The sequence below is a fragment of the Gambusia affinis genome, linkage group LG02 (genome assembly GCF_019740435.1).
Source record: "Gambusia affinis linkage group LG02, SWU_Gaff_1.0, whole genome shotgun sequence".
NCBI classification, from domain to species: Eukaryota; Metazoa; Chordata; class Actinopteri; order Cyprinodontiformes; family Poeciliidae; genus Gambusia; species Gambusia affinis.
The window spans coordinates 4,677,492-4,749,580 of NC_057869.1; the positions used below are offsets into that span (position 1 = coordinate 4,677,492).

The following is a 72,089-nucleotide window of genomic DNA, read 5'->3' on the forward strand; positions in this document are numbered from 1 at the left end:
TCGTCTTGCGGGGCGCAGGCGGTTGATACGGTAACAAGTGTGCTTAAACTACAAAGAGAGACAGACTAAAAAGGTACGAATGGTTTTGAGTTGATCACCTGTTCGGGTTATTTTACCTTTGTTTACCTTTGCTGTGGCTCATTACAGCCGCTGTAGTTTCTAAACGTTGGACTAATTACCTCGTTTGTTTGTGAGTATACGTCATTCATAACAAACATCAAATAGAACAAATAGATTTCATAAAATTTTAACAAACAAATGGCTTCTTTACCTTAACAGAGCTCTTTGGTTCCTCTTATCAGTCTGTAGCTTCTCATATTGAGGTCATCAAACCAAATTTCAGATCTACCATAACTGACCGACTGACACCTGCTGGCCTCAGGTTTGCAACCAGCTTGTGACTGAGAAACCAGTAACCTCCTCCCAGATGATGACATGAACTTGTTATTTCCTCTGTCCATTGTAGTAGCTGATATATTGTGAAAATCCGGTAGAAATTATGCACTAATGGAGTCATGTTTACATAGAAACAATGCGCTACGAGGCTTTGCTTGTGAGACTTGCGGTCACGTGGGTCGGTTGTGGGCGGAGCTTGGTAAGGTCCATTGGCATAAACAGCAGTAAAAGTCCATCCTAACAGCCACATATATTTTGGTAAGCAGAGCTTTAAGGCAACACTTAAAATATTATATCCTATGGATTATTGGATCCACATAGTCTTTTGCAATTGCAATATTACACACATTTGCAGGAAAAATTGTGATTCAATATTTCTTATTTTTATGGGGCTACAATATACTGAGAAAATCATAAAAAAGCACAATACAGACAAGCCAAACATAGTTTGAACTGTTATGCTTTTTGTGATTTATAAACCTCTTTTGATGACAAATTATTATTTTTTTTGATTTAGTTAAAAAAATAGATATTGTATGCCTCTACTCTCATGTCTTCCCAGTAAAAGCAATATTTTTAGCATTTATAGAACTTTCGAGGTTCAGGGTGACATTACAAATACATTTATTGTAAATGTATTTATGAATACTGTCTGAAAACTGAAAAACAACACACTTAAGTCAATATGTAAATCTTTTCTTGAGTTTAGTTATTAACTGGAGTCATAAATGCATTTTAAGAAGCAGCTAAGCTAAACAATTTGTATGGTGTAGCAGAAATTGAATCAATAGTTAGTAAATAAGTTAAATCAATAGCTGAAGGATATCATGATTCAATTTACAGAGGTTAGTTAAACAAACCTATGCATTAAATTATAAAGTATCATAACATAAAAACCTAAAGCAAAGTCATCACATATTTCATGAAATTTCATGACTCATGTAATCTTACTTTAATATCAGGGCCGTTGCAGTTGAGGCTCATTCCACGCTCGTCGGTGATCTCTGTAATCTCAGAGAGGTCATCATCCTCAAACTCGTCCAGACTGATGTCATGAGTCAGCCTAGTTGTAGGGGAAGATTAGCATGAGAAGGGGAAGGGAGAGAGATAAGGGGAGGTTAATCTCTCAGCAGTCAGAATTCTTACAATATTACACTATTTCTCATCATTGTGAATGACTTTTTGCTGCTCTTCTTTATATGATATTGTATTTTTACGACTTAGTTTTGATGAAATTTTAGAGCGTCCCCATACTTATTGGTATGCAGAAGAATTCATTGTCCACTCAAGGTCTTATTGCTGCAAAATAAGTTATAATTCCTCCTCTACCAAACTTGACAGCTGGTTTGATGTGTGTGTGTGTGCGTGGGCGTGTGTGTGTGTGTGTGTGTGTGTATATATACTGTGTCTAATGTTAATCAAACTTAGCATTGGTCTGATCTGTTCTAAGGACATATCTCCAGAAGTCTTGTGGTTTAATCAGGTTTAGGGTTCCAAACCCAGGTTGTGCAGACATATTTTTATAAACAGGTTTTCTCCTGCAATTCCCAAAGAAACATGTCTGAATGACAAATAAAAAGTCAACGTTAAAGACAATCCGTGTCAAATCATTGTGGGATGAAAATAAGAGGCAGTACCAACTTTAAAAAGTATCTCAAGCCATAATGCACTGATCAGAAAACCAAAGAATCACCTTACTGTAATGTTTGCAGTGCTTTTAAATGCATACATTTATGTATGCTAAATATATGACTTCATTTAGTTTCTGTATTAATAATTGTACTGGAATAACTTTAAAAATATCCTTTAGTTGGTCCTGGACAATAGGAAAAATTAACATTAATCTTTTGCATTCTCCTTTTGTTATGTTACATGTCCACTTTCACAGCAATTATAGACACAACTGTGACTGATTTATAGTAAAAAATACTAATGCAATAATAGCTTACTCACTAAAATACTTAAATTAACTTTAGGTCAAAAATAGTCACCAGACTTCAGAGAAGATATGAAGATGCTATAACACTATTTCTCATTTCGCCATGTATGTTGTTGAAAAACATTTTACTATACATTGTTGCTTCTGATATGCACCACTTTATATACAGTATGTGCATTGGGATGAAAGCATTAATACCTGTGTCAATTCTGCACCATTGATGCATTTGTAAATAAGTCGCACCTGCATTGCCACGCTTGTGCTAAAAATTTTTCCAACATGCCTAAAAAAGTGGTAAAGGTCTACCTTGGATGGTGATCAAACTATGTATGCCAAGAAATGAATAGGATGGAGTGCCTTTATAGGACAGTGTGACCCTGATGCCACAGTGAATTGTGGCTAAGGTAAGACAAAATACAGAGAAAAATTCATTACCATAAGCAGCATTTGATAATATTTATATGCCAGCTTTAGTCCTACGTTTAAAAAGAAAAAGATTCTAAAGAATATCTTTCTAGATAGAAATGCAAAGTAGATATACAATATTATGACAGAAGTATACATATGCTCTAGAAAACATAATATTGCAGGGGCCCACTCTTTCCTCGCCTTCACATCCTCAAATTAGGAGCATAAAACATGAAGAAAAGAACACATAAAACACAGACAACCTTTTTGCTTTTGGAGCAGCATGCCTAAATATCCCTGCATCCTTGACGGACTGTCCTTTTGTCTCCGACAAGATTCAATTAACTTCACCTAAACAATGCTTCAATTTTCCTGATCCTCAATCATGTCCGCCTGTTAACTCTCTACCCTGCAAGCAGTTCAGAGTCAGAGTAGTAAAACGTTTTTTGGAAGAATAAAAAAAACTAATAACAGAGAGTGAGCTAAAGTTAACCTGGATGACAATAATCACTCTGGTAAGCCACAGTGCTAATGTATCTGTCATTCCTGGTTACATTAACATTGTAAGGTGTTTCAGAATAGTTTTGTTCACTTAAGGCTTTAAGATGACATTATTTTTGAATATTTTATTGTTTGTAATTTACCCCCATTTTTCAAAACTGTCTTTCTCTTTCCATTATCAGTGTTAATTCCGCCACTCTTCAGAACATAAGAACTCACTACAATCTATATAAGGTAGGCATCAAGGGCATTGAGAGTTAACCCAACTATCCAAAAATAATAATGATTTGCAAAGCCTTAACTCTACCACATTAAACAAAAAATTAATTCTTTAAAGTTCTGATATTTGCGTATGGTGTTGGCTGTGTTATTGAACAGCAGTGCCCACAGTCCATACACAGATTTATGAGGGAGAAGTGAGAAGGAAGTGCAATGATTAAGTAAAAATCCCAATAAGCTTGACATGTTACTGTCACCATGTTTACTGATAACTGTCTTCACAAGGACAGAAGGAGAGATTACCAGAGAGGTCAACAGGAGGTTAAGGTAATGATTGGACCATGACATATAAAGAACAAATAAAGGCAGCGGACAGTGAAACAGAAAAGGGAGAAGAAAATTAGGCGATGGGAGATAAAGCGCTTTGACAGGACAGAGTGACCCTGATGCCACGGTGAATTGTTGGTAAGGTGGAAGCAGCCACCAGAGCAAAGCAAGACACTGAAAGACAGCAAATTACATTGTCACAATGAAACACAGAGACATCACATAGACTAGGAGGCAATGAGAATGGTAAATGGCAGTGTGCAAGCTTACATGGCAAATACTTTAAATTTAATCATCATGTGAAAACCAATGTAAACACAGTTGTCCTTTACACACTGTATCTCAGGGACTCAGTTTGGTAAGGGATTGCCAAATGTACATCATTCTCAATAATGGAAGAGGGTGTCAATACCGTAGATGGACTGATACACAACTTCCAACAAATCTTTATAAATGTTAGATATATTTCCAGCAATGATCTATGAGCCAAAAAATTCTACAAGCTAGAAAAGCAACAAACAAAATTACTAGAAAACAATATATGATGAGAGTGAGGAAAGATTAACTTAAGAGTAAATCTTTTGTCCAGAATATTAGAAAGTATGCCATATTTTGTGCACAATAAACTAATAAAACCAATGTTTTATTAGCCAGACTAAATTACTTGCCTTGGCAAAAAATGAGCAAAAATCTACAGGACAGTAAAATCCATAAATATGTTTTATTAGTTAGACAATGGACATTGGTTCTAACTAGTAAAATAAATGTTCTATTAGTCAATATTCTGTTGACTAACTAACTAATACAACTAGTTAGTTCAACTGAATATAATTAGTCAATAGAACTAGTTCTAGTTAACTAGTTCTAACCAAAAGTTAATTCTAACAGTACTAACTAACTATTGGTTGCATTCCGATAGTTGCAGTAAGCATTTAAATGGACCTCCTTTCTAATCAACAGTTAGAATTAACCGTTGGTAGTTCTAACAACGCAAACAGTTAGAATTACTTTCCTGAAATGTGCAAAAATCTACGGAATAGTAAAATCCACAAATTTCAATAAGTGTCTGGATCAATTTAGACACAGAAAGTCTCCATTAAACATGTTAGCATTCAAAGCATTTAAATGAACCTTCTTTCAGCGCAATAGTGTGATTGCCATCCAGAAGAGGGCGCCGCTAGTCATTCTTAAGTGGAGTCAGCCGATAGTTGTAAGAGAAATAATCATGGCGATGAGATCCGAAAACAAGAAAGAGAAACGGACTAGAGTTCAGTGTGGGATGCCAAATTCACTAAATGTGATTTGGTTTTGACATATAAACGCTCCAAGAGCTCTGTAAGTTATTGCCTTAATAACGCTCATTCAGTTGTGTGTCATGGCAGAGCAGCAATAACTTCTCAAAAATTATTGATGCGTTACTATGTGATGACAGAAAAGTGGAGGGTATCACGCAGGAAAAATTGTAACAGGATTGAAAAAGATATGATACCAATAAGCAAGTTTGATGATAAAGACAACCAATAAATTGTGTCATATTTGTTGGATTATTTTACATCATCGTGTCTAATATTGGAATGGTTAAAAGAAAATAGTAGTAGTTATTCTCTAAGGGAATCATATTTTTCTCCTTTTCATAGTTCAACTAAATTTTTTTTCGTTTTCCTTAATATGAAGTACTCATGGACTGAATTAAGAACGATATTAATATGTCAAATAAAAAATTGGTTTGCTGTGGATTTCACTGCTTGGACAGTTTCTGGCTGAAGACCCACTTTTAACAGGTCATTTTCACTTTCTTGGAGAAATCATGTAGTGCAGATGGACACAGCGCTGCAGGATTGATGTTTCAGTTTGTACCACTACGGATTTGGGCTAAACTGCTGCATTATTCTGGCAGTGGGAGGTGACAGGGCAGCCAACTGGCATTTGTGTGTCTTCATGGCATGCCTCCTGGCGTGCATTGATGAAGGACAGCATGACCTCACGCTCAGGAAATGATGGCCACAACCAGCTTATTAGTTATGCGAGTCTAGCCTGTTAGAATCAACAGAGCTATTTTTATCCATACCTTGAAATATATAGTTTTTTATTTACAAATACTAAGAAACTAAATAAGCATTTCAATTTTCCCATGTTTATGTGCCTGGACATTTATATCTCTGCATGCTACTATAAAGTTTCAATAAATCTATTGTGGGTAAATAACACATTGATCTCAAAAAAGTAGCTCAGAAAACATAAACAGAACTACAAAAAAACAATCAATAAAGTTTGCTTGACCTAAATTATAGCAAACATGTCTGAATATGTAACAAACCTTTTCCTTTTAGCCAATACTCTGTTATCAACATATCCTGGCCAAGAGTTCCATATCTTGGCAGATTCAAGAATACCTTTTAAGTCGTTATCTTTATATGTTCCTGTAAATTCACAGGTCACAGGATTTTTTCCCAACCAAAAGATCACAAGACTCAATGCAGTCAGTTATTCATCAGCTTCGCCCTCCTGCAAGGACGAGACAGGGGGAATGAGCTGAACCAGGACTGTCCTGACAGAGTCAATAAATCAGGTTACAAAAAGGAAACACTCCATCATCCTGTGTATGAAAACAAACTAAAAACAGACAAACTCTTCCACAGAGTGCTTCTTCTGCACCAGTGCATTGCCATAACGTACATGCACAACATAAGACTTCTCAGGTTCTATTTTTGGTCAAATTGCCCTCTCCCCCAGCACGTTCTGCATTCCTCCTTAAAATAAATGTGCAGTCTCGTGCATCCGGTCTCCTTCAAGGGCTTGCCTGCTTGAGTTTTCCGATTGCAAGGAGATGGCATAAAATAATAAAAATAAATACAGTTACACACACACACAAGGTCACACTCATCCATGCGGCTGCTCACAAAAACAATACCCTACCATTTTTCCCACTGGTCCTCCATCCAACCCTCTCCTCCTTCCCCTCCCGAGTCCATTCTGTACGTGAGGAGGGCATCCACAGGCAAGAGAAGAGAAGGATGAGAAGGAGCAAGAGGGTTAGAAAGTGAAGCAGGGAGGGAGAGAAGGAGGAGCAAACAGGAAAAGAGCCAGAGGAAAAAGGAGGAGGGGTACAGCTTGTCCGGGTCGGTGAGCTAGGAGTCCGATTCAAAGCTTCGCTTGCTACCACTCGCTCGGAGGCAAGAGATAGATGGGATAAATGTTTGAAGCTGTGGCGTTAAAGCTGCCAAAGAGGAGTAGTGTTATATAACCCGCACGGTGCTGCGTGCATCAGATTTACTACGCCACTGCAGAAAACTGCTGGTGCTGGCAGATCATTCAATAGCACGGGAAGCCCCAACAGGAGAAACATCAGCACAACAGGACACTCCCCTGTCTCTGTTTCTCTCATCTGAACAGTGTCAAGCTAAATTATTAATGAGGAACATCAGTCATCAATGTCTGCATTTTTTTATTTTTGTCTCGCTCTCCATTTGACTTCTTAACAAAATATGCTGTATTACATTTATTTGTTTGTTGTGAGATAATGTTTGGGTTTGGCAATATAAAACACATAAAACATAGCTGGCTTTTTATGCAGATTTTCTGACAGTGTGACTAAGGTATACTTTATTGCATAATTTTTCAGATAAACACCAAATTTTTTATCGTTTAAGTATGTTTCCTCCAACATATTTGTTATGGCAGCCTTAAGTGAGCAATTTATTTCCATTTGTTAGTATGTTACTTGAGAAGTATCAACTTTTTTAGTACATACTGCTGATGTAAATTTCTTTAAAGTCATGTGTAAAGAAAACCATATGACAAAAACAACAGTCCATCCACAACACCAGATAAAGCAATGACAACAGTTTTTGAAAAGCTACAAGGAAATTACTGCCTGAAACTCAAACCACCATCTGGTGGTGAAAACTGCAGGTAGTGAAAGCAACTCACCTGAACTACAGCATTTTAAAGAAGGATTTATACGCAGGGGCTGCATGAAAGTGTGAAGTTTTAGCACTTTTTAAATTACTTTAAATCACTTTACAAGTAAAACTGTACAACCTCAATGAGATATGCAGAAAGGGTTGATCATACAACCTGCCATATCCTGTGGCAGCTCATATTTCATGCTCTGCTGAATTCAGTCACCAGGGTTCATTGTGGCCTCTCTGTACAAAAGCTTGTGATTACATCAAGTGGGCCCCCTTCAACTAGAGTCTGTTAGAATCTCCTTAAAATATATACCTAGTGTATACTTAAAGCCATCTCAATCTAGAAAGTGGAGATGAGCTGATACAGAAGTTGTCAATTTTGTTCAAATTGCCCACATTTTATATCAATTTCCAAAGATATGTGGGGGATAGATTATTTTTGCAAAAGACAGAGACAAAGTAGACCTGCAGTTTAGTCACAGAAGGGTGGTGCCGTCTGTGAATACATGTCTGGTCAGCAGAATTAAAGAGACAAGCAGTAAATAATCAGCAGAGGGGAGCTGCAACCAATACAATTACTGTCCAGGATGTCAGTTCCTGCTGAGGGAGAAATTCAAATCAGTTTAATTTGCATCCTTGCTTATCTTTAAATACGAGAGACAGACAATTACAATTCAATCCAATTGAAGGATCCATTTTTTACATGAAGGTAACAAAAGTAAATGAAAAAGCATTCTGGAAAATGGAATTATTCAGCATTGTGGTCCTGTGTGTATTGCTGTGCTGCTCCTGTCATTCCTTACAAGCCACATTCTTACAGATAAGACTGAACGGATCACTTCAGAGTTTGCAAGTCACACAATGAAAGAATAACTGAATGGTAGAACTGGTTGCTGTTGCTTATAATAATTAATATGCACAGGATAAGAGTTTCTTGCACTGGGGATATCTCTCAACGCTTCAGAATAAGAAAACAGATAGACCTATTTGACTTTTTTTCATCTATGTCTTTCAAGTGTATTTTTGACATATGGAGCATTAGGAAAAGCTATTTTTGTATTTCCAAATATATATATGAGGAATCTCAAACAGTATTTTTAGAATATCTGTTTAGCATCAAATAATTCATTTCAAGTTTCAGGAGTATAATTTCAACAACAAATGATACATGCAGTCTATATTATTTGAAAAATATAAGCGTAGCCATTTCTTGAGTAAGGAAATGAGATATCAAATCTGATATAAACTGAATATTCAACCAACTGACAGGTACGTTTTCTCTCACAGGAATGCCTTATAGACAAAGACCTATATCGCTCATATCTAAAATTGCTACCAATGAGTATTGCAAAACACACAGGTCCTGAGATATTTGACTGCATGCAGTCAAACTATGGAACTTGAAAGTTATCTGTTTGTAAAGGTTACTGTCAAAAAGGCCACCAAAAGCAAGAACTTTAGTTTTTTTCCAACTGTATGTTAGAGCCCTGCCATCTTTCTACTATCCCTATGTGGTTGATGCAAGAAGGTTCAAAGGTTCATTTAGAAAAAAAATCTAAACATATATTCTCACATAGGCAAAATACCTTCTAGTCTCAGTTCAATTGGGGACTAAACTTGCAACATTTGTTAAGTGCGGTTCACTTTCACACAGCACTGTCAAATAATCCGAATCCAACTACTGAAGGAAACGACACAAAACCCCCGAAGAGGTTCAAACGATACCTATGAATTTTAGGTTCAGACTGAGACTTAGGGATTCTGCTGTTGGCATTCACCTCGATGTGTCGATGAGGGGTACAGACACGATGCTATAAATCGTTTGTGTTCTTTGATTATGGGCAGATGACACATCACGTCACGTTTGAATATGTAAGAGCGTATGCATGTGTGTGGTCTATGAAAGAACGAAATAAACAAAATCAGTAATGCATGAAGTGCATTGATAAAACTACTTGACATATCTACTTTGAACTTTTACATCCTAACAGTATGATTAACGTAATATCACCAAAGCTTAAACACACATAACTACCATGCTTAACAGAGTTTACAATGCAAATACTGCACCTGATGCGGTTAGCTTTAGCATGTAGCGCACACCAACAAACAGCCTCAAATATTATAGAACAAATAATTACTGGTAATAATATCAAACCCAAATTAAACATTGCGTATCTACAGCGGCAAAACACACGACAATTGTCTATGCAGCTATTATGAGGTTAAACTTACTTTTGTCAGCTACGCACACAAATTGAGCTGCTTCTGCTTCCGGTTCGTAACAGACTAGTAAAAGTGTTGCGCAGTTCTAAATTAAAGAATGCACTTACCAATATTCACCACTAGATGTCTCTTGACAACAACTTGTATTGTCAACAACTCTTGACAATACAAACTAAATGTTTCCCCAAGGTCTTCTTCCATTTTTATGGCTGCTGCCAAAACATTTAAGGTCCAGCACCACCTTCTAGATTGGAGTATATGATTTATTTACTTTCCAAAGTACCTTCAGTGCTTTTCCAACAAACTTCCTTCTTCACAAAGTGCAAACAATAATGGAGTACTGTAAGATTTTAGTGGTTGTAGCCAAACTTTTGTCTCTGGTAAAATACCACAAGCCATGTATCCCTGCAGTGTGAGAATTACACATTTATTTTGGCTTTGTTGACCCAGAATGCCTTGCACTACAGTTTGCTTCCTGCTTTTGGGGTGATTTCTGGTCCGCTTGCATATGTTTTTGAACTGTTCGTGCCAGAGTTCACTTCAACCAAACTGAGACCTAGGTTTTTAGGCGAACAACCTAAACAACAAACAACACAGTTTGCTTTATTGGTTTGGTTTTCAAGACTGTAGGTTCAACTCCCTTTCCCCCAAAACCGCAGCTTAAATATGCAAAATGCATTTTCAAAACTATTGAGTAGCTAGCTGTATAATGTTATTTGACTATACAGAAATGTATTTTGCTGCACCTTGACTTTGCTGACTAAAAATGTTATTGTATTCAAACCCCTAATGAAACTAATGTTTTATTAGCTTAAAGTGGAACTGCTCTCACATTTAAGACAATAAATAAAGCAAGTATAAGAGCTGCAAATACAACAGTGTGATTGCCCTGTTTTTAACATCCGCAAGGAGAGGAATTGATAATTCAAGCACAGCATGTGAGGGGAAGAATGTCACGGAAACAAACATGGCAGCATATGGCTGATCTGGGACCAGTCCAAACCTGACTTTGTTTTCTGGCCTCATTTCATGTCAGGAACACTACTGAGATATTCCTTTGATCACAAACGCAGAAGAAAACACAGAATCACGTTTTCAGCGTGATTCATATCTGTTGAATCATTTTGATTATCCCACAGATTTCTTTTTATGTTTTATGACAAATCCTTTTTGATTTTATTTCTATGCTGACATTATTGGTTTTCAAATGGTTAAACTCAATGGAAGCACATTTTTATTTAGTTCGATTTAAATAATTGTCTGCTAGTCAGACAATGAGTACAACCACTGTTGTAAAGAAAGTATCTACAGCAGAGAGACTGGCATGTTTATGTACAATACTGGGATGGGAAAAGACTGAGCCTGAGGGAGGGTGAGTTTCTGTTGTTATCTCGCTGGGGAACATTGATCAAAGGACCTTCAGCCACAAAGTAATGGTACTTAATGAGCGTAGCTTTGGCCACAGGCATAACTGCAACCTCTGAATTTATATGAGTGCATGAAGCAACAGCATGCAGCTGATTTCAGCTTGTCTATCTGTATATTTAATCAGCTTGAACCAATCACATGTATTATTTTTTCATTTCTATTTTTAAGCAGCTTATCAGTTTAATTTATGCAATAAAAGATCCATCCATGTTCAGTCACATACAAATAAATCAAAACCTGAAAAACAAACTAATACATAGTAAAATAAACAGTAAAATTTGTAGATTCAGGATTGTGTAAAGAAGGTGAACCATATACCAACACTACAGTATAGGCTACTGATATGTCAATAAGAGCTGTCCTTTGTAAAATTATGGAGGTGGACAGTTGATGTCATCTTAACTTAAAAGCTATCTTAAAATTGTCAGACAAAACAGTTTCTTAAAAAAAAAAAGAACCAAATGGGCTCAAATCAAAGCAGTTCCACTCGAAATGCTGTTGTTTTAAAGACTGCAGAGATTTAGAGGTTTGATCAGATTAAGAAAAAGTAGGTTATGCGACATATGCTCTGTGAAGGTGCAACAACACCGCTCCTGTGGGACCAGACACGCCCAAAATCAAAAGATGCTTCCCTAAAAGCCGAAGCTCCAAAGAAAGGGAGCAACGCTGCTTCCTCCTGCTGCAGCGGCGGATCCGAATAGCCAAAATAAGCACTCTGCAGAGTCTCACCCGATTTGCCCCTAGCGCACAGAAGCCAGCTCGGTGAATACACAAGCACCTCATTTATCCCTATTCACTCTTTCTGCCGGACTTCTTACCTGAAGCTGGCCGGAGAGTTCACCTGGATGCTGCGGCCGGACGGTGGTGTGGCTTTCCGCTTCTCTCTGTCCGCCATGCCGCCGCGCGTTCATGTCTCCACCGACTCCACTGACAGTGTAAAGCCGCCCGGCCCGACAGACACCTGAGAGGTGCGGCGGTGAAGCTGCTGGGGTAATGCCTTCGAAGACGCTGGAAAAAATGGCCACTTGCCATAGCTTTCTGGGGTGTATTTATTTATTTAATAACTCTTAAAAAATAGAACAAAATCTTAAGTTTTATTATTATTTTAATAGAGGCAGCCAAACCCATACAGCACATAAAGATTTTGTACATGTATTAGCTTGATAAATGAATTGCAACCTACAAAACATTTAAAACCAGCATTATTTGTTAAACAAGGCAGCCTGCAGATCATGTTAAGTATTAATTTGACCAAGAACTCTAAATCTCTTAATTCACTAGTAAAACTCTTAATTCACTTGGTGCTTCTCAAGAAAAGAATGTAACCTAAAAGTTAATTTATTGAGTCAAAAGTAAAACTGTAGAGCTTCATTACACACAAAGTGGTGTATTCTGTATAAAAAGTGTTTGTTTTGATTACTTTTTAAATGGTTTGAGACCTAATATTTAGTTTTCTCAATATTAGATAAAATCACTAAAATGACTAAACAGTTAACCTGCTGACAGGAATACCTATGAATTATCCAATTTAAAAACTTGGGAATGGGTTGGGAATCTTTTTGCACTAATTATGTCACATGTCATATGATCGGCCTGTGTAGGGCACCCTGTGTAATCCTGCCTACACAGGGCTGCACCAAAAATTGGTGCAATACCTTTAAATGTCTCTTATTCTTTTCATTTTTTTCTTTCTATCTATCACCATATAATCATCCTAAGTCAGGCTTTATTCTTGAACTTATCTGTTGATCTTGAACTCCACAACAACCAGTAAGGTAGGTGTGCCAAGGCAGAGAGGAGCGCACATATACTCATTCACAATGCATTCACAAACACAAAGTACTCACGCACACGTACGATAAGGACCTCAATGAGTAAACAGCTACACTGGAAAAAAACTGGCTGCTGTTAAGGAAGCCTAAGATACTTTAATAGTAGCTTTTACTGTTTTTTCACTGTCGTTTCTGATATGTTTCAATTTCTGGTGTTTAAATGTGCCTTAATAAATTAACACTGACGATACCACATAGATTTTCTTTTGGGTTTAGATGCTATCACTATGGTCACTAAATCAGATTCCCTTGGCTGTAGAAGGTTGCCAAGCTCTGCTGGAAAATAAAACCAGCAGCTCCATAAAGTTTGTGTTGTAGTAGTAAAATTGTGACAAAGAGAAGGCTAAAATGTAAAATTGTAATGAAATGCGTGGTGAGGTAAAACGCCAGGAGACCCAGGTACGGGAGAGATATGGTTGTTTTAATAATAATTCAAACTCCATACAGTTCACAAGATTCTGGCAGCACAGCGGAGAGGAAGCCAGGGCTCACACCGGTAGCAACAGAATTAATGCATGGCATACAAACAGGCAGACAATAATGACGTGACAAGGACCCGACAGAGACACAGAGGCACAGGTGACACTAAATACACAGAGGCTAATCAAGGAATGAGACACACCTGGGAATTAATCAAGGGGAGACAGGACAACACGGAGACTCAGACACACAGGAACTCAAAATAAACACACAGAGAAACTCAAATTACAACAAAAGTAATCTGCTCGCGCTTCTCAGAATAATTCTTATTTTTTAGACTGAATTTAAATTACACTGATTCCTACAAGAACTCCCTCACTTTAGTTTCTTGTCCAGAAATCAGTGTTTTACAATCTAGTTGGACAGTACATTTCTCACTAAACTTTAAAATGTTGCTCCTCTTCAGGAAATGGATACTCCAGCGTAACAAGTGATGGATAATATAAGCTATGGTTAGCTATAATATAAGCATTTGCAAAGATCCAGGTGAATGCCACACTAAGGAAAGAAGGTATGGAATGCATCCTTATATAATTACAGTTTTACACGTGTTTATACATCTTGTAGTGTTACACTCACTCATGATAAGTGTAATTAAAACAGTGAAAGCAAAAAAGATAAAACAACATAACAAGAAATGTGTCATTTTATAACATATCCACCAGAGGTCAGCATTTGAAAAAGAAATAGTATCTGGTATTTTTAAAACTGTGGCTTTGCTACTGTCTGGACTGAGAAAAGTAAAATAAGTGAATTTCAAGTGATCACAAAACTCCAGAGCTCTGCGAAATAATGGTTTAATAAAAAAAGTTGAAGTAGAGCTGGATTAAAATTTCAACCCATATCAGGTATCTCAAAAAAGTGTTGCTCTAGCTCAGCTGACTGCCAGAATTGTTGCAATGTATCTACAACTGAGTATTTGCTCACATGTAATCGAATATGTGAGGGAATTATCATATATATATATATATATATATATATATATATATATATATATATATATATATATATCATATATATATATATATATATATATATAATTTTTTTTTCACAATTTTCCAATACTGCATTTTGTGCTTCCATATTTATTAAATGATTTTGCATGTGGAAGATTTTTTGAAGGGTTGTTTGTCTTTTAGGGGTGTGTGACTTACGTTTTCTCTCTGCGCTTCATTCTCATGTACACAAGTATAGACACAGTCTGATGAAAGGATTAACATTGAAAATTGTTATTTTACTTTGCAATTTTATGACAGGCATTACAACCTGATGAAATATGCATGTGTCTAGCAGTTTATTCATTGTTTGAGTCTACAGTCAATTCTGCTGTGTTTGGGCCACACTGTGATTTTTTTTTTTTTAACAAACCTTTTTTTTATGAACCTTACACTTAATGAAACATTCTCTCATCCACTTCTAAATGAAGATCAGAGTAACAAGGACAAAAACAGTTTATATATTACAAAAAATACCACAAAAAGTCACACACAATAGGCTTATACAAAGTGATGAAATATTTAGGAATGAGCCTACAATTTGATCCCAAGTCTCAAGCATAAATCTTCATAGATGAATGACAGATAATTGAATGCATGCTCTTTTAGCATTCCCTGCATAATTTATTTTAATGAAAAAAAAGCCTTTTCTAACTATTTATCTATGCTGATTGTATCCCTGTTTTGAGTTAAAATGTACCAACTGTAGGGAAACCTTAAGTCCTCTCCCCATTTTTATGTCTAAATTATTCAAATTTGCCAGTCTTTTCATAACAAAAACCCTAAAGACACCCTACAATAACAAATAGCAAAATATGCCCACTTAATTTTGTCTGTTGTTCTTCTAATGGCGGGAGGGTCATAATCTGAGCAAGCCTATGGATTCATGCAAAGTTTGACCTCAACAAAGAAGCTTATTCTTAGCTAAAGACTTTAGCAAACTAATTTTAAAGCTGTAATCCACAAACCAGGTATCTTTTCTTCACCCCGTTGTCTCTTGTGCACTTTATGTGATTACTTAATGAAGTGGCACATTATACTGATTAAATACTTTTTGTTCTTTGTTTGGTTAGAATTATAGTTTTGTATTTGCCTATAGAACAACAGTCTGTGTCTGAGTAACAAAAAGCATAGACAACAACAAAACAGATACAATATTTACACAGAAAAATATGTTTAGTTTTATTTTATTCAGCAGCCTAAACAGATGTATTTACAATTAATAGCAATTAAAAAGGCATGGATAGCTATTCATGTATGCACTTGAAAGCAGGACACAAAAAAGTAAATATGGAACACAATATAAATAGGGAGACAAAACGGATATGGGTTTACTCACCAGCAGAACGGCATGAACTGATCTGTTTACACTTATGCTAAGAAGATTTTAAAGCCATAGCTTATTGGTGACTATGATGAAGGTTCCAGAAAGTATTTGGTTGATGTAGACAACTGTGTTACTGATAGCAAAACATATTTTTATTAAAATAATTAATAGTTAAATATTATCTACAGTGAAAAATATTATGCCAACATTATATATTTGCATATTTACAAATGTGAACACTTATTGTTAAATTAAACAATACTTAGAGATCTGAGTAATATAACTAAGTAGTTAAATTGCTGATACAGCATAAAATGGAATTTCAAAAATCTGCAAAAAGCCGCAAGAAAGTCATTTTTATTAAAGCATTGTATAGTCATTATTTACTCATTGACACTAAGTGACAAGAAGGCTGTTGGTTTGAGTAAAATGGCCCATTAAAAATAGCTAAACATAAATTCATAATTGAATATTTTAAGTCAGCAAAATGAAACATAACAGCAGTTACAAAATTGAAACTAAAGTCATGTGCAAAAACCGATAAGAAGCCATTTTTATATTCTTCTTAGTTACAATTACTGTAATGGGTTCTTTTATTGCCAAAAACCAAATTGTTGTTAATGTTAACTAAACTGATTGAAAACAATATGTTTTCAATTTGTGAATGTGAAACTGCATGTTCATAAATGGCACAGACGTGTGAATAAAAAAAAGTCTGCTAAATTTCTGCCGCCATGACTGTGTCTATTTCACATCACAGCAAAGGCAAAGCTGACGCATCAGAAATGTGCACTCTTTCTTCTGTTCTCCAGAACCCATCCAGCCGGATTCATGTCCAACCTCAACATGTTTAGTACCCATGGATCTTCCTGTGCACCTCTAATAAACTCTTCCAAAGTAATGTGACCTGTGAAAGCAGAAAGAGTCGTGTTTAATGTTGTCTTCTTGTACTTTTTCTACTACATTGCAACACTGTTTTCTCACCATCTCGGTCAAAGTCGACAGCATCTAGTATTCGTTCCACAACCTCGTCAACTGAAAGTTGTGTCTCGCTCATGTCTTTCTTTGAGCACTTTTTGATCCGATAGATACTCTGGAATAATAATAAAGAAAACATGAAACTGCAGAAAATATATTTAGATAATTTTCTGCAATGTTAGCAACTGGAACGCAAAAATAATAAATGGTTTCAGGACATTCACCTCTTAATTAATGTGGTAAACGTTCAATGCATTCTATATGCACTTTGACTTCTAGTCAAAGTGAGCAGTTTTGTTGATGGAATTCCAATCTAGCAACAAAGATGCAATAAAATGTGATTTTCTGATGAGCTCAGGTTATCATCGTAAACACACCCTGGGAGACACACTTGAGCAGCAGGTTTTACTCATCAGCAGCTGTGCTTGTAATTATGGACGGCAAAAGCTACAGCAATGGATCCCAATCCTGGTCCTCAGCCCGCCCAGCTGACCTGCATGTCTCAGATCTGACTTTGTTCCTGTACATCCGTTTCAAATGATAATGCATGATCTCCTCTTCATGCCATCAAGTGCTTCTAAAGTCTGTTGATCTCCCAGTTATTTCAGTCAGGTGTGTGGCAGCAAGGAGACACCGGCGGACACGCATGTACTACGCATGTACTTGCCATACAAAGAAACCTGGAATGGAGTAGTGGAACGGAGTGGCAATGTCATCACAATGCACTGTAAGCTATGTAATGTGTTTTGAGGCAGTTGACCAAAATCCCGGACGATTTTTAAATTCCCCCCGGACATTTTTTTAGGTCTGAAAAGTAGGACATGTCCGGGAAAAAGAGGACGTCTGGCCACCCTAGGTTGAGGTGGACTCTAAAACCGTAGAAAACCTGTCTGAATACAACTTGACCAAGCAGGAAGTTAGCTACAGTGCTGGACATTCTGGTCAATATATTACTTTCTGCTCTGCGGGTTAAAGAAAATGTTGTGTCGGTTGTCATAATAACGGGTTTGAGTGCCAACACTAAGCAAGGAAAAACATAATATAAATGGTTTGAAGTTGTTTTACAACTTCTTATCAGCTTATTGCGCCATTGCTGTGGCGCTTTGCAGCTGATGTAATTTTTAAACCTTTTATAAATGACAAAAACTGAACTAATTGCCTCGTTTGTTTAAACATAATCATCAAATTGGATGGAGGAATTGGCTTAGTCCCCTCTTGCATCTTGATAGAAACCAAACTGTTTATAAATTTATATAAAGGGGGAATATTTGCAAACATCAGCAATTTTTCTCAGCTTTAATTTAAGCCATGTTTACAGATCGAGTAAGAAATAAAGGCGCTGCGATAATTTTTGTGATTCCTGCAGGAAAAGCCTGATTTAGTGGACCGACTCACCGCGTGTTAACGGCGCCTGTTAGCCGCTAGCGTTAGCGGCTAACAGGTGATGTCCAAGTTAACAATGCATATAATGAAGAAATCGTAAAAGCGCTGAAATCTGACATTGCTCCATTTTTGTTTACTTTTTGTAAAGAAGACAGTTGCGCTGTTCTTCTTCAGAGGTTTTGTGTCGATTCCTTCAGTAGTTTTTGGTGCAGCGCCCCCACAAGCGACGTGGGGAACAGGTTTTTCAGTTAGTTTTAGTCGTTTGACATCGCAGTGTGAATGCGAACTAGAGTTCTGAAAATTTAACAAATCTTGCAATTTTAGTCCCCAATCGAACCGAGTCAACCATCCTAAGAATCAGTAGAGACCAAAGCATTTCCACTAATATGAATGAGCTAGTAACTGTTAACATGTCAGAACTGTGTCCATTTCTACGGCTTGACACATTACTGTCCCCTCCCCCCACATCTTGCTGCTTGCTGTCACTAAGCTGACTGTGTAAAGCATACTACACTTTGTATCTGTCTTAAAAGAAAAAGATATTTTACTCCTTGGAAAAATTCAGTTGTAAAGATCAGTGACAGTCATGGTGTGAAAGCTAAAATAGAGCCAACCATCAGCCGTATTAAGGTAAAGCCTCTTTAAGACGAGAATATTTAAGCTACATGGCATGTCTGTAAAGCAGCTGACTGCAAGCTGGTTATCTGAGCTCTATATTTACTAATTAACCAGTAAAATCGGCTTCTATGTTTGTGTTACCTAATAATAATGCTGATATTTTTAGCAGAAGTTATTCTAATACTTGGTTTTCTGTTTCAAATAAAAGAAGTTAAATCATGTAATAAATCTTTGTTTGCAAACATCTTTTTCCCCCCATAATCTCATGAGGCAGTAGTTTCTAAATTAGTAGTATTAAAGTTAATGTTGTATTTTTAATCAAATGAGACTAATTAATGTGAGCATAGAAAAAGTGTGCTCAAATATTTTTCATCAGATATTTAACAAAGTAATATAGAAATGCAATAATAAAATGACATAACATGGGCATAATATTTTATCAGACTTACATCAATTATTGAGCGCAGCTCATTCCTGTCCACGTAGCCATTGCCGTCTTTGTCATACACCTTAAATGACCAGCGTAGTTTATGTTCCAGGTCTCCCCGGAAAACGAGATTCAGTGCTGCCACAAACTCAAGAAAATCAATTGTATTGTCCTGTAAAAGATAAGTTAAAAAAGAAGGTTTGCCTTAGATTTTGATACTTGAAGAAAAGCAAGCAGGTGTTCCTTTCTTACCCCATTCTTGTCAAAGGCTCGGAACATGTTCTCCGCATAATCAGACGCTTCCCCTGTTGGATCCACTCCAAAGAAACGTTTAAACTCATGCATAAAAAGAACTCCACTCGGGCATTCCAGGACAAATTTTTTGTACATATCCTGAAGAGCTTTAACGTCAATCTCCTCACAACTCCCTGTTTGTTGAGTCTGCCCCATCTCTAAATGCAACAGTCCATAGTTAGGCAGTCGGCACCATGACCGAGAGGCCTGACTTGAAATGGACAGCTCTCAATCCTGGGTGGGCGTTTTTGTATAAGCCTTGGGAATCCTCTTGTGGAATCCTCCAGTTTGTACATGAGCCAGGTGATTATTGTTGCCTCAGGATTAGTGACAAAACACTGTATGCTGGTAGGGGTTCCCGTCAGTGGGGTAAACCAAACGACAGTAACTAGTAATTGATGTGAGAATATTGTACAAATTTAGCAAATAAAAATAAATTAAGAATGGATTGCCATATAAATATGAATCATAATTTTTTTCTGAAGGGTATACAGTACAGACCAAATGTTTGGACACACCTTATAATTGAATTACAATTACAAGGTGTGTCCAAACCTTTGGTCTGTACTGTACATCTGACTAAAAACTTTAGATTTGATTGGTAGATGTTAGTATAAGTTTTATCTTTTTAACTTTACAGATACGAACAAATCTTTATAATTAAATGTTAGTCCCTGCAGCATTAATATGAGATGTTAATAAATAAATAAATGAGTTTTATAATTTATCAGTCAGAAATATTCTTTAGTAATTCATTGAGCGATTCCTTTTGCAAATAAAATAAGCTAATTATATTATTGTATATTTCTCAGCATTACAATTGATTCATGATTAATCAAAGATAATTAAACTTCTATCAAGAGTTAGAGAAAAAAAAGAAACCTCGGCTGCAAGACTCTGAGCTGCACTGGATTTGTACTGAAGAACCAGCCAAAATCTTTTTTTCCTCAGTTTGGTTGTTGGGAAATTTTGGCACAACAGCTGGCCTTTCAAGTCAGGGAGCATTAGAGGCTCTCGGTTCTGGCTCACTTGGCTGGAGGTTCATTGGATGGACTATTTAATATTTCTAAAAAAAAAATAAAAAATACTCCTTTCATACCATAAGGTAAATTATCCAAAAATATTTCAAGATCATCATCATCATTATTAGTAATAGTATTGCTGTTGTAGTTGTTATTGTTCTAGATTCTAGAAACTCATGACAAATAAAAAAAAAATCTTATTAGTTACTTTCTTTTTTCAATGAGACAGTGAATCATTTGTGAGCTAGTGGTATCATCAGAATGGCTGCTGCCTAAATCTGTTTATGCCCTTAATCTGTCTCAGTGTAGCCTCTCTTTCTAAAGTAGCTAAGAGGCTGAAATGCTCAAGGTCAGGCTAATAGGGAATCATTTTATCAAGCTCTCAAACTTAAATTTAGATAGCCAATATCTGTGCTGAGAAACTAGTCGTTATGACTACTAGAACCTTTCACTTTGGTCACATCACTGATATCTGATAGATGACCAATGGTTATTTGAAAAGTAGAGTATCAGTTTCATAATTTGTATTCATCCCGATGGGGAATAGTGACCACCACCCAAAGGAGAGGTTCAGTTTTTACTTGACCTATTTTCACTTTTGTCTGCCCATCTTCCCAGTCAGTGGTGGGATGTGGGGTTACTGCAAAGTGCTGTAAATGAATAACCTTTGCTAACTCTCCCAGGTAGCTCATCAGGTAGTGCCAAAAATTCTAATGGCCATATTGTCTTATTTTATTTTATTTTTTGAAATTATGTGTTTGACTTAATTAGAAAACTTAAAATCAACACTTTCAGTCTGTAAATAATTTAAAATACCCCCAGGGATACTTGTTCCTGTTTATGCCCTGACTAGTCAGATAGTTATAAGGACTAGAATAGACCTTTAAGTGAAATTTGCAATTTTATTACTTTTAATGTAAAGCTCTGCAAAAATGTGTGGTTTTTTTATTATCAATTATTTCTCATAGAAAGACTTTGAAGAATTTTCAAAAAATGCTCTTAGCACTCCTCAAGTGAAAGAGCACTCCTTATCTCTCTATTGCTGTATAAAGAAAAACCACAAGAGAAGCTGAAATGCTAATGCTTCAGTTAATCCGGAATTTATTTCAGTGTCTCAGATCTATAATTTAAGTAACAGATTATATGCTGTAAGAAAGCAAACTACGCTGTCTTTTCTCCAACGCATCCAACTTAAATAATTGCAGCATTTTTTGGACATGCCATAATGTTACAGAAGCATATTGACAACCCATGGATGCCTGTATATTCATCCCTGCAGGCGTTGATTCTTTCCAAGTATTATTGCTTCTTCCCACAATTTAAAAAATGTTTCTCAAATTAATTGGCCACTGTGAGCAGCTCTTAGGTGTGTGTGTTGGAGAGTGTAGTTGTTTGTTTAGTGTGTCTTGGCCTGTGATGGATTGGTGAGGTGTCCTGAGTTCACCTTGCCTCCCATTCAATGGCTGCTGAAGCTTGGCACCGTAACCAGAGAGATTAAGTAGGCAGAGTAAATGGATGGATGTAAAAACCCTCATAGTAAATAGGATAAATTACCATTTGGCTTAAGTAGAAACTAGGACATTGTTTGGGGGTTCTTCAAGTACAGACAGTATCATGTGTCTATGTTTAGTTATTCACTAACTCTTCAGCAGCATTAGTGAAAAGTATGATAGTGTAGTAACTGTTTTGGCATCAGCAGAAAGTGAAAGAAGGCATTACACAAGTCACTTTATATCAAATAATTTATATCACTAAGTAACATAATTCTATTTGTGTGAGCAGTCTTGCTTTTACATTTAGTACATTACATGAAACCCTGTGACAACCTACATTATTTAGTCCTTAGTACTCAATAGTATTTGGCTTTTAAAGTCTCACTGACTTGTGTATGCAATATTTGAATTCTTTAATACTGTTAATCTCAAGTTCTTATAAAAATTAAGTAAAAAAGAAGAAAAAATAAGTACATGCATGACTGTAAATTTCCTTGCAGAACTAAATAAAATCAAAAGGCTACATTTGATCAAAAACAATTTAAACAATGACTTGAAGACCGGTTCATGCTACTTTAAGCTAATTAGATTTGGCAGTTTGCCAGAAGTCCCGAACTATGTTTCACCAAGCAGAGGAAAATATTATTAGACACCCATTGAAAGGGTTCTGCTCCCACATCACACAGGAAGAGGAAAAGCTTTGCAACACTTTACCAATGTTGTCCCAGGCACAGTAAACTGTACCAAACAGGGTTTCACTTCCTTTAGTTTTAGCATCTGTCTTATCCGAACCAAAACACTTTGATGCAGCAAAATGCTCAAAGCACATGCATGGATGAAATTAATTTTATGCCTCTAGTGTAAGACAACATACTGAATCTTCTAAAACTGCCACAATATGTCCTAAAATAAGAAATGCTGGATTTACCTAAAATGAAGAAACTTGTTTTTCAGAGTGCTGTTCTGAACAATTGTTTTTCTTCAATCATTGTGAAATGATTGGAGACTTTGGGGTTATCTTACCCAATGGCATTATAGTTTCAATAATTTGTTGATTATTCCCAGTAAAATAACTACATTAGCTGAATCATTCAAGTTGAGGTATGCAGGCTAGTCCAAAATGAAACAAACTCCTCCGTATATTATCCACTAGATGGCAACATTGGAACACTGTTGGATGGAGGTTTTAACTACAATTTTCTCCACAGTCTATAATCAAACACAAACAAAGTCCTCTATTATGCAGCTGCAATATTTCAGCAAACAAGTGCAAAGTTGTAACTTGTTATTTAAATAATAATGCATCAATATTGCAAGCCAAAGTGTTAATAAAAAAATTAGGGATGAAATAAAATCAATTCAATATTTGTATGTTAGTTTGGCCTGTTTTCATCCCCTAAATAAAGAGTAGCTGGAATCCATCTTTCTTATTACTGACCTGTCAAGAGTATCTTTTGTTTTGTTTTGTTGGAATCTATATTTGGAGTCTTGATGGCTCATGAATCATGATCTGCATAAAGTCCCTTCATTTTTAGTCCAAAGGAGCTGTTCCTGTTGTGTTGCACCATGTGATTACATGTCGTTTGTTTGCTTGATCTTACAAAAAAAGATCTGAACACTAACACCTTCTTAGTTTTTCTTTATTTCATAGTTAGGATTGGCTTTTTTTCTACTTAGATCAGGGGTCTCAAACTCAATTTCCCCGGGGGCCGATGGAGGTAGAGTCTGGGTGAGGCTGGGCCGCATCGGGTTTTCCACAAGAAAAGCTCTTACAAAAACATTCCAATGTTAGCAAATTACTTTATTTTTATTTTTTAAACACAAAATAAGATGAAAAAATAAATAAATTAACAATTCATAAGAAAAAAAAAAATCAGTAATAAATAAATAAAATATAATAATAACACAGCAGCTATAGAAGAGTAGATAAATGTAATTATAATATTTCAGATTCAAATGGCTGTATTAACCTTTAACCTTTAACTTTCTGAACATGAATGGAACATTGAACATAAACTGTTATGAATATAACAGTTTATATACTGTTTATAAACAGCGCTTCCTCTCACATAGCCGAGCCACATTTGGCTTAAGGGAGGATGCAATTGAGACCCTAAGTAGAGCTTGAAGATGCTCGTCAGTAAGTCTGGACCTGTACTTGGACTTATTGAAGTTCAAGGTAGAAGAGCTTTTCGCACAAGTATGTGCTCCCAAAAAGACGCATGGTACGCTTGAACATTTGGGAAAGCTCAGAAGCTGGGTGGCAATTCTCTCAAAAATTGCCCCTGCTTTTCCACTCACCTCCCTGAACTTGGCTTTGAGTTCAGAGTGGCACTGCGGGTCAATGAGCTCCATTTGAAGCACTGTGATTGGTAAGTTAGTTCAGCTCCGCACACAACACTGAAAAGTGCCAATCGTATCAAACTCGCAGGCAGTGTTGGTATAGTTACTTTGAAAAGGTAACTTTAATCGGACTACTGATTACTCCTTGAAAAAGTAACTTAGTTAGATTACTGACTACTTGATTTGGAAAGTAACTGTTACACTAAAAGTAACTTTTAGTTACTTTCAGCAGGTGCTAACAACACTCCGCCTCCTGTGAAAATCACATTGAGCTTTGCCAATACTTTTTTGTAAGCTATTTTATAATGGTAACATCAACAATGTGTCTCCACTGATAAGGTTGAACTGAAGAGGAGATTGTAGAAAAATAAAAAACATGAGTAGTTTGTGTGGTCCACTGTTGTCTGGAAAACTCTAAGAAGGATTTTAAAGCCCCCCCCTTTCCTCCCCCCCGGCCTCCAGGTTCTGCGTTACGGCCCTGCGTTTGGTGTCACTGCGCACAGATCTCCTCCTGCAGCTCACAGCTCAGATGGCTGTACAGATTTGTGACACTTATCTTAGTATTAATAATTAGAATTAAGTTGCCATTATAATTATTGGAAACTACGGACACGTTCATTCGTGGCTGTTTTCACGTTTATTGCGCTGTTTAAATTAGTCTCGATGTTTGTAGTTTTCTGGAGCGCAACGCGAAGCTCGACGTCATTCAGAGGTAATATATTAACTTGACATTAACAAAGACACAGCGGGACGGATCATCTGAGAAATGATGAACAGGGAGAGATGGAGTAAGACTACCTTAATGACGAACAAATTCTGGGATTTATTATGAGTCTCTGCTTATTTCCAAGCCCAAATGAGCAACTTCACGTTCAAAAACGAGCCCAAAACGGCGCAACCCGCCACTCATTAAATCGGCAAGCAACTTTAAAAAATGAAGCCCAAAGCCGCTTATAATAATCGGACTTGTCAGCAGAATCTCAAAATAGTTCCAGTTTTTCCACCAACAAAATGCGCATCTCCCTCCATTGTTTACATTTCTGTCGCATAGAGACGTCGGTCACTCGACAAGACGAGTAGAGGAAATACGATTAAATTACAAAAGAAGATAGTAACGCAAAAATGATTTTGATAAGTAACTGTAGTCTGACTACTGGATTTGAAATAGCATATTACTCGTTACTGAAAAAAGTGGTCCGACGTCAGTAACACGTTACAAATTAACGCGTTACTGACATCACTGCTCGCGGGCCACACTAACATTAAACTTTCATATTAAGGTGGGGGCCACAAACTATCGTCCCGAGGGCCGCAGTTGGCCCGCGGGCCGCGAGTCTGAGACCCCTGACTTAGATCATTCCTGGATCTGAGTTTTACTGGGTGTTTGGATATGGTGGTAAAATGGCAGCAACACCACACACCAATTTATCTTTATATTTTTAAATAATACTTTTAGTTTTTAATTTCTTTGCTGATTGGATAAAAGTCAAATTGACTGTACATGTACTCAGCGAAACAGTTTTTCCCCAATGCTCCTTTTGTATGAAATGTGTGACATTTTTTCCTATACAGTCAGTTTTTGTAAAGTAGATGAAAATATAATTTTACTCTCAACTAAGTAGATATTTTCAAAAGCCTTTCAAGCAGCTGATTAACCTTAGTTGTTGCCACAAAAAAAAATACTCTTTTGTTGTTAAAAAAATCAACTTTTTTATGTTTTGCATATCACAAAAATTCAAGAATACAATGAGTTGTAAAAGAAATTATAAGTATCACTGAGCATTGGAAAAGTTTGTCCATTTGATGAATTCACAGCTTATATTCTCCCTAATGTCCACTAGATGATGACAAAGCATCACAGCAAAACAGCAAAAATATCTCCATTTACAGCATCAACATTTTTTCATTTATAACTCATAATCAAGAACCATAGCTATACATCCCAAGGTCACCAACTCTACATTTGTCAAAAGTTCCAATCATATTAAACTTTTTCTTGTGGCTTACGACAAGTTTTCCAATTAACTGCAGTACAAGAAAAAATGTTACATTTTTTCCTTCTATATTTAGTCTAAACAATATAGATTGTTGATAATCAGTATGAGACAGTATCAGAAAGAATAGTGGATGATTTTGAACCTATAAAAATTGGCCACCTATATTGACTACCTATATGACCAACTGGAAAGACAGAATAAACATAAAATCTGACAAAATGTTGCATTCTACTTTGATGATGATAATGAGGTTAACACAGTTTAATTTATGCACGTCTTGCAGAAACATATGGCAGCAACACCAGGCACAAAGCTGTATCTTTCCCCCCACTCAGTCCAAAACGCTAGAGGGCTTCTTTTCAAATACATCCACAGATGCCACTTCCAAAGATACCATGTCTGAAATCACCTCCCTTTTAACTCTTAATGCAGCCTTCATGAATATATTATGGAACTTTACTTTCTGAAATTCAAATGGCTTCTGGTAATAGCTACCAAGACCTTATAGTAAACGTTCTCTTAGCAGCTAATGGAAATTCAATGTTTGCAAACATGAATGCAGCTAAATATCTTCCCATTTACTGATTATAATATTTTCCTATTAAACTCATAAGCCTTGGGATATAGAAGAACATAAACAATCTATTGGTGTATTGGAGGAATATTTTGTATATTGTGTAATATTTTTTTAAACTCCATAGTGACAAATTGTGCAAGCAATTTTTTTGAAAGAAGATATCATTATAAACTACAGCTAATGATAATGTCTTTAGATAAATAGTGAAAAAAAAACCACATAATGTTAAGGAAACAGGAAAAACTGTTCATGTTCATATGTGACTGAGGCTTGAATCACCGCTTCAAGAGTCAGCACACACAGGCATATACAGAACACATTCTACAATTATAATCTTTATACTAAGTCTTACCTGGGTTACAGAGAAATAGAAATATCTAACTATCAGTCCCAAATTTTCAGCTTGGAAGACATAGACATTTTTTATTTCATGCGAAAACCATGATCCTATAGGAAGAATAGAGAGGTGGATAAGTTGCCTGAGTCGTTTCCATGGTTAGTGATGATTAGGGAAGCCATGATGTCTGCTGGTGATAGCCCACAGAGTTTCAAGTTCAAAGTCACAACATCTATGTAGAACATTAGAGACCCTAATTCTTCCTTTTACTAGCAAGCTTTATGGAGAACATTGTTACTCCGTCACAATGCCAAATGTGCCAGTGCCTGGTACATTGACCACTGTGCTTGATTGTCCAGCATGGAGTGTTTATAAAAAAGAAGAAGAAGAAGAAAAAAAAACACTGATAGTTTATATCACTGTTACTACCGTACTTAAAATCCACAGAACGACTTAAAGTATTTTGGTTTTTCAATTAGAAGCGAGATACATTTTGCTTCAAAAAATAATCTACAAACGCAATAAGACAAACAGATGTAACAAAATCCATCAGTGTTTTTAGTTGGCTGTTTAATAATGTTTTTACTTTATGTGTGTTTAACTCTCATGCACAGAGGTCAGGATAAAAGGGGTGACTGGATGGTCAAAGAAGGGAGAAGACTATGGCATATATCTTGAAGTTAAAATAAACCTACCTCTCATTGCATCCCAAAGAAAGGAATAAATATTATAGCTGTCTTGGTGACTAAGAAATATTTTTAAAATCTTTCAAAGAGAAATGTAACTGCCAAGACATTTTATTCCTAAGCACATAAAAAGGCCAAAATATATTTTATGATAATCCTTGAAAAGGTCATCCTGATTTTATGTAGAGCAGGTTCTTGGCATGTCAGCAAAGGAGACTGTAGAGCGAGAGACTGTTTATTATTTTCATGGTTTGTACTTTAAAGAGAGTAATATTGATTTTTCAGCTTTCTCAATGGCAAGATTAATTATTTTTATTTTATTGAATAAAAAAAAATTAAGGTCAGATCACTGTTTCAACATTTTTTTCTTTCCCAATGACATGATGAAGATTCTTTGGAGGTCAAAAGAGCAAACAACAGGAGGACACATTGATTTTTACTTCTTCTTCACACTGCGATCTGTCAGCACATGGTTCTAATGCTTTCTTATTCTGGTTTAGTGGCACACAAAAAGGGTACAAGGACAGGGCATGTCCCTTTACTTTTTTAGTTTCATGACTTCCATATCAAAATAATGATAATATTTCCAAGTAGTTCTCACTTTGTAAGTAAAGTGGGGCTGTCCTAATTCGATCCCAGGTATCATGTGGAGGTTTGGATCAAGGCAATGTGACTGATCAGACTAACTAACAGCTCAGTTTGGGTTTATAGAAAGGCAGCAACAGATAACCAAACATTATAGTGAATGAATGCAGAGTACCATCTTTGAACATACTATACATTAACTCTTGAAGCAGATTGACTAATCTGGTTGAATACCACACCATGTGCCACTTCTTCCAGCTAACTGTAGGTGAAGTTTGCACACAATTGTCAAAATTGGACAATAACATAGTGGAAAAACAATGCCTAGTCCAACAATTTTCAATGTTAGCTGCATCATTCAGATGGCAGGGTAAGAATTTGGTGTGGACAACATCAAAGCATTGGTTGATTTGTTCTGTTGTAACAATTCAGCTTCCTGTTGGCAGCGTAATGTTGTGGGAGAAATTTTGCTGGCCCTCCAGAGGCCCTCAGTACAAGTAGAGTCTTGTTTAAATGTCACAGCCAACTAGTATTATTGCTGTGTATGTCTATACCTTTATGACCATTGTTTAACCATCTTCTGATGGCTACTTCCAGCAGGATAATGCATCATGTCATAAAGATCAAATCATCTCAAGTTGTTTTCTTGAACATGACAGTGAGTTCAAGTTCACTGTACTCCAATAGTCTCCACAGTCACCACATATCTAACCCATAAAACACTTTTATGACATGATTGAACAGGATATTTGCATTATGGATGTCCACCCAAAACACTTGTAGCAATAACATCATGATGTCAAGTCAATACAGACCAAAATCTTTGAGAACTTTTTCTGATGCCTTTATCTAAATCTATTTATTAAAGAATTAAGGTTGATCTAAAGACCAAAGGGGTACAACTAGGTGCCAGCAAGGTGAACTTCCTCTCATAGTGCATCATTACAAAGCAGCACTTCAGACTTTGTTAGAGCTATTAATGTGTCAGTCATATACATCCATCCATCTTCTGTATATCCTTGTCCTTAGTGGGGTCGGGAGTTGCTGGTGCCTATCTCCAGCAACGTTTTGGGCGAGAGGCGGTTTACACCCTGGACAGGTCGCCAGTCTGTCACAGGGCAACACAGAGACAGACAGGACAAACAACCATGCACACAAACACACTCACAGCTAGGGAGAATTTAGAGAGACCAATTACCCTGACAGTCATGTTTTTGGACTGTGGGAGGAAGCCGGAGAACCTGGAGAGAACCTATTCATACACAGGGAGAACATGCAAACTCCACGCAGAAAGACCCCATGCCGGGAATTGAACCTAGGACCTTCTTGCTGCAAGGCAGCAGCTCTACCAACTACACCCCATATACATAACATTTTTTTCAAAATAACTTTATGCTTTATACATTAAAATAGAGTTTTAATCTGAATATTGGGATCATCCAATATTATTCTGCAATATACACCCATATCACAGGCCCAAAAAATGTTCTTCTGGCAGCTGTTCATAAGACTAAATGGTTGTAAATGGTTTAGGTAGAATGAGCAATTTTTTCTTTTTTCTTTATTTTATTTTTAATTTTTACCATGAATGAATTGAGTTACAAATATTGTTTTATATTTTGAAAAGTTCAAAAAGCCATTTCACTTCATAACATTTTCCTTGGTAACACGTTCAGAAATAATGTAATTACAGATTAGTCAAGGTAATGTGCTCACAACCACATTACCTTGGTTGCTCCAAAAACAACAAGAAAGATTAAAAATTAATTCCTAATTTACTTCCACTTCTATCTCACTAGGTTTTTGGCCTTACACTGCATTAGAAACCTTTCTAAATAGTGTATAAAGTTATTTTTGTTGCCCCTTGACAGCCCAAAAGCGTGTTTGTGTATTTTTATTTCGTTGTTTTTTTGGGTAAAGGGATGTTAAGGGAATAACAGGAATGGTTTTGGGCTGAGAGCTGTAGAAAATTCTGAATCATTTATAGTGTTTGATCCAAGCAGCACTGCTGAGCTAAAGGAAGAAAACACCCATAAGTGCAGAGAATGGGCCACAGAAAGGCAAATCAAATCATGAAGCAATATGGCAGGAAAGACATGTACTGTTGATTAGTTTTGAAAGAGAAACACGACTAATATGCTCAAGTGTCAGACATAATATTCTAAACTGGACTTTACGCATAAGAAGAAGAAGAAGAAACAAACCCTGTTCATCTGTGATTGTATTTGATGGATGGACCTTTACGTCATATGGAAGTAATCCCAGACACAATACGTAAGTTTGGACATCGAATACCAATAATTTATTTATTTATTTTTTTGACAGGCACACCTTATGGGCAGACAGTGTCTTGGCCTTGAAGCAATTCAGAGAGACCCAACATTAATATTTTTAGACTGTGGGAGGAAGGTGGATTATCCAGAAAGAGCCCGTGCATGCACAGGGAGAACTTGCAAACCCCATGCAAAACGTATTTGGCTGGTATTCAACACCAGATTCTTGCAGCAAGGCAACAGTGCTAACAAAAACGTCGCTGGTCAGCTGAAAAATTGAAGATGGCCCATGCTTATTAGAAGTCTCACTGCCTGAGGATCCCAGCTGGCAGTAGTGTTGTTAAAGTTGGCATGTGATTAGTAGCATCTAGCTCAGTTGCATGTGGTCTGGCTTAATACTTTAGAAGAATCTAGGTTATATTTAATCTGTTCTAGTTTACAATATAAAACACTACAGAGAGATACAGCTAATCAAAGATTGTCCAGATGTCTTTAAAGCAGTAATGCAGCTCTTTGCTTACTGTCCAGATTGGGAGGCTACAAATCAGATGTCTACTTGAGCATCAAGCTGCATTAGTGGTGGGTAACAAAGCAGTTTGGCCTTAGTAGGAATAATAAATGGGAATTAAATATAATTCTTCAATTTAACCTCTTTCATGGAGTACATCAACCAGGCCTTTTGGCTTTTATACAACTTGGCTCAATAAGACCAGTAGAGGTCTTTGATAATGGAGTCTGCCCTGGCCTCCTTAACAAATTGCTTCCATTCATTTTTCTGAAGCCCATGTTTTTTCACATGCAGAAAAGGGAATAACGCTGCTGCCATACAGAATAATGAATCCAACTGAAGAATGACTGAACTCAGCAATACTCTGATCACATAACCAACCTAACCTGTGATGGGTCTAAGTGGAACATGGAATGAAAAAGTTTGTTTCTTAGAAAAGTAGAATCCTGATTTAATGATCACCATTATTTTTGCAATAAAAATTATTTTTGTATTTTTTATTGCTAGTGCTAAACCATGACGGTGACAAAATGACAAATTATAATCAAAATGAGGAATACAAGTTGGTCCACTTTCAATATAGTTTTATCTAATCAGAAAAGTTATAATGTATAGGGAACAATTTTATTTTTGTACATGACAATGGAGAAAGGCTTTGGTTATCATGTTCAAATATTGATTATACCAGTGTTTCCCAACCCTGGTCCTCAAGGCACACTGTCCTACATGTTTTAGAGGTTTCCCTGCTTTAATGTGCCTGATTCAACCTGTTAATCAGTCATCAATTGAAATCAGCTGCACTGAAGCAAGGAAATACCTAAAACATGCAGGGCAGTGTGCCTTGAGGACCAGGGTTGGGAAACACTGGATTATACTAGCATGTAGCTGAATATATCACTTATATGGCTTGATGAAAACAAGTATATTACTGTCACTACAGTTTCCTAAAATGTGATTGCACATTCTTCTGAGATTTTTCTTATTTTTCATTTTAAAGTACTTTATGGACCTATTATAGAAGGACTACATTTAATGTAAAAAGCACGATAGCTTGAATTGTATCTTCTATCACAAGTGAATGTGGGACATTTCTAAATTCGAATAGATCTCCATCCTGAATGAACTAATGATGACTAATGATGGAATATGATGACCACACAAAATCTTCTGGGTTCTTTCAGGATATAAGGAAGATGTACACATGGCCTCTATACATCATCTACTGTTCCTCCGAGGTGTGTTGTCTATTCTCTTTTCCGGTAAATATGGGCCTAAGCCACACACAGTGGAGAGAGGTTTCGCCCTTTTACCCCATCATTAACCTTTGTCTTCCTTCCCCAGACACAATGGCATGCACTGGTGAATATCGACCACATGCCTAATCAGACATCGAAGACTGCAGTAAGTGTGTGCGTGCGCGTGATTGTGGTTATCTGTGAATCATGTCCTTTGTCTGTAGAAACACTGTCTTTGGTTAGTGAACAAGGTCACAGTCCTGATTCAGTTTACTGGAAACAGTCACGATTCAACTGCACACTGAAATTCACTTAGAAACAAAGCCTGAAGGGAAGAGTGGGAAATGATTGCTGTCTTGCTGTTATTATTGACAGAAAAGTTTGTGTGTGTTTCAGTACCTCCTGAGTGGTTTACTCTGAATCAAAATTAATATTTTTTGTTGTTGTTTTTGCCATGAATGGCACTCACCTATTGAAACCTGAATACTTTTAAGACTTTTCAAAAGTCTGTATTGAAGGTAAGAAATCATTGGATATATCAACTTTTTTTTATACCTGTTCAAATATATGTTGTACTTATGGATTTTACTCTACTTTTCATTTCTAACAGTGTTTGACAGGTCACAATTTATCACGGAACAGAAAGGTACCCACGCATTCAACCTCAGGGACAATTTTGAGTGGACCAGTAACGTGACATGAATGTTGGAGGCCGCAGATAACCCATGCATGCACAGCCCCAGCTGTACATGATGGTTCATAAACTTTACTGCATTTAATAAAACCGAACTTGATACCTTTGAGAAGATGTAAAAACCAAAAGGTTTAACTAAAATTGCCTTCTCTCACTTCACTGAGTTTTAGCTTTTCCTCTAAATCCTTCCCTTCAAACCATACTATTTTTTTATGTTTGTATAACAGCACTAATGTTGGACCTTGCAGTCTGAAAATAGTTTGAGACAGCTCCTGACTTTTACTGGTTCCATAGGGAGACACTGTATATTTTGTTCTCTAAAATTACTTTAGAGGCACTTGGATGAACCACAGAAATCTGTGCAACTGGATTATCTACTTTACTGTTGTCAGAGAACCATCACAGTTACAGCAAATATAAGAAGAGTATTTTTTAATCCAACATAAACATGTTTAAACCATAAATTAGTGACAATTTCTTTCTTGTTTTCCAAAATTGTTTTTTTTTTTGTTTTGTTTTTGTGGAACCCATATAGTTCCTGTGCAATCCTCTTCTTTTATGAAAGGGAAGAAGAGATTAGAGGTTAATCCTGATTACTGTGCAACTCAGGACCCTCATTTCATGCATCTTACTGTTCAACACTTTGTTCCAAAAGGAGCTCAGGAGGGAAGGATAAAAATACCTTGAAAAACAAAGAAGACTGTCAGGTTGGTTCATTATGAAAATTGCTTTTCTATTGCATCCTAAATTCTCTTTGAGAAAGCACAGTTCTCAATATTAGATGTCATTTAAGTAAGAAAAGCAATGACGGAAAAAAAGCCTGATGAATTGAAATATTTATTGTCAATTACCAAATTTTACCTTCTTTCCAAAATCTTGAACAGATACTGCACATTGTTAAATGCCCATTTCTGTTTAGATATTACAACCTTATTCTGTGAAGAATTTGCTAATCTACTTTTTATAGATTAAATCCATTCAAGTAATTTTAAGGAATACCCTTGATGCTTCCTGCTTTGTTAAAATGCATGTGATGGATGTTTCTGTATATTTTTTTATTTATGAGAACAGTATAAAAACTATAAAGTTTGACCCGCAGGAATTTTAAAAGTTTAAAACATCAAAAACGTAAAATATTACACATCTAGTGGCATTGTGCTGTTTTTATGATGAAGGAAAAGTGCAGAAAGTACCGACTGGAGGGTTTGATATTACATGATTGATAACAATAGTTCTGAATCCAAAATACTTTTTTTCTGCTGAGGAATTTGAATTTCCAAATCAAGAAGTTAGAGTCCATCCAACTTGCCAAATAAATCATCCATATACAGAACGTTAATGTGAGACACCTGAAAAAAAAACTGCAAAAAGCAGTATTTTTGCTGTAAACAATTGAGAAAATAAGTCAAAATGCAGTGTAACTCTTTGCCCATCCAAGACAAGAAGGCAGCATGAGGATTAAACTAGACACATAATAGCATGATAAAGAATTTGTTCTGTAATTTAGTCAGGACTGTTACTGGATCAAAGCACCACAAAGGAACAGGAAATGCTTCTGGAGCAAGCCTGAAACAGCAGTAGTCTTACTTATTTAGTTTTAAATTATGTGACAAAAAAGGCAAGAAATCATTATAGACAGAAGACATAGTGAATGTCTGCACATCCTCAAACCTCAATCCATTTATTATATGCTTTGAAAATTTGTTTTAATCATTGACTCTTTTTACTAAAATCAAAGCTTTTATCAGACTGTTTTCCTTCTTCATTGAATTTCTGCCCCATTATTTTGGTTCCCTGCAGCCTTAACTCGTCTGTCACTATTTGATTTTGTCTCCCTGTTCATAGTCTAAAGTAGTTACTGTATTCTCTTTGATTGTCTGTCTGCCTCCTTATTATTAATAAAAAAGCTATTTAATATTATTGTGCCCTAATCTCAGGTCAGCCAGAAGGTTCCAGTAGAGATGTTGCATTTACACAGATCTGCTGTATGAACAAGAAGACAATCGAGTTGAGTTGGATTTATTGTGGAATCATTAATGTATTGTCTAAGCTACTTGAAACTAAAATGACCATTATATATAGTTTTTACCCTGGTGGCCTGAAGATGTCCAGTGATTAACAGGATTTGCACATACAACCTAATATAGAAGCCCTGTAGTGTTTCCATCCTCACATAAAATGTAGTGATTTGTAACCAACTACCTGACCATGTAATTTAGCACTGAGCAACATTTTATCACCAATCAGCTAAAACAATGTTTTGATCCTTGATAAAAAAAAAAAGCATAGTAAAGACAAGGACATTTAATTCATTGTTGGTGTGAAAGCAATAACATTCAGTCCTTCAGTTTATACCAGTCTTTGCCAGTGGACTGTCAAAGTAATAGTTTATTTTTTCTTTTCAACTTTCCCATAGACATGCAAGCCATAACGTTGTTTTTTATGTAAATTTATAAATGCCCTAGTACAATTAGGCATAATTACATCTGTCCAGAGGACACTAATTTAAGATAGATTGGCTTGTCACTGGTGGGTGATGCATATGCTACATTAAGCTTGCAGATGAACTGAGCCATGAAGGCAGGATGAATAAGGGACAGAGTGTATCATGATGTCATTTCTACAAGTTAAAGGTTCTGTACTGCATAAAACATAATTCAAGGAACATGATTTAATTTTGTCATAACCTTTAAAAAATGTAAAGTCTTTTAATAAATAGTGAGTCTGTTTTTGACGGTTGTGTGCAAAAAAATATGTTTTTCAGTGGCATTGCCTGTTAAATGTGCAATGAGCAAAATCAATTTAATGAACAATTTTGTTAATAGTAACATCTTTTAAATCAGGGATAAGCTGCTGTTACTTAAAGACATTTTAAATATGCTCTAACTTTTAGATTTTTAACAATGAGACATTAAGTAATAAATATGCATACATCTTGTTAAAAAAACACAAGGGCCTAAAATATCTAGAGTATGTGTCCTTGGAGAAAGTTTTGAGTTGCGTCAGCAGTGGTATTAGAAGATAACAAGCATGCTGGATATTCTCCAGAGACAGCAGAGAGAGAAGCATGTCAAGCTTGTCACATCGAGAAAAAAATGTTAAGAAGACATTTCAGGGTATTTGAATCATACATACCTTTTCTCATACACATATAGAAGAAGTGCATATGGTACGAATTATATTTTATGCATGTAAATTTTAGATCAGCATTCCATGGGATAGTTTCCAGAAACTCATGTCTTAATTGAACTAAACCCAGTAAGGAACAGAACTGGTTTTTCATAATAATCGACTTTTTATTTTATTTTAAATGTACATCTTTTTCTGTCATAATTTTCATGTTTTCTTAATACAGAGGCATGACCTAGACTTTCCTGAGAATTCAATAAAACATCAAACAGTTGGTGTGAAAAAACATCCACCAACAAATGTAAAGTTTGTACAGAAATATCTGGAAGGCATAAAGATTTAATTACACTGGCATGGTATTTAAAGCATAAACAAGGTATAAAAATTAATATGACACTTCCACTAAATACATATTATTTTCCCATTTGGATAGGTATTCTGATTCACTGCAGCTCTCTGAAACAGTAACAGATATTGTTAAACAGCTGGGAGTGACTTACCCTGAAAAAAGGTGCCACTATTTTATTAATTCATTCATAAAGAGATGGAATTACTTCTGGGCATAAAGAGAATATGGTCCCATTTTAAAATGATATGTCATGAGATTGATAAAGACATCTGCAGCCAAATGAATGAACAGCTTAGTAATATATTTATATATTAACATCATATATTAACATCAGTTGTAACAACAATCAGTTGTGAGAAATATGAGAGGACACACCTACACTAAATCCCACATGCTGAAGGTAACATGATGAAATATCATCCTGTGGACTTGATGACGTTTAAAACTGCCCCGTTTTAAACTCTGATATTTATTTTTGGGGTTCTCCTAACTGGGAGTGAACAACATGATATAAAATAACTGTTTTGAATTGAGACGTAACAGCAGAGAAGTGACAGACAAAATGTCCTACACACGCACATCACACATAATGTATAGGGAACCAATTGGCCAGAAGGGTAGAGAGGAGAGGCACCACAAAAAACAGGGTTGTGAAAATGCATTATATCTCATCACAATAATACTAAATTTAAATAAAAATGTGTGAAGCAATTTAAATGTAACAAATTTGCTCCAGGAAAAGATGAATCTCCTCCAGACTCCCCCAGAGTGGTTCATTGTACTTTTGATATTTGAGTCCTTGTTTTAATCCCACTTGAAATCTGTTGTCTTCATTAACCGTAATATGAAAAAATGCACTTAGAAATATTGAAGTGTTGGTCACTTTTGTGTAATTGGCACAAAGCCAAGCATTAGTTTGTTAAACCATTGTTAGGGTTTTTTTTTCATGAAAAGTATTTGAAGGCCAGAGTGAGTAAAAAATGAATCTAAGTTAAATTATTACTTACATATTTATTTGCATGGGCCAGTTTCCAGATGACTTATTCAATATGATTATCTCATGTTTAAAAAATGGGAGAAAGTTTGATTTTTTTTCCTGCAAGATATCAAACCCAATGAGGGAAGATGTTTGTGTTGTTAGTTAGATTAAAAATAAAGTGTGATTTCAAATTTAATCACTGAATAAAAGAAAAATACTCTGCTCCACTTGTTTTTAGCTTAATTCTAAAAATACCCCGTGTTTTGGTCAGGGTAAAGTCAACACAACAGCTCAAAAGATTTGACACCTTTGCTTAAGGAAAATTCTGATTTGAACGCTGCATGGAAAATATCAGGGAGAAACAAAATGTGGAACTCTAGAGACACAGGGATGAAAAAATCAGGATATTTCAACCCAACAACAGCTGTGTAGGTCATGTTAATTTTTCATAGCTTGAATATGTAAAAAAACAAAGAGTCAGCATAAACAATACGAAAGTGCAGTACAGGCATACTCCAGGCAGCATTTATAGTGAATCGTTTGATCCAGGATTTTTAATCCTTCAATATTGCCTTTGACTCCTCTTAGACAGCTCTGAAGAATGTTACTGAAAGAAATAAAAATAACCTTTCTTCACCAATATCACCTGTTATTGGAGTGGAAGTTTCATCAGATGTCTGTAACCCTGTTCATGGGCAGGAAAGATTCAATAACTGAGACTGCTTTATTTATACAGTTCCCATTCAAAACAGGATCCTAACAACAACAACTGAGGTTTCTGGAAAATATCAGAGAATATGTGCCGAGGCCAGGAAAAAAATATAAATAAAAAATGTTTGTTAGGAACACATTTATTATATACCTCCCAGTGCATCAGGTTAGAACTCATGCATCCATTGGGATGTGGAATGTGTTTTGAGCCTTACGTCATGTTCATACCTGGAGTGTTGCTTTGATTCTTTCATTCATGATTTAGAAATCCTTTAATCTCTGTGGCAGCCATTCTCTACCAACTTCTACACAGCTCCTCCTCTGGGCTGCAGTCCAGCCGAGCTTCTTCATCCCTTTGCTCCCCCACTAAGCTCCCCTAGACTAGTGGCAGCAGCAATTACCAAACACTTGGTGAAACTGCACATCTGCTGAGCTCATCCTACAAACTACTTCTCAGTGCAACTACTAGGAGAGGTTTGAAATGGCTTAATTGAGGATTGTTTTTGTGAGACAGAGGCCACATTTCAGGTGTCAAATTACAAAATCTAATTTTTTTAAAGTCATATTAAGACATGATAAAGCATTTTTATAAATGAAAGGCAAAAGATAAAGGTAATTTTATTTAGCACATTTTCAGCAACAAGGTGATACAAAGTGCTGGAGGTAACATTGTTATTTCATTGTACAATAAAATGGCACTTTGTCCCTTGAAAATACATAAAATTGCCACTTGAAAATTATTGTATACATTTAACCAGATACAAAAAAGTTCTATTTAAAAATATGATTCACGTTTGGTATATTTAGGACATAACTCTTGTCCATCAACAGTTCTTGAAGGACAATATTTACACTCGGCAGCAGTAAATCAGACTGCTGTAGTTCATTCTTGGCAAGCAGCTGCTGCATTACTAAGATAAAAAAACACAAAATGATTATCGAAATCCTTCACATAGGTTTTTTTCAAACCTCCCTTATGCAATTTTATGAAAGAAAATATCCACACTTTTCAATAATATTTTTCATAAAATATAAACTGAGATATTAAATCAAATCAGTAAGCCAAAGCCATACTATTTAACAAATCATGAAAATCTTAAACAAATGAGAGTTGTCTTCATTTTTAAAACAAATATAAATAAAAGTATATTTTCATTGCTGTGGTTAAGATCCAGAAAAAATGCAATCTTGATTCCTTGGACAATATTTCTTATCTTGCTCTCTCCTCAAGTAAGTCATGTTATGGGCATGAGCATAATTTGGTTCAATAATCAAGTGTTAAAGAGCAGAACATAATTAAAGCTCCTTTTAACATCTTCCCTTCCTTCATCTGCTTCCCTCTTTTTCTCCAATTTGATTTTTTCCTCTGTTTTTAGTCTACCACCCAACCCTCCCTCTCTGCCTGCACTCTCCTTCCCCGCTGTCAGTGTGTGACAGATCGATGCTGTATCCTTTCGGCTTCCCCTTGCAACTGTATTCTCCTGGTAATTGAGCTCAGCTGGTCTCCCAGGGGGCTTCTGATTTTTCACAGGCAAGTCTGGGAGCTCACTTCTCCTCTGCCATCTACATCATCATTTGCTCCCTCCATCAAGCTTCTTTGTTTTATTTTTACAGGTTTTTTTTTCTCACTCATTGCCACCACCTGTAAGAACCATAAAACTAATACCCTAAAGCTGTAATTACTTCCAATTCCCACCTTCAGTGCCATCTATATTACTTTGTGGTGCCCACTTGCTCTGAATGACCATGCTTCACATGTAAAATTAATTTTAATGATTCCAAACATTCAAAGAATCTAAGTTTATTGTTGCACGTTTGAGTGTTCAAACCTCTGAAGGGCACATGGTTTGTGAAAGTCTTTTGCAAATGTAGTTAGCAAAAGAGCAGAAGATATTTAAAAGAAGCCAGTTGACATGACTATTACAAAAATTAATACAAGCCTCTGTGGTTGGTCAAAGATGTGATAAATAGAGAAAATGGCTTCACAGACATAATAAACCTCTGTGTAAGATGTAATTTTTTTCCACATTGAGTTATGGTATGTGCTAGTCTATTACAGTAATAATGAGAGCAGCAGGAAACAAAGCTTTGCTTTCTCCTCTAATTTGTAGAAAATGCCATCCTTCCTCTTAAAGTGTCAGCAGCAGGTATGGGAGAATGTATATGAACCTTGTGTTTCCTCCTTGCTGTTTGCACTTCTGATAATATACACGTCAACAAGAACATTGTGTTCAGGTAATACATTTCTTGCTAAATTAGCACAGGTTCTTATATTTTGCTGTTCATATAGTTTGGAAAGCCACAGATTAAGCATAGAAACTGAATTAATAGTTTGCAAGGAAGGCATGGTAACATTGGTATCAAAGCATGCAGAGGTTTTAAAAGGTTGCAGCTTTAGAAATGATGAAATTTTCTACCATTCGACTCCAACAGCATAGATTTCTTTTAATGAGATTCTGGAGCACTTCTCTTTGACCCTGTGTAGTCTAGATTAATGTGGCCAGCCCCTTTCCCCACATGCTGCTGCACATCCCTGGTCAACTGGCTTGAAGATAACGACACTTTTCCCTCATTTAAAAAAAAAAGTGTTAAAAAAATTCAGTATTAAAAAAAGAATTGGTTATGCGAATTTAAAATGTAGGAACTGCAGAATCACAACCCACCAAGCAAACAAATAGCTTATTTGTGTTACTATCTAAGCAGAAAAGAGGCAAAAAATCTTGTTTTATGCTTCCTGCACCACAAAATCTCTGTTACTTTTAGCACTTTTTTTATATAGAAATTCAAATTAAAATAACAAGACATAAATGTTACAAATAAAATGAATTATTTGTGATATTGTTTTTGTTTTCTTCTGTGTAGAAACCATGACACCATGAAAGTTCAAAATTTTGCAAAATAACTAGGTTGTGTAAAGGATTCAATTTGAAATAAAAAAATCAAAATCACTTTAAAATAATTTTTTTACCGGGGAAATGCAGAGCGGCTTTGCTGGATGTTTAAATTTTAACTGCTTATTCTCAAGCGCGGCTGACAAAAAAAAAAAAAAAAAAATCTTGAACTGGTTCAAGATTACCACTCTCAAATAATCCTCAAAGATTTAAACAAGATGTGTGTCATATTCACTTCCAATACGTTTTCACAGAGAAATACTGTGCATCGTTTGAAACAAATGATCTACGGTTATCATACTTTGTATATAATCAAATTATGATGAATTTAAAAAATGACATTACTGAGAAAAATCTGGAAAATGGAATATCTTTCAACTAGGCTACTGCTGAAACACATTTTCCAACCCTTTGATACAGTTAGCAGCCATGTGAACACGTGTCAAGAGTTAAGCTGTTAATGCCTACGATCTGATGAACATGCTACACGTATATTGTGTTTATTTGAATGGTGGAGTTCAGGTCTGTTTCTCTGAGAACAGTAAGATACATTACTGCTTAAAGCTGGCAGGAAAGTTGGTTTTCCACTTGCTGATGTCCACACAAAGCAATCAGACATCCCTGTAGGTTTTCTTTGAGTCTAGTGGCGCTTAATACTAGACAAACACAAACTCGCTTCCACACATTTTCATAAATCTTTTTTTTCTGACTGCAAAAAGGAAAAACATTAGAAAGAGCATGCCCTACTGCACTGTACTTGTAATCCCTGTCAGATTTGCTCAGCTTTTCATTTCAGGCTGCAAAACTTGCTCTCTTGACTGGGCAAAATCAGCCAATCAGCACAGGGATGAAGTGACCTCCTTTGCCCCGGTTGAGGCACCTTCGTGATGGCAGGCACTAAAAGAGTAATTGAATGTCACAATAGCTGACAGCCTCATGTGACAAGTTGGAAAAGCACCTGCTGGTGAAACATGCCTTCAAATAGGGGCAGAAAGGAGCACAGTGTGTGTTCACAAAGAATCACACGATCCTCATCAGATGGCACTGTGACATGAAAAATCTATGTCCAATTTGTTGGTTGGTGACATTCTTCATTTTGGACTAATGGAAAACAAAACTCACCAATTCATAATATATTATGAGTGCTGTTGCCTGGTGTGGTTGTACAGTTTTATCAGCATTAGTTCAGAAAAGTTGTAGTTTTAATCATGAATGCAAATAATAGTCTTTTAGACATGAGAAAATCAGCCTAATGAAAATAAGTGGATTACCTTATTTAAGTGGAGATAAAAATTAATGAGAGGAGGACTGATGTGGGTGTGATAAACATTTGCCCTCATTTGCATGCAAAATTACTTATTTTCTTCAATGAGATTTAATCAAGCGTATTATAAAAGACATCTCAATTAAATTTAAATATAATCAGCATAGCAAGTACTCCATATAAACACCAATTCAAACGCCTTTCTTCAGTTCTACTTCCTTTATATTAAAATTTTTAATCATTCTTTTATCGTTGTGCTTTGTGCTTAGTGTTTATATTACATGTCTTGACCCCAATAAACAATCAATAGCAGACAAAATTGGATTTTGCTTAATAAGCATAGGTTTCCTCCACCTTGTTTGACATGTTTTCATTGTGTCCATGGTGTGTTACAGCACTAGTCAAATTAAATAAACAAGCATGGAAAGATTCTGGGAAGCAGAAGTTGTAAAGCCTGGTTCAGCACTGTCTTTCAGTCAAAGACCATCTCAGTAAATTCACTGGCTGTGCTGCCTCCCCAAGACAGGAACCCAAGTGTTATAGCAGGAGGTCCTAGACGGTTTGGTGCAATGGGCAAACAACATTTAGCTCCTTATCAACCAACCCTGACACATGATTTAAATTTCCATTTGCCAGCTCCTGTACACTGAGAATTTCTTTGGTGAAAAACTTTCTATAACAATCATATTCGCAACAACTGAACAGAGTATAGCAACGGAACAGCACAGAATATGGTCTTACAAAGAATCATTTCTACTTCTGCCGGTGTGATAATTGACAGAAATTATTCTTAGTTACAATTAACAAGATTAATCCCTGAGAACTGATAACATCTTACCTATTACGCCAATAGCTAAATCATATTTTTTGCACGGAGATAAAAAATGCAACTGAATTCATATGCCTCACTTTTACTGAACAGAACTTTACTAGAGGTATTTTTAGCAGTATAATTGTAATATGACCTAGCTCATTTGGTCAGAAAAGAAAGTGGGCAGTGAGAGACGGGGAAGACATGCAGCTAAGCTCATCAGGACTCCAAACTGCAATGGCCTGTTGAGGACTAAGGCCTCCTTAGATGGGTTGAACTTTACTCCTGTGCCTCCACAGCACCCCGTATTTTATGGATTTAAATGAAATATTTAACAGATAGAGGTAACTTGTTTACTGTATTTGCAAAAACAACATAAAGATATCAAATACCAGCATACTCCATTTAACAAAATTTATGAGATACATTTGAATTTTATTTATTAATTCACTCAATTTAATCTAAGAGCTACATTTTAGGCATTGTCCTGGTGGCAACCATTGAAGGTGTAATGGGGAAAAGCCATTTATTTACTGCTCTGTTTAGACAAAATTGAGGCAAATGAAGTTTTGTAACTTTTTCTGGGTGTTCATGCTGTCCTAGAGGAGGATCTGCCCACGTTGCCCATATCAGAAACTGTTACTGGTTAACAGGGAAACTGTTATCTGAGAAACTGACAATTTCTTTCATCTTTGCCCAGGAAGGGCCAATAAAATTATTTACCAACACAAAGTGCTAAACATTCAATGGAACACACAGACATCTCTATCTTTCATGGAGAATTGGTTTGGACCTACATCAGTTAAATAGAAGTTGAAACTTAGCAGTTTAAAGTTGAGAAATCAAGGTGATGCAATGTGAGAATCACATCAGCCAGCAATGTATTTTAGCCCTTTAAAGTTAAATCTGATGAGTGCATTCTGCCTGGTCCAAAAATGATGAACGGCAGACTTTCTTGTACATTCTGATATACTAAAGCAGAGCAGCACGATTCTGAGAAAGATGAAGGACTTCAACTGATGAAACATACAGGAAATAGCAGAGGGCAGGAACTTAACCTTTGGGAAGTTTATCGGTGCTTAAACACTTTAGTTAATGACTAATACAAAAAAGGCCAAGCTACTCATTGCAAATTTGTCATTCAAAAATGCCCTTTCTGTAATAAGTGATGATTATTGACTAAGGCTTTCATGGCCTCTTAATCCTTCATGCAGACTATTGACTTGTGCACAACTTCCTTTAAATTAGGTTTTGCTAAAGCACATTTTCCTTTCTACTGAGGCCTTCATTTGCCTTTAATTGCATGCAGAAAGCCAATTGGTATATGGGTTTAATTCTGAGGAGGTGGAAGCAGATCCTTCATTCTGAACAGGCATGCTGCGGGGGCAGCAAATGGTTTCACTAATGGACACGTCCTGAACCAGAGGCATTCAGAGTCAGGAAAGTCAAGATGCATTGGGAAGAGAGAGTCCCTTGAATTTACTATAAACTTAACAGACTGCAATGTGGAATAACTTAGTCTCTTAATTGTGAGACAAATGTCAAACAAGGTAAACAACTGAAAACCAACTCACATTCAGATTAGTTTTTTATGTTGCTGCTAAAAGTTTCATACCTCATTCTATTTTGTTTAAAGAAAATGCCACCTGTGTGGCAAAATAATACAACTTCAAAGCTGTACTAGAATTAATAAACTCTTAAATTGCTGTCATATTATCAAAGGGAAAAAAAATATGGTTGCTATATCATGAGTTCATTGTTTCAATTACATTTTTAATACATGCTTAATATTTAATTCTTTAAAAAACCTTATTTTACATATTAAGAACTGCTGTTTAGGTTGACTTTTCACAAAATTGTGATGATAGTTTTCCTCAAAGCTAAGTCTACATGAAACTGTCACATGTGAAATTGATGCACTGCAGGAGCTGAAAGCATGATTATCCAAAGGTCACTCCTTCACAGTCAGTAATAGAAGGGGTCTAATGACTGGCAATTTCACTAAAAACCATGGAAACCAGCACTATAAAATGACATACAGATAAAAATGTGAGGCCTCTATTGTAGGAATAGACTGAAAATCCTTTGAATTGTTACAAAAATCAGTAACCTAAACAGTTGATGTCAGCAGCAAAATATAGTTTATTTTACAGTTCAGATAAAACCTCAATCACAGGAGGCAGCAAACACAAGAAAGCTTCAAGCTTCAGGGTCTCCAAGGCCAAAACAACAAACAAAACACCTCCTTTTAATTATTAAATAAATAAAAAAACATTTTCTACAAGAGAACTGAAAAAAACAAACAAAACAAAACCTGAACTCCTTGGCTAACAACAAAACAGTTAAACAAAATGGAAGAACCCCTACCAGCTTCCACTAGTGATAGGCTATCTGAAGCCAGGCTTCGAGGCTTGTGTCGTCTTGTTAAAACCACGTGACCAGCAACAAACGAGGCCTCGCATTGCATGAGTCACGTGACTGCTTCATTTTGCGTGTCGGTTTTCAAAATAAAAGCGTGATGAGCCGCTGCTTGATCGCGTCAGAGGAGTACCGGTATTTGTCACAGTGGCCGAAATAAAAGGAACCTTTTATAGTTCATGTGTATTAATGATTTTGATGATGGCACTCATTAATGTTTGTTACCAGTTTTCTCAATGGTTGATTATTGAGACAATTTTGTGACTTTATATTTATGTGTTTTTATTATGTAAAACATTTTGACACTGCATTGTTGCTGAAATGAGCTACACAAATAAACTTGATTGAAAAGGAGCCAGCAAGAAGAAAAAAAATCTGACATCTGGGAATACTTGAGATGATTCACTCACAAGATTCTTAAATAACAATAATTAAACCTTTCACCTCCAAAATTCTCACCTTCTTAAAATTTCCTCTATTTCTTTGTTTTGCAAAAATATATCAGTCTTGCACAACAGAAACAGACTTAAAGCTGTTGGGAAAATAAAATTCTGGCTTATGAGTAAAAATATAAGTAATCAGATCAGAGAGCCAATAGAAATCCAAGAAAAAGAACTTTTGAAGAATTTTACATTTTCATGAGGCAAATCAAACCTCAAAGAAAACTGCCTGCCCTAACAAGCGCTGCACTCCAAGAACACTAAAACAAATGTCTATTGTCAAATCAGTCAATGACAGAAGAAAACAGCCACCAACAGTAAACATATACCAGGATTGGCTCCAAATAATTTTAATAACTAAAAAAAGATTAGTTAAATAGGATTTAATTGACTCTCCTGTTACTAAACGTGAGTTTGACAAAAACTTTGTGACAATATTGCATTTACTAATTGTTTTTAAATATGTCTGTCTGAGTGACAAGGCTGTCACAGTTTCAACAGCAGATGTCACTAGTGAGAAATGAATGAAGCATCGAGTAATGAACTTTTGGGCAAAGCAATGGCCGGGAAGCTTCATTGCTTCATGAGGCTTCATTTGGCCATCACTAGCTTCCACTGTGAATAGAAACACAGCTTTAGGTAGACACTTGATGCGTCACAATATAGCTCACAGAAAAATAATTTAAGTCCCCACAAACAGTCAGCTCACAGACAAGGTCACTTCAGATCAAGGTATGAAGCTCTTTATGGGATGGTTGACGAACTCCAACACATTGCACCTGTGGCAGCCAGGTAGAACTAAAACACAAAGAGAGAGCTCTCTCATGAAGAGAGCTCCTAGAGGTCAGTGACCGTAACGATTGTAAAAAGGGGGCGTGGGTGCTGTGTGTGTGTGTGTGTGTGTGTGCGTGTGTGGGTGTGTGTGTAGTTTGGTGATAGGGGGAAAATGATTGCTAAAATATAGAGTGAGGGTTAAACCTTTTAAACTGCTTGGCACATGCTTTACTTGTAATATTCACTACACACTCAACACTTGGAACAAGCTACATCACAATGTTCCAGCCCCCATGGAAGAAAAGGCTCCCAAATTGATTATTCATTGTAGATCATTTTTTTATGAGACATTATTGTGTCAGTAAAGCCAGCATCAGCTCAGCTAATCTGAAGTACATTTAAAACTAGAACATCTACAATTCACTTTGGAGGCTGACAAAGACAACATTACATAAACTAGAATAAATGCAGTTGTTAGAATATCTTCATGTGCATCTTTTAAAGGTAGAATCAGTACACTGAAGACCAGGACAGATCTTTTTGTCTTATAGTGTTGAGAAACAGCCAAACATTCCCCTCCCCCGTCCATTCCCCTCTTCCTCTCTCTCCCTTCATGGCACTGTTATTTTTGCAGGTGCATCTGCAGTGATGTATTTTCTCTTCATATCTTTTAATGATTCATGCTTTGGGGTTTCTCGCCCCCTCATTCTAAAAGCACAGCGCGCAGAACAGAAGAGAACGAGAGAGAAAGTGAGAGAGAAAGACAACGTGGGGAGGGCTGAACAGAAGAACATGTGAGTGATCAAATGAATGATGGGTAGGATTAGAAACAATTGGTACAAGGAACAAAATATTGCTTAGAATAGGGGGGGAAAGGCTTTGAAATGTCAGTATTCTTGACACCATGGTATTTGCTGGAGATGGATGATCAGCACTGAGCTGGTTGGTATTTCCAGTTTGTCATCTATGAGCAAGTAAATGTTCTTTTTGTGTTCAGCATGAATGACAAAGAAAATAATTTTTTAGTCTGCATCTTGGCAAATCGGTTACTGAACCAAATGTGATTTCTGAATGTGTTTATACTTTTTGACTCAAAAACCTGCAACTTTACACAAAGAAGCAAATGTTGACTGTCCTATGTAAGCTACATGTGCACCAGTAACGAATTTAAATGATCAAAGTGAAATTTGTCTGATCACCAAATAAGCAATTTGTACTAGAATTAAAAGAAGAACAATCCACTAAGCATGTAAAATTCCCCACAGCGATGTTACTTGCACCTGTAAGAAGTAATGTCACAATCAACATTGCTCTCAGTTAATCTTAAACAATCACACAGCAATCTGGAGTTATCTTACTATGAGAATTGTTTTCCCAATTAGAAGCTTTGGAAATTCTCTGCTGAAAAAACAAAACAAAACACAGTTTAAATTTTATTAATGGGTGGACATCAAGGCACTGTAGTGATAAGAAATTATTTACTTTCTCTTGTTATTTCTGGAGTTGACTGTGGTCTACATCATTAATAGGAATCTGTTGATGTTGTGTTGATATATATGTATTTAAAATCTAAATCAATTTAGTATGCAATCTTGTATTTGGAATTTCAAAGCATCTGAGTAGCATCTGAGGAAGAGGCCTAAATTGGACAGCTGGATTTATTTATGAAGTGCTTAGTCTTGACTATTTATTTTATTTTTCCTAGGGCTTTTGGATTATACTTGCTAAATAAAATCTAAAAATCCACATAATTGATACTGTCCCACTCATAAAAACATGCCCACGGGTTATTTGTTCATGCAAAAACATAAAATTCTTCATCATAGTCTAAGAATTTTAACCTTTATGGCTTAATGGATTTGCAAGAGTAAGTTGCAAAAATGACAACCATTAGTTTAGCAATGGAGTAACAGAATTATTTTGGTCTGATTATCTTATTTTTATATTTAGTCGAATGGTTCAACTGCTTCAAATGTTTCCATCTTCATAAAATGCAGTGCATAGACCCAATAAAAAGGAACTATGTGATAGTGTTATTTTATTATAATGTTTTGAATCAGATCTATTCAAATACATTGAAACTCAGAACATCACAAAAGTTTATGTCATCACGGTTCTATTCTGAATGCAGCTCAGGTGCTATAGACACGTGCAGACTAGAGATTTACTTTTGTGATTTCTTTTTGACATTACAACTACAGGTTCAAGAACCATAAGCATGATTGCTTGTTTAATAAGCACTCATTTTCCTCTCCCATCTTGTTGGTTGCCCCAGTTCCCCATAATATTTGTCCTTCGCCATTGATCTGTCCATCACATGACCAGCAATGTAACAAATGCATTGTTGCTTTTTTGATGCTGGTTGAAAGTATGAAAGAAAGGAAAACCAAAGGGAACTCTAGGCGTCCACACAACCTATCGTTTTGTGCCAAAGAATCAGCTGAGTTTTTACGAGATGGAAAAGATCAAATGTTTGCAAAGAAACGATCTTAAGAATAGTTATAACAGAAATACTGAAAAAGATAGAACAACACTCCATCAATGTTTGTTTTTCCCCCAACTGGCTTCAACATTATAATATAGCTGTCTGTCACTGATTGATCAGTTCAGATTTACCCAAGATACTGTTTCTGAGCACTTGTATGATTTCTGAATGTGTTGTCTGCAAAACAAGTTAATGGGTGCATCAGACTCAAGAGCTAGATAAGCCATGAAAATTAATAAAAACACTTTTAAACATACATGCAAAATTTCTGCGTCGTTAAAATTTCACAAAATGAAAAAGCTTACAAAATTGATTTCTAATTTTACAGAAATTGTCCAAAAATTCTAAGGATGTCACCGTCCATCCATCTATAAAAATGTTCAAGAATTTCACAAACATGAATGAATAAGTCATAGCAACATTCCAGGTATGTGCATGATGAGGGAATGACATAACAACATATGAAGCCAATTTTGCATATTACCAAAGCAGAAGGTTTATAGTTGATTCAAGATCTTTTGCAACTATAATAACTTAGCACAAGTTGGTCACTAGCTGGCCACTCACTGCTTTGAGATAATATTCTTTTTTTCAACCAGCATTTTCACAAATTATGTGGCACAAACAATATGTTGATTAGTAGGGCTGAAATCAGGAATGCTTGCAGGCCTGTCCATGTTCTCCACTCCCAAATTTTGGAGGTATTCTTTGATAAATCCAACTTTTTGGGTCTAAGCATTTTTTTTCAAAAGAGTGAAGATGTGGGATTGGCTCTGGTTGGAAAAGTCCATCTTAATATTTATCCACATTGAGATTACCTCATCTGATGGAAAGCCTAATTTTTTCTAATAAATGAAATGCTAACTATTTGGCAATGGCAGGAATGACTAGTAAAGCAATGTTTAGAATATAATCTGTATTCTTTCATTTAATTAGGCATCAACTCACTCACAAGGGAGCAAGATACGTTGTGCCAAAGGAGAGCTTGAAATGTTGCTGGAAGCAAACCACTACCTTGCAAAATGTCAGGTTAAAACTCCATCTCCTTGGGCCAACAGCTGCCTCTTAACTCTTGTGTGTAAAACCAAGGAAAAATCTTTTTGTATCACATGTAACCGTTGGCAAGCTTGGACATTCCCATGTCTGAGCTGTCAAATCCTTCAACCTGTCAAGTCATTCAACCATTGTGACCTGGACAAACAGGAGCTGCCAGTGCTGCTGTCAACACGCTTACCTGTTGTTGCCACTTGCTGCAGACAAGCTTTGGGCATTAAGGGGCACATCAAGATGTTTTGACAACGCTGACAAATTTGTAGCCTCATCATAAATGTCATAATTTTAGAAGGAGAGAGATGAGCATCTAAAATAAGAGAAAGGGCTTATTGTGCTCCTAATACTGGACTGCTTATGCAGGTTATGTCAAAGAACAATTTAAATGCATATAGTAATTTTCAGAGGAATAATTCTTTCTGAACTGGAGAGCTCCTTTAGTGACAGACTGGTGCACAAAGGAGACACATATCTTTGTCATCTGTCCTCCTTTCTTTAGAGAATTGAGAACACGCTATTTGTTGCATGTGCTACATAAGACAATGATTTCTTCTAAATATTCCTAAACACATCAAGCATAATACTTCTTTAAGCAAATTTAAAGCACAATGATTATTGATCCAGGAACTTATTCACTGGAAGTAGGATTAGGGATTTTTGTTCTTGAAAGACTCTTAAGATTTGTAAGCCACAATACAGCTAAAACATTGTTGTATATGTTCAAGCATTGCCTTCAAAAACAGTGAATTGTAACAGAAAATATATGTTTGGGATTAAGAAAGTGATATAGAGGGATGGCATTCACGATGTAGGTGCAAGAAGGAGGTAAAAATAAATTGAATCTACTAAAAAGTCTTTGACATGAACTTGAAAGTCAATACAATATGATCAACCTTCCAAGCTTACTTTTACCACCGACCACTGGAGTTCCCTGTCAGGGCTTAGTCAAAGATAGTGAAGGGTGCACTGCAGTGTTTGCTGCCAGAACAGTAGCAATAAATCCTTTGGGCCTGGGGGACTGATGTGTTTGCAAGAGAGCCAATATAAATATCGCAAAGAAATAATTAGCTTTTTCTATTGCCCCTCATCAAGACTGATATTTTCATACATTCTTTTTCAACTGGAAAAAAGTGATATACAACACATTTGTGTCGACAGTTGCTATAGATGTACAAATTTATTCACTGACATGTGCATAGTGCTGAGTCTTACCATGTCATTAACACACTTCACTCTTTACATTTGAGGTTTTTTTTTAAAATCATAAAATCATAAAGTGAAGAGAGGCAGAACTAAAGCATAATGCTGTATGTTTGTTGTGACTTCTGTCACAGAGTGGATAAAGGGAGTGTGTATGTTTGACTGAGAAAAGACTAAATAAAAACAGGAAAATTAATGTAATTCCTCTGAGTGCATCAAGGAATTAGTCTTTCTGATTGCGCCATTGTATTCATAGACAGGACTAGCTTCACATCTTCATGTGAACCTCGAAATAAATTAGACTTTAGACTTAGACTTTAGACTGACTTTATTATCATTTTGCATGCACAGAACGAAATTTCGTTGCATGCGGCTCAGAACAATGTATTGAGGTTCCAATGTTATGAGGTTACTCCAGAATAAAATAAAATACACTATAAAATATACATATAGATATAAATATAAAATATAAAGTGCAGGAATGACAGTAAAATAGAAGTTATTTAGCTATGTAAGAAGTTATTTAGCTATGTAACCAATGCGCTCTTAGCTTTCTGAATGGAAATGACCTCTGAAAGAAGATACTAGAAAAACTTGTTAGGCTATTCACATGGACAACTTTATTTTAAAAGAAAATCTTTGAAGGCTAATATATTTCTGAAACAATTGTGCAGACTCAAGCTTATGTCCACCACTGCAATACAATATACTGCCCCCACAAGCAACAGGGATTCCTATATATTCCTAAATATTCCATTCTTATATATTTAGGAATGCAATAGCTTTATTGTGGCCTGTGAATTTCATAAGCCTTTAATCAACAAAATGGGCATCACTAACATTAGTGCCACATGGAATAGTATAACATAGCCCATTCTAAGTAAAATATGATACACTTGAAGCCAAATGATTCGGTATGGATTACGTTGCTTTTATTTAAGCATCCGTTTATCACTTCAAAAAATTAGTTTTCCACATTGCATTTTTTAATCTCCTCATTTTGAAAGCCTAAAAGCGTGTGTCCTACTGTGCTAAGACTTATCTTGGTAGTAAAAATGTACAACATATCAGGTTCAGGTCAGAATCCATCAGGTATTTTATTAATCTAACATCTTGTTTCCCCCATTTATAAAATTATCATTTCTGTTTTTAACCTAAAAAAATGAATTTGAACTGTGGAAAATATGTCCACATCTGAGTCCACATCCTTTTATGAGACTTATGAAGTATTTTGACTGAATTTGTTGGCTAAAAGTAGTTTATGGAAGAGAGGAAACCAGGGGTTTCTTGAAACAAATACAAATTAAATGGCGCTGCATTGGCTTTGCTTGGAGTAGAATTCAATTTTTTCAAATCCATTTGACTGTTTTCAAAATGTGGCTTTAAATTTTGATTCATTCTGCTTTTGAAACTAGAGTGGATATGCAGGTGGTAAAGATAGAATAAACCAAATGTAAGACCTTGTTGGAAAAACTCTCTTCTGAGAAACAGTTTGAGAGTTTATGTTTGTATCTGATAAAAAAAAAGGAAAAAAGGGACTGGCATAAACAATCACATCAATACCATATTTAGTAAAACCATTTATAGCCATCAAGTGCCAAACACCTGAAGACAACTGTAAGCTACATGCACTGAAATCATGTTGTGAATTGTTCTTCTAATGGTGCTCTTTTCTGTTCAATGTTACTGCTTTGCATTGTTTTGTTTACCTTCTGTCACTTTCTGAAAGCCTGACAGTTATGGCAGGCATGTGAAGAGAGGAATGATTGCCTTTTTATATTCTGACCTTTTAAAAGCAGAATAGCTTGTATGAGAACACACACGCATACACGCCCACACACACACATATATAGTAAAAAGAAAGGACAATCCTCAAAGGCCAATATGATCAGTTTGTAAAATTCTGTGTAAATGTCACACAGTTTCTTGCATTGTTGTGTATGTGGGATAGTGATGGGGACTGTTATAGGAAAAATTAATAGGAGAACCAGTTTCCTGCTTCTTCCAGTAAGAAAGACGCATATTGTGAAATTACAAGTCAATATTACAGTAAAGAAAAACATAATTCAAAATACCAAATGTCCTATCAGCACAGAATGGGATTTTTTTTATTATTGTTATTATTATTTTTAGTGTTTTAAACTTGATGGATAATTTTGCTTTTGAAGGGCAATTAAAGATTTATGCTATGGACAGATATAATGAGGTAATCTGATTTCAAGCTGGTAGCACTGTTACCTTGCAGCAAGAAGGTCCTGGGTTCGATAAGCATAAGAAAAAATAAAATCTCAAAGGCTGCTTGAGAATTAAATTAACAATTGTCTATTTAATATAATTAAATCAAGTTGCCAAAAACTAAAACAATCTCTGTGATAATATAGGTCTAAATATGTGTTTTTTAAAATCCAGACTTTGAAAGTTTTAGCTGTCTCTGCTAAAAATGCTAAATTCAAATTATTAAAATAAACCTTTCAAGATTCAGGTGGCTAAGGAGCTGATTAAGAACCAATCCATTTTAATCAACAGAGTTGAAGCAGAAAAACATCTAAAAGATGCAGGATAGTGATTAATCAGCACCATAAGTGGGGAAGATAAATTTTAATAATGAAGTTCTTTTAGACGTTTTTATTTAGAGCGTTTCAAATAAGGTTCAATAAAATAAAAAAAATCAGCCTTTGCTCTCTGGCTTTCTTCTCTCCTGAGCCTCTTACTGATCATTTATTTCCTCTTTCAAAAAAAGTGAGCAGAGAATAGTCTTGGCCCTCTTTCTTTTCCCTCTCTGTCTCTTTTTTTTATCTGTTGTTTTCTTGGTTTCCTTCCTTCATTTCTGCCAGTTCCTTATTCCGTCCTTCCCCACATTTGGAGGTTTGTTTAGCCCTTGCCCCGGTTCATCTTTTTGGACTGAGGCAATTAGGCATTGGGTGACGCCGTTGCTGAATTCCTTAAGGCTGCGTCCATCAGGGCAAATCCTGCCCTCTGTGGCCTGCCCTGGGGCTTGAGACTTACAAGATAAACATCAAGCTGGAGTTATTTTACTGGAACTGACATGTTTTATTTCTTTTCAATACACTCACTTGGATTGCATTCAAATTGGCATACATTATGCCCTGTTGTTTAAACAATCATGTCCTCCAGGTCATTTATCTCATGTTTTATGTTTTAAGACCCAACTTTTCCTCCTATTTTCTTTCCTCTGCTAATTACTGCTTATTAAATGTAATCTTAAGTACATCCATCCATCCATCCATTTTCTGAACACCCTTCATCCCTAATGGGGTCGGGAGGGTTGCTGGTTCCTCTCCAGCTGCGTCCCGGGCGAGAGGCGGGGTCACCCTAGACAGGTCGCCAGCCTGTCGCAGGGCAACACAGAGACATACAAGACAAACAACCATGCACACACACACACTCATACCTAGGGAGAATTTAGAGAGACCAATTAACCTGACAGTCATGTTTTTGGAGTGTGGGAGGAAGCCGGAGAACCCGGAGAAAACCCACGCATGCACAGGGAGAACATGCAAACATCTATTATCGAACCCAGGACCTTCTTGCTGCAAGGCAACAGCTCTACCAACTGCGCCACTGTGCAGCCGCTCTATGTAACTTTTCTCTAAAAATTAGGATATTGACAATTCCAAATTTCTTCCAAATTAATTGACTGAAATGTCTCTGTTGAATGTAGTATTGAGTTTTGCTAAGTGTTTTTTTTTATTTTTTAGTTACAAGGCACTAGCTTTTCAGGTTCAGGACACATCAGGGCAAATCTTGTTTTTATCAAACTGTTAGATGTCACAAACTTTGACCATAGTGAAAAAATTGAAATAGACAAAAATTAAAACTTTTCTGCAAGCTCTTGAAGTACCAATGCCACATGGTCTTAACCTTGAATCAATTGTATCTGTAGCAGTCCCTCAGACCCAAGATTACAGGAGAGCTTCGACGGGTGCAGTAGATTTGTATTTAATTCGTTAGAAGCCAAGTTTGTTAAATACACCGTGCTCCAAATACACCGTGACACCGTGAAAACTAAAAGAAAAGAAAATACATTCGCTTAGGTGCCTTTGTTTGACACAAAATATGAATACATTACATAAAACATGCTAACTTCACGAACATGTACCTCGCTCCGCTGTCCAAGGGCTGCAAAGTTTATGGCGGTAAAGTCCGTGTCGCCTTTAGCCTTCTCAGAAGAATGTGCGCTACAGTCCAGAGTCAAAGATAAAGAATATCCTCCTCTTCCTCTTGTCCGTGGGATGTTTCAGCCCAAAGTGCTGACTGACAGGAAACTAGCAACACTTCCTCTTATTTTTGCTTTAAATGAAGGCACCAACTCAACGCGAATCAAACTACGGCGCCCCCTAGTGGGTACTATGGGTAACAACCTACAAACATCACAAATGATGGAACAGGCATTTACAGTATCCCTGAACTATTGGCATTTTCTGTAATACTAGACATTTCTGAATTAGTACGATACAAAATGTACAATTTTAAATTTATGAAAATTCATTACGGTAATTGAATCTGTAAAATTGCCAAAATGTAAAAGGTGTTTTGAAAAACTCTAAGATAAGTCATTGCTTTTTGATTTTCATAGGGACACTATGCAAATAAGAATAAAAAAATAAATCACTGCAGACCAATTCCATAAAGACAACCTGTTTAAAAAATTCAAAAGGATATGAGGATGTTATGTTTCAAAATTTCTATTTTGCAAGTATTTTGTGAATAGCTTCCTAGAAGCCATCATAAAACTTGTAACATTAAGGATAACTAAACAACCAACATAAAATGGAGAAGAATGGAAGGGAAAGCCAAACAAGACAAAGGCAGTGCCTGGTGTTTGCCCTCCTCTGTCCATTTTATGGAGAATATTTCTTCTTTCAGTCTGTCTGGAATGTTTCCTGCTGAAGACACTCAAAAATCCTCCTCACTACTCCTGACAAAGCCTAAGGTGCTTTGTGAATAACATGTGTCTTACTGCTGTCAAATTCTAAGTTTTCTTAGAATTTGACAGATTCAAAGGTTATTCCTAAATTGACGTCACTAGGAGCTACTTTTAGTCTTATATTCTTTAAGAACGCGCGCCCAGAATTTTCAACTCTTCCTCTCAGCTTCTCATTTGTATTGACTGGAGGCAGCCTCCGTGCTGACACCTACAGCGTGGGCACTGAAGCAGCTAAATACTTCTGTTTTTCCTTAGGATCTATTTGTGAGAAAGAAAAAAACTCCCCAACCTTATTGTTACTACTTCCTCTTAGGTAAAAAGCAAACAAAAAAAAAACTAAACTGAACGGAATTATTCTGATTTGTCATATTGTTATTTCAGATATAAATTAAATAAGAACAGAATAGCCTTCTTGCTTAGATGGAGATCACTTTGTTCTGGTTTTTGTTGTGCTCTTGTGACTGAAGTGGAAATCTTGTGAGGTGTGTAGCCAGGATGTGGGTGGAGACTCTTTTGAACGTCTCTTCGTCCCAGTCCCAGGCAAGGAACAAAAGCCTTGTTGGGTTTGTTGAGTACATATGTGACATGTTCCAGTCTTATATATCCTTACAATATTGTTTCAGATTTTACTCTTACAACTTGATATCCAGTTACCCCAAGACGATATGGGGGTCAAAATGATCTATTATTAATGGTTACATGCATAAAAATAAAATTCTAAAGACTATTGAATTGTTAAAGTTTTAACAGATAATGGAAGATACAGTTTCTATGTTATTGCTCGCTAATAGCTATTTAAATAGGCAAAGTTGTAATTTTACGTTGATATGACTGCACCAACCAAATGATGATCCTAAAAATAGCAGAAACACCATTTTAAGGAGAATACTGAAAGCTGGACTTAACCTTATCTGGAGTAAGTTGTTTTTAAAATCACTGAGTTCAAGCATAAAGATTAATGATACATTAGGAGAACTGAAGACAAGTTGAAGGGCACTTGAAAATAGACAGAGTAAAATCTTTGAAAAAATCCTTGACATTGAAACAGTTGTTTTGTAATATGTCATATCCTAGCAATCAAGAAAAGCTACTATTAGGGATCCTACCTTGAATTTTTTGTCATGTGTGTTGTGGCAAGAGCCCACATGATGAACATGTGTTCAGTTTACTTTTAAGAAAAAAATAAAATTAAAATAAAGCAGGAAAATAATTATTTTCCTATCAAGATGATTTGATTAGCAGATTGTAGATTTGTAGTGTCATTGAAAAAAAATACCTTAAAAATAATAACATTTCTATCTAACTTTTTCTCCATCTTGGGTATGTTGGTATCTGATTAAGGTTTCTTCAAAGAAAGGTATTGTCAGGCTTTTAACGCCGGACATCAAATAAATGTCAGGTTTTTGATGTCAGTTCCTTGGACCATGCACTGTTGGGCAGAAAAGCCATTTTGATCCCACTCTGAACACTCATAAAGGAAAAGTGCACCCATTTTAAAGATGCAGAGAGACCAATTTCTCCTCTGAACGTAACTTCAATAAAATAGACTGCATTGCAGCCTTTGGAAGGCATCTTTTAGGACAGGTGTAGCTGAGTGCACTCTGATTTTTATGTCTGCCTGTCTCCTATTAGACATTTGACCACTGGGATGAACCTTGGATAGTTCTCTGGAAAATCTGATTTTGGCACATTCCAAATTCATTGTTTTGAATCAATATACTCATCAACCACTGTCTGCTAGGTTAAAAAGACTTAATTTATCTGATGTAATAGGGAATTATCCATATTAACATGCACTTAAGGGTATAAACAACGATAGACAAGTGTTCAGAAAGCACTTTCTAGTGCTTTAGTTAGCAAGAGGTCTTTGTGTAAGTCTGAGTTCTCCTCTTCCACTGATAACACCATGTGTTGCACCTCTGGACACTCAGTGGGCTACTCCAAACCAACTAATCTCTGTGCCATAACAAGAGTCCCTTCTGCTGTAGGCATTAATAACAATGATAGGAGCAGAGAGCAAAGGATGTATCCAAGATTTAAACAGAAGTAGTGAGGGCAGTGAGCCAGAAAACTGCTGGTGCCTGGGTGCTATTTGGCCTAACAAGAAAAAGGCTCATATCCAACAACAGCATGTGTTGATGGCTGTAGAGGGTGTCCAAGTGTGGCAAGTAAAGATTTAATCTTACAAGATGAAGTGAATCCAAATTACAGGTAATGGCTCAGAAACAGATGTTTTATAATTGGTTTATGTTGTAAAGCAAAGAATTTCTCAAACTGCATTTTTGTGTTAGCACTGTAGGGTCTTTGTTCAATTCAAGCTCACTTCCTGATTAGCTGGGACAAGCTGCAGAATGTTATCTTACAGTGCTGTGAAAAAGTGTTTGCTGCCTTATGGAGTTCTTCCATTTTTACCTTTTTTTGTTGCACACACACATTTCATATAGCTTAAAAACTGGGAAAAAGCTAACAAAACAAACCTGATCATGTGAAAAAAGGCCATTACCCCCCAAAACTAATACCCTGTGGTGGCATAAGACACTTACAGAAATCGAACTAGGTTGCCTGTGTGTAATGTCTCTTATCTGGGCCATGTCTGCTACTGCCTTTGGTATGTACCTGGGTTATCATTGTATGATATTCAAATCAGTTTGATGATCTGAAACATATAAAGGTGACACAACAGCAAAAACAGGAGAAGGGGTTTGTCCAGTAACCAGTGGGGTGCAGGTTTGAATTCTCATTCTGTTTGTCTCAGTCGTTGTGTCCTTGAGCCAGACACTCAACCAGCTGCTGGTTAGAAGACCTGGTGGCCATTATAAAACGGGAGCCTTGCTTCTGTCATTCTGCCCCAGGGTAGCTGTGGCTACAATGTATCTTACTACCATTTGTGTGAATGTGTGTATGAATAGGTGATTGACTGACTGCAGTGATTTGGAATTCTCAGACTTTATAAAGTACAGTACAAATACATCCACTTTGGTTAATTATCAAGTCTTTTATCCAATCTCTTCTTTTTGTTGGATGACGGTGAGCTCCTGCAACATTCCTAATTGTAAATTTTCTTGCTTAACCACAATCTCTCAGTCATAAGAGAGAGGTCATTCTCTTCCTGATGTATGAGTTAGATAATTTGCACCACATAAAAAAAGCAGGGAATGTGGCTGTAGAAGATCTGACTGCTGTTATTACAAGTGAAGAGTCAACAATGTGCACCCGACTACTGCCCAGGGATATTTGAACACTGAGTAACTCAACCATCTGCTTCCTCACTAAATCTTTCTCTCCTGCCTTTTCTTTCTTTCTCACAGATACACACACACACACACACACACACACACACGCACACACAACCTTTCTGCAAGACCACTGTTCCTTGGGGAGCATGTGCAATGCAGCGATCCAACACTAATTCTACTGCCACTGCTCAGTATAATCCAATCTGCTCTACTGGGGAAACAGAGGATGGGGCAAACAGCAAAGAAGTCCCAGAAACAAATAAACAACTTCACTGCTTTGTGTGCTTGTGATATCTTTTTGCAAGTAAAGACAATTTTATTTGGTTTAACCAGATGGATCTATGCAGCTTTATTGTGTTCACACAAATAATCCATCAGTCTTTGTCCATATTTTTTTATCAGATCTACTTGGGTAAAACTCAAACAGAACTAATGATTAGAACAGCTTCTTGCCGTGCCCCTCCAGAGATTTGAGAGAGTAATCATTTTAAAATTCAGGCTGCTCAACCTCCACCAGAGGAGCTTGAATATTTTACCCTCTGTAAATGAGGGCTCAGCACCGAATTCCATGATGGCAGCGATCATGACACGGTAATTAGTGAGATAGTTACGTGATGATGATAGTTATCATTTTGCCCTCATCAAAGGCTGTCAATCACAGCTCATGTGGAGCTAATAAAAATAATAAAGGAAAAAGCCCCCATGGACAGTTTGTTCATGCATGGAATGATAAGTCTTAATTTTTTTGGAGAATATGCAACATCTAGTGGTTTTGAGAGGAACTGCATGTGGTATTTCATTCATTGAAATGGTAGTCTCTTCCTAAACTTTACCAAGTGGGGCTAGATGCCAAAACTATTCAGGTTTTGGCAAAAGTGTAGCCTTGAAATATTGTAGTGTCATCATAGAAAATTAAGTTAAATAAAGCTTTTTAGCATCATGACATTATAAATATGATCCATTGACATATTCCAGATTAGTTTCTAATCCCAGCAAAGCAGTAATTCAGCTCAAACTGCTGCAAAGAGATAAAAATACCATAGTAATATTTACTTATCATACTCATTCAAGCTTAACAAAAAGACTATGCTAAAAATCAGCCTAGCTAACCTTACATATACTTCGTCTTCATGAAATTAGATACCAAGTTCAGAGTTTCACCTAGTTTCTAGTTTTATTGCAAATAGTTATCGGGATGAATAAAATATACTCTTGCAGTTTTTTAGTGATATTCACTTAAATCTTGTATGGCCCCATCTTGATCCATAGTAGAGAATACTACATTTCCTTAGCTTTTAATTTTCTGAAGTTATTTTTTCATGTGACGTTTTATCTTTTTTATGTGTATTTGGTGAAACACTAATTTCAGTTGACAGCTGAGTTAGTTACAGTGATGACTTACTTAATAACCAAGTTGTTACTCTTCTGGTTCTGGTCTGCTCTGCGTCCCCAGAACCAGAACCAAACGAGGAGAAGCGGCATTTAGCATCTATGCACCAAAAATCTGGAACAAACTTCCAGAAAACTGTAAAACAGCTGAAACACTGACTTCCTTTAAATCTCAACTAAAAACCCACTTGTTTAGAGTTGTATTTGAAACGTAATCAATTGCAAATTTATTGACGGAATCTGACTTGGTGTTCTGTTTTGATTGTTGATTCTATGTTGCATTGTGTTTTTGTGTTTGATTTGGTGTAAAGCACTTTGAAATACCTTGCTGCTAAAATGTGCTATACAAATAAAGTTTGATTTGATTTGATTTGATTCAGGATATTCTGGCAGTTGTTTTAAGCTATTGATACTAACGCTGAAGGTCATGGGTAAAATTAATATCATAGAAGAAATATCAGCAAGGAAAAAGTCCTATAATTGCCACAAAAAAGGATTTACACTACATAGTGTCTTTCTATACCTTTTTAGACACTTCAATTAAGTGGCTTGGTTCTTGTCCTTTCATTTGTAGACTCCTACATGTTTCTGTTTCACTCCCTTTCCTTGAACAGCAAACAGATTCCTGAAAAGCAGAGAAGAGAGAAATACCTCCAAGGATTAGTAACTAATCCAGGCTTTGGTGTGGGAGGCTCTGGACTCTGCCTCCTGTCCTTCAGAACACAAACAGCTCTGTAGGCAGGGTCACCACTAATGGATCAGGGTTTCAGAGGTTTACAAGGGAAGAGTGATAGGGATGCTTGTTAGCAGGCTAAGGGAGTATCAGCTGCCAGAGTTAGTTAGTAAGGATTGGGTGATGTGGGACTACAAGTGAAAAACAGGAGCTGGTTGATAAATTAAATAGAATTCTCAATCTATTTTAAAGATAAAAATGCAACATCTATGTGTTTTTTAAGGCATTTTGTGAATGTCACTGTAAATGTAGTGACATTCTTGATTGTTCCTGAGTGAACTCCACCATTTTTATCATGTAAGATGTATATTATTTAGCAGGATAGCTATAGACACTGAACAGGCTGATGAAGGTTAAATGCATTGAACCATTTACTTTATTATTCTGGAATAAACTTTTACCACTTTGGGTAAAATAGTCTTTTCATATTTCAAAAACATTTATCCACATTTTTTGTCTCTGTTGTAGCTCAGGACTATAAAAGGGTTAGTAGTGGTCATTTTTTATTCAGTACCAAAATTTAAGTTCAACAGACACCGTAAAAGTCATGTTAAAGAATAAGATAGTCTTAAATAAGTCACAACGAGTAGGATTTAAGGAAGCTGCTCTGGTGTTATGATATAAGCATTATTCTGAAAAGTGGTGCATGACTTTTCACTTTGGAGCAGAGATAAAGGCAGTGGAATTTAAATCTAAATAAATAAATAAACTTTTCCTGCTCACTTGTATTTAATTGGACTTTTTGGGATTGATTGCTCTCCAGCGTTCTGAATCTGCTCTCTGGAGTGATTCTGACATTTGGGAACCTTGTTATTCCCGGTCTTTGAGACTCAGAAATGTCAGCCTCCATCCACTTCAATCAGTTCTGCTCGAGTTATTCAGTCCGATGTACATCTTGTCTACCCATCACTGTTGAGACATTTTCAGACCAATTCTGGTCTCGTCTATATCTTAAAGCAACATTCAACTGTAAAGGTTTATGTCATTTTTACCTTAGTACTCCTCACATTTTAAGACAAACATACCACTGAGGGGGCAATGCTTTAGGTGAGGTATCATACAGAGTTTTAATATTTGATCAATACAACTCTTAATTATGCTATGTAAGCAGAAGAAAAAAAAAATCACATAGAAAATGACTTGAGACTAGGTTGCTTTTGCCATCAAGAGTTGTTTTCACCTTCAAAAAAGGACTCTTTTTTTCACAACCTGTTGTAAAATGTTCAGATTTTTAACAAAAGAAATGTCAGACATGTATTATTATTGTATCCACTAGCCTCATTAAATGAAATAATTTAATGCAGACCAAAACAGAAACATTCAGAGTGAAGTCTTCACACTGTGAATACAGAACCAAAACTATATTAATAATAAGGTGTTTAGTTTTTTCCACATTTGGCACCCTGGGTTCCAGATTTGTGATTTGGCCCACAAAAGCCCATTCCTCATCCCTTGCTGCTGTGTTGTACTTACTCACACAGCAGTCACTTCTCTGAATTGCTCCAAGTCTCGTCTTCTCTTTAAATGAGTCAGCAATCATCAGCCGCTCTGTCTCCGCAAATAATTACTTGATTGATGTGTCAAGACAAGAAGAGGATGATGTGGAAAATTATTTTGTGCCCTGCTGTCAATCCCTCAGAAGTTAGCTAAACAAGAAATGAGTGGGCCAAGCCTTTGTTCTCTTTCTCTATTGCTTTTATAATTATAAATTCTTTACTTCCTGTTAATGCACAGACAAAATAACTCTTGCTGTTCTTTACAGAAGAGTTCAGTAGTCCATGCATAACTGGAATGCACTTACTGAAAACAATGCCAGAGTCTTTAGGTTTTTTAATCTTGTTAATACTTTTCATTTTATCTGCGACTTGCACTGAAAATCCCCCAAAAAGAATTGTGCTTCAGCTTAAATTGCTTCAGATTATTACATTATTAGAGTGTATGTCAATCAATTACTTTACTGTCCTTCAGTTTTTGTCTTAAGATCAGATCATCAAACCAATTTTTAAATACAATTTTCATTTTTCAACAAAGCGCAAAGCATTTTGTATCATTCTATTTCACTCTAGTTTAATTTTTCAGATGTTAAAATTTGTTTGATGATCTGAATCATTTAAGTCTGGTAAAGCATCAAACAGATCTGTAAAGGGAAAAGTATTATGTGCATACAATAAATTCAGTTTTTCCTCATTTTGATGTTTTAGTGTCATTTATAATTCAATTGTTCACATATTTTTTTCATCCTATTTTCCCTCTAGCAGTTTTTAAATATGAACTACACAGAAGCAAAATAAAAATCTAGATAATATGGCACAATAAATCTGAGAATATTATCCTATTCCACTGGTATTATTCCAGTCAAGACCCAAAAGAAGGGATAAAAATATACTTTGCAGACCGATAGACAGCTGTTTGTTGTTTGGTCACATAGGAACATGAATTCAGAGTTGACCAAAATTCAGCAGGTCACACTTCACAAATATCTTGTCTGCTTTGTATAAAACACTGGACCTGTATTATATTCAAAAACAGTATGCACATTCACAATCCTGGCATGCTACCTCTTAATACAATAAAAGAGTGGCCTAGAATGTGATATGTTGATATTATTGTGGGCACTATAAACATGTTATTCTCATTCTCCTACTGATTAACAAAATTCATCTTCTGGGACAAAAACAACAAAAAAAACCATTTTGGATTTTCATGACTTGATAGAAATGTTTCCTTTATTAGTATCTCACAGAAAGGGAACTATCTAGTCTGCATTTACTAAAACCAGTACCTCAATTTCTGAAATGGACCAAAAAACACATGTTGGGGATTTAGCAGATTTCTCAGATATTATTTTTTTCTTTTACTTAAAAGATTTGCATTTTTGATAAACCAATTTCTTTGTTGTTTTACGACAAGTCAAAAGTAATCCCCAAACACTTCAGTCAGCTGACAATGTCGAATTACTAAGCACAATTTCTTCAGAAAACTCCAAAATGATTTTTTTCCACTCCAGTTCCTGTGATATGTATGAAAATGTTAAATTATGTAAGAAGACATTCAATTAGTTTGATGATTTATGTGGACTGGCTTTAGGTTCAGGAAGGTCCAATCCCATCTGGCTTCATATGTCCAATTTGCAATTACACACAACCCCACCCCCTCTCAGTTAACAATTTATCCCACTGATTACATTGTTCATCCTTTTTAACTCACTGCAAATGAGTTTCATAGTATTATTAGTTCCATTTCGCAGTACCAGCAAAGCTTTCATGAGGACAGATTGCCAGACCTCCAGGATGTGGATGGTTCTCGATGAGTGCACCATCAGCTGCCTCTGAAATGCTAAAAATTGGTTTGTTTTTTCACAACCCCTTCTGTTACAAAACCCTTTCTGCTTAGATTTTCATCACATGCATTAGCTGTATTGTCCAATAAATATTTAAACACCGATCTAGTGTTTTCTTAACTTCTGCAGAAAAAAGTTTATCCTGCTTGAATACTCTACTTGTGTGCTTTTTCTCAGGATCCCATAGAATTGGTAACTACTTACAGACAAAATTTTTGGTGACCTTCTGTGAATGAACAAAAGAACCACAATAGCCGCTGAACGAACTTGAAATTTACAAAAGTAATAATGTAAATAAAAACATCACTAAAACTTAACCAGTGAAAATAAGACATTGCTTTTCAATTGTGGTGCAACAGAATCACATTAAAAACCAGAATAATGAAATAGCCCTGGACAAAATTAACTGCACTTGTAACCTAATATTTGGTTGAGGGAAGCACAGCAAGAAACTTCTATAACTGTAACAGACTTCACCACCTGTTTACAGGTACTTAGCCATTCTTGGATGCTTTAGCTGTTTGTTTTGATCATATCCTGTTGAAAGACCCTGGACTTGTGACTGAGATCAAGCTTTCTCACACTAAGCAACCCATTTCTCTCCAGAATACATTCATGTGGTAATCTTCATAAAGACTACCACATAAATAGGAACATAAATAGATAACAAGTCATGTCTTGAAGGTCTAAGTTGAGTCTGAAGTCTTTTCTTTTTGCAATTCGAGTTGAAGTCTTAAACTTGAGTCGTCGTCTCTGTTGTCAGATTGTTTCTCCAAAAACCTCCCAATCTTTCAGAGTTTATGGTGCCATTCATCGTACTCAATGGGGAGCAGGCCGACATTTTTCACAAATTCATCCTGTTTCACACCAGACTATTTTTGTTTTAGAAAAGCTCAATCTTAGTCTCATCTGAGCAAATGCACACAGCTCTATAGTCAGAGCAGAGTTGAGCAAAGTACACATATTTGCTCTCCTGCTAGTAGAACAGAAAAGCTCATTCCTGGCGTGCGTCCCAACTACACTGGCCTGTAGATACTGTCTGGTGGTTGTTATTGAGATTTGGTCGGCACAAGATGCCACTCATTTCTCCTATTCTCTCACTGTGAGTTTGAAGGATTTTTTTTTCTTTACCCTCACCATCCTTACTGTGTGAGATGGCAAAAAAGAAAAAAATAGATCCTAGTTCTGCCTTGTGGCTAAAAGAAATGTACTATTAGGTCACAAATACCCCAGGGAAAGTCATGAACCACTAATTAGAAACTGCAAGAAAAGTGTGATGAACTTTAGAAAAAAAAAATGTTTGAACAGTGAAAATTAAGGGAAACTAATCATTTCGCTACAGGTGAAACTTATGGCTTTTTAAAAGTGGCCAGTAGTTTGTTTTTAAACAAAAATGTGCATGAAGTTAATTTGAGAAAATAGAAACACTCTTTCAGAGAAACGGTCACTTTAAAACATGCTGCAAGCTGCACTCAGTATGACTTGAGTTGTCAGCCTAAACCAGCTGGTCTATTGTAAGATGTGGGTAGGACTTAATATGAGTTCTCAGAGGAAAAAGAGGCCATCATAAACCCCTGCTGACATGCCAAGCTATTTTTATTTCTCTCGCCAACTGCACTGCTGTTCTTCACAGCAGGAACTTCACAATCCACCATCAAAAAATAAAATATTTCAACACAATGAGAGAGGGTTAGACGGCAGGAAAAAGGACAATTTCCATAAAAATGGGCATTCGGAGAGGCCAAGAAATTATAAGAATTAAAATTTAATAATTGAGTGAGAGTCTAAAACTCAGTCATTATAAGGTTAACATGACAATCAAAAAGAAAGTAGGAATAAATCCGAACCACATTTTTATTTGCTTCAAACTCACCAAAATATTTTCCTATGTTCTGCGATTCTTCTTCGTTAAATATCTTTTTTTTAAAAAAGGATTTGGGCACACTGAACCAGAGACTGATTCACATGCTGTCATTCCAGCCCAACAGGGTGAGCTATCCCCAGGATAGACCTTTGCTTTCAAGTCTGTGCCAGACCCTGTGGAGAGAAGAAGAGGATGATGGGTAGAGGGAGGCCTCGGCTAACAGAATGATGGGGGATGTCGGAGAGGTGCAGTCAAGCACAAGGTGTTTGCTGGAAGATCCAATTCCTGATATCAGTTGCCATCTGTGCTTCATATGTGATGACATCAGCTTAGATCCTTTATTTTCTATTACTGAATGACTTCTGCTAAATAAAACATAAAACATAATCTGCTATTCTTTGTCTGTAGTGGTGTTTTTTTCCCCCAACATTCATCCATCCATCTATTTGTTTTCGGTTAATCCTGTGAGGACTGCGGGGCACAAACGTTGAAGTGCATACTGGACAGGTGGCCCGACTGTTTTTAGGGCTAACACAGATTGAAAAGAGACAAATGAGTAAAACCTCCGTACACATCCACTCACAACGAACAAAACACAACTAGGAGCATGAGTGGAAAGCTACAAAGAACTTGTGGATGGATGGGGAAAACATGAAAACCTCATGCAGAAAGCCTCTTGCTAGTGTCCAAACTTGTGACAGAACAAAATAAAACAAAAAAAAAAATATATATTTTTTTGTTTCTAGTAATGCTTGATACTGTTTAGTTTAAATTTTTTATTTACTTTAAGTATGAATAAAATTAATAGAATTTATCTCCAAGAGTGTAGGGGTTGTTCACTACAAATAGTTTTTTATAAAAAATATTTTTATTAGCTGGTCACATTCTGATTTTGAGTGCTTATCGAGAAAAGTCACAGAGGACTTTATGTATAGGCGCAGATTTTTTCAGCAAGTCTTTAAAAAAGAAAACAGTAAAAAACAGAAGAATCTGTTTCTGATCTCACCCCCTGTTAATGTAACTCTGTCTAATGCAGACTTATACATAAAAACAATCAGCAGTAAAAAAGATGCTGCCCCTGATTACATCAGAATGGCAACATTAACAGTTGCATCCTGGCATTTAGTGTACCTTCACACTATTTAATTTTAGACACATGATCTTTCCTGTTCCCCTGTCTACTTTTTTAAACTACTTTAAAGAAAATGAAGCCAAGACAATCATGAACCAAAAGGTTAAACTTCCATTTCTGATGATCTGTAAAATATTTTTTTTCGTTTATTTCCATCTTAACTTGACCCTCTGTATTTTTTCCCCTTTTTATTTAGAAATTATTTACATAGACTGCTGTTTTGTGAGATAAAGATTCAGTTATTTTGGGAATGTTTAGGTTAAATTTGTATGGTAACAATAAAAAAATAACTAATTTTCACATCAATAACCACTACAACTGGGTCAGATGCTGTTTGATGTCATGTAGGTAGTAAATATGGGTTAAACAATCTAACAAATCGAGTCATATAGCTATCAATCACATTGATCACGGAACGTAGTGTCTAGTTTGGGATGAACGCTGAATCTAAGCTTCATAATGCAATGGTTCATCTGTGTTAAAATTAGTTTTGCACTTGCAAAGAGAGAAGTTCAACTCAATTTTTTTATGAAAAGCAAAAACTAACATCTCTTCAAACCCTTTGCAGATAAGAGTTGTTTACAGTTTGGTTCGATCAATCTGAGTCAATGTGTCATTGCTTCTGAATAGTCCAACATCTGTTTATCACATACTTTTTTCCCCCTCTTATTTTTAGCTGGTCAGATACAAACTGACTTTGGCAGAGATGGTGTAGAATTTTAAAGTCGAAGTGATGCCCATCTGGTGCACCTGTGAGGTGTAGATTGATCCATTAACACAATGTGGCAGGTTATGCTTGGGGAGATCAGCAGAGAAGACTCTCACACACACAGCCTGAAATCCAAATGCGAACATTCTGCAAGGAAAAGTCAGATGTACCAGACAATGTTCACATCTCGATTGAGATATGGAGTTTGCTGCAGCAAGTTGAAAGATAATTTCTCAAGCAGATGCTTTTTTAGAACACCCTTGCAGTGATTTTGTGAACAATGAATATGCTGTAATTGGAGAGCAGAAGGCTGCCTGAGGGAGAAAGGTTTGCATGCAGAGCACTGGCATTACCACACACAAATCTGGACATTCAAACAATCTGTTTATGTGCTCTCTACATGCAGAAAACCCCACGTGTTTTCTGCCCTTGTTGTTCTTGCTAAGCTGTGAAATCGTCACTTGGGTCACTCAGCTATGAAGGTCATCTGACGCATCATTCACCTTCTGTCACAATCAAAGTCACTTCTGATGACCAAGTGTCTGAAAAACTGCAGGAAGGAAGAAGTGAGAAGTCGACTTCTGGCGGAGAAACCCAGCTGTCACTTTTAATCATAGAACAATTACCCTCACAGTAGCAGATTGCAAATGAACTCTAAATGACATGAATAAGATGAAGAAAGAGATTCTAACAGAATAAAAAAGTGGCATTTTCTTTTAGCCAAATGAAAAGCAGGTCTCGTCACAAAAATATATTTTATTTTCAGCAAGACATGGTTGACTAAGAAAAATAAGAAAATTAGGTCAGTAACAATTTATTTACAACTGACCAGTCCATAATATAAAATAATGATATATGCATATAGGTGGATTGGTACTCTGTTGGGAGCAGTTATTGATTGGATGTGCATTCAGTTCTTGAAGCTCAGCACTGATTTTACTGTGTCCTCATTGGTTGCAGGTACTTTATATAAAAATATCTTGCAGTTCTTAACTTACGGATATTACAGAATCACTACTGGCAGAGCAAAGGGAAAAAAAATCATTTGGAAATTAAACTGCATTTCTAGCATTTTTTTTGAGACACTTCATTGTGCCGTGAGGCAGTTCAAGAGGGCACCAACGCCTGAATGTTGACCTTATCTTCAACACCAGGTCAGACACCATCCCCATGCCCTTTAAGACAAACGGGAATTAACCTAGACAAAAATGTCTTTGTTATGACAATTTGATATAAACCAAGAAATCATGATCTGACATAAATTTGTTAAAAAACTATTAGTGATTAAACTTTAAAAATTATGCATCTTTATGTTATTAAAGCTAAAGTTTAATCAGTAATACTTTTAAGACAAATTTATGTCAGATCATGATCCTTATAAGGATCACTGGTCAACAGTGGCTACTGCACCTGTACAGCTGTGTAAGTTAATCTGTCTGCAGTTATTAATTGATTGTGTATTTTTACTGTTCAGTACTATTGCAACAAACAAATGTTCTTTACCTTTTAAATAGCGCAAATGCATAACTATATGTAATATGCATATTAAAGGCAAACTCATTGAGTTAGCATTAACACTAAGACTTTTTATGACGATAAAAAAAATTTGTCTGTACTTTAGTAAGAAGATTGTAAGAGTCAGACATTGATGTCTATATGCTGATTAAGTGTCTGTCAGTAAAGGTGTAGCATTTTTGAAAAATACAAAAAGGATAATAACTGTCTGACCTCTGAGGAAACTTTAAAGTTCATCTTTGCATAGCAACTTTTTGACATCTCTACAATGACTTCTCAAATTTTATATAATTTTCCCCCTCTAGGATGAACAGAGTGTGAAAATTACATAAAGAAGACCTCCATGTCTTCTTTAGCTGGCAAGCTGAACTCTATAATTTAGTCAAAATCACCTCTTCAATAGTCAAAATAAACCACATCACTAAATAAAAGGTTTTTATCCTCAGCTTGTTATGCAACCGTTCTGTTTACATGACTGCAGAGGCTTTGGACCTTTCTATATCAGACTAAAAGTAGATAATCACATTCTTCCTGTAATTAGATTCATTATCTTATTTCATTTTAATAAATAATTCCATATATCATACAACTTCAAAACTGTCAAACTTGTGAATGCGGAACAAATCTTTTTTAGTAACATGCATGAAACAACCTTGAATGTCCCAAACAATGCTTTGCAGACAGGCTGTATAGCGTTACATAATTCTCACAATACCCCATTCTTTCAGCCTGGAGAGCGTCTGGGGTAGATATGACTTTGAAGCAGTAATGAAAATAGTTTATTGGAACTGAACAGTTTCATATGACACACAGTAGTCATAATCTTTTAGTGTTTTTCACCTGAAATTGTATCATTCTGGGTGACTTCCAAAACTTTCATTAATGTAACTTTCATTGTATTCATTTTAAAAATATGTTGTCCATGAAAAAAATAATGTAAATTAGAATTTCAAAATAACCTAAGTCTTGACATCAAAAAATACAACACATATTTTCTTTTCTTTTTTTTTAAGCAGCTACCCTAGAAATCAAGTAGAAATCGCTTGGATTTATACATAATAGTAATAAAACTGAATCTTAATATTAAAAATAGTTTTGCAACTATGGCTTTTAATCCAGCATAATATGTTATCATCTGAAAGGCTTTAGCAGTTTTAACAGTAAGAAGTGTCAAGGTTTTTTAAACTGTAGCATTCATTTATGTGAGAGTTTCTAAAGTCTGAGGTAGTCTAGTCAAAGGGTCAAAGAAGGTGGAGAGGAAGCAGCATCATCAGCCAGTTCCA

General features: G+C 36.0%; 2 protein-coding genes across 4 annotated transcripts in view; both read right to left on the reverse strand.

The window, feature by feature from the left end:
- LOC122819202 (C-Jun-amino-terminal kinase-interacting protein 1-like) overlaps positions 1-12,394 on the reverse strand; it is a 45,477-nt gene extending 33,083 nt beyond the window's left edge. The window contains exons 1-2 of one of the 3 annotated variants that reach the window (XM_044095736.1): positions 12,174-12,394; positions 1,348-1,459 (exon numbers count right to left, since the gene is read on the reverse strand). In XM_044095736.1, the coding sequence (XP_043951671.1) occupies positions 1,348-1,459; positions 12,174-12,250 (189 nt within the window). In that variant the 5' untranslated portion in view covers positions 12,251-12,394. Of the gene's footprint in view, positions 1-1,347; positions 1,460-6,706; positions 6,897-9,936; positions 9,980-12,173 lie in introns of those variants that run through there. The other 2 variants (XM_044095753.1, XM_044095744.1) reach the window with 2 other exon arrangements.
- Positions 12,395-16,330: 3,936 nt separating this feature from the next.
- Positions 16,331-19,845, reverse strand: LOC122820620 (guanylyl cyclase-activating protein 2-like). Its single transcript, XM_044098191.1, has 4 exons — positions 19,648-19,845; positions 19,418-19,567; positions 16,974-17,082; positions 16,331-16,896 (listed from the first exon to the last, which is right to left on the reverse strand). Exons 1-4 carry the CDS (start codon positions 19,843-19,845, stop codon positions 16,769-16,771), a joined length of 585 nt encoding a protein of 194 aa, XP_043954126.1. The 3' UTR covers positions 16,331-16,768.
- Positions 19,846-72,089: the final 52,244 nt, after the last annotated feature.

Bases quoted from the DNA above. Each gene is read 5' to 3' on its own strand.
- LOC122820620 (XM_044098191.1), bottom strand. From the start codon at position 19,845: ATGGGGCAGACTCAACAAACAGGGAGTTGTGAGGAGATTGACGTTAAA. The intron at 19,568-19,647 runs GTAAGAAAGGAA...TATCTTTTACAG, and splicing joins GAGCCTTTGACAAGAATGGG to GACAATACAATTGATTTTCT. The intron at 17,083-19,417 runs GTAAGTCTGATA...TTATTATTCCAG, and splicing joins AGCTGCGCTCAATAATTGAT to AGTATCTATCGGATCAAAAA.